The sequence below is a fragment of the Castanea sativa genome, chromosome 6 (genome assembly GCF_040712315.1).
Source record: "Castanea sativa cultivar Marrone di Chiusa Pesio chromosome 6, ASM4071231v1".
Lineage (NCBI taxonomy): Eukaryota > Viridiplantae > Streptophyta > Magnoliopsida > Fagales > Fagaceae > Castanea > Castanea sativa.
In genome coordinates, this window is record NC_134018.1 from 8949152 (window position 1) to 9021240 (window position 72089).

The 72089-nt window shown below is 33.9% G+C and overlaps 3 protein-coding genes, 1 long non-coding RNA gene and 1 pseudogene across 7 annotated transcripts in view; 1 reads left to right on the plus strand and 4 right to left on the minus strand.

Annotated features, from left to right (window-relative positions):
* LOC142638900 (uncharacterized) overlaps positions 1–1686 on the minus strand; it is a 20555-nt gene extending 18869 nt beyond the window's left edge. For 3 of the 4 annotated variants that reach the window (XR_012845086.1, XR_012845084.1, XR_012845087.1), the window contains exons 1-4: positions 1396–1686; positions 1187–1271; positions 215–789; positions 4–90 (exon numbers count right to left, since the gene is read on the minus strand). This is a non-coding gene — a long non-coding RNA (uncharacterized LOC142638900). The remainder of the gene's footprint in view (positions 1–3; positions 91–214; positions 790–1186; positions 1272–1395) is intronic. The other variant, XR_012845085.1, reaches the window with a different exon arrangement.
* Positions 1687–17723: 16037 nt separating this feature from the next.
* LOC142639391 (uncharacterized) lies at positions 17724–18737 on the plus strand. Its single transcript, XM_075813580.1, has 2 exons — positions 17724–18201; positions 18310–18737. Exons 1-2 carry the CDS (start codon positions 17724–17726, stop codon positions 18735–18737), a joined length of 906 nt encoding a protein of 301 aa, XP_075669695.1.
* A 4061-nt stretch (positions 18738–22798) lies between these two features.
* LOC142638084 (G-type lectin S-receptor-like serine/threonine-protein kinase LECRK3) lies at positions 22799–25203 on the minus strand (annotated as a pseudogene).
* Positions 25204–40547: 15344 nt separating this feature from the next.
* Positions 40548–41476, minus strand: LOC142639392 (uncharacterized). Its single transcript, XM_075813581.1, has 2 exons — positions 41091–41476; positions 40548–41004 (listed from the first exon to the last, which is right to left on the minus strand). Exons 1-2 carry the CDS (start codon positions 41474–41476, stop codon positions 40548–40550), a joined length of 843 nt encoding a protein of 280 aa, XP_075669696.1.
* A 1475-nt stretch (positions 41477–42951) lies between these two features.
* LOC142639393 (G-type lectin S-receptor-like serine/threonine-protein kinase LECRK1) lies at positions 42952–45126 on the minus strand. Its single transcript, XM_075813583.1, has one exon. The coding sequence runs from the start codon at positions 45124–45126 to the stop codon at positions 42952–42954; it is 2175 nt and encodes a 724-aa protein (XP_075669698.1).
* Positions 45127–72089: the final 26963 nt, after the last annotated feature.

Consider the following 72089-nt stretch of genomic DNA (forward strand, 5'->3'; position numbering starts at 1 on the left):
TACCTTAGTAGAATCATCGAACACTTTCCGAAGAAGAACTTCATAATTTGAGGGCAACTTCAATTCCCAGAATCAGGGCCACGCAGTCCTCTGGTAAATCACCCAAATTGGGAGAAAATAGAAGAGAAACAGGTGTGAATTGTCAAAGAAGGATCTGCGAATAGTTTTATACAATTTGAAACGGAAATTGAATAAAAAAAAAAAGCATGCCTACCTTTTGAAATGTCTGTTGTTGCAGAGAAGGAATGGGATAGCGTCTGAATCGTCTGTTGTGCTTCCTTTTGGAATTTATTTTTTCCTCCGTTTGTTGGTTTGGAATGGAACATGCAAGCAATAAGACACGAAACAAAAAAAAAAAACGTTTGATGAGAGGAAGATTATGTATCGACAAATAGGATAACTACCTATTTAAAATTCAGAAACAGAACATAGTGCAAACTACAAAGCAGATCGGCAAGTAAGGGTTTTTCTTTTGGCCATTTGTGTTTAACGAATGGAAACAACGGATGCTTTTGTCTAATGTTTGGTTGAGTCTTTTAATTTTTTTTTATTTATAGTAAGAGGCTTTCAAACGGTGTTGTGGAAGTAAAAGTAAAAATTTTAAGATTAATCAACGAATGAGATTATTAAAAACTAAAAAAAGAAGGATAAAAAATTGAACGAATCACACCTAGATTCTTCAATTGGGATATGATTCCAATATCTTCAATCATCTATCCTGGTGATTGCTAACCCTTTTGAAGCAATGGACAAACAAACACCAGCCGTTCTTTTATGCAGCCAAACTCTCTGCATAAAGCCAATTTTTCAACAAATCCAGCAGAAACAAATCCATATCAAGTAAATCATATAATATGAATAATCCAAACAGCAAATAAGCCAGAGAACCATATCAGGGAGGAACCAAAACTTTATCATAACAAAACCAAATAATTTTATTCCCCTCTCAATTAATTAAAATAAAATCTAAGATTTCTAAATTAAAATTTATTTTCTTTCCCTCATTTTCTCACAACCCAATAAACGAAAACCCCATCACAAGGTCATATTTATTTCCTAATAAACGAAAACCCCATCACAACCAATGAAAAACCATATCTAAAAACTTGAAACTTTTAATTGTCACACACTTTCTCAGAACCCAAACAGAAAACAAACACACACAGAGAGATAGAGAGAGCAATACCTTAGTAGAATCATCGAACACTTTCCGAAGAAGAACTTCATAATTTGAGGGCAACTTCAATTCCTAGAATCAGGGCCACGCAGTCCTTTGGTAAATCACCCAAATTGGGAGAAAATAGAAGAGAAACAGGTGTGAATTGTCAAAGAAGGATCTGCGAATAGTTTTATACAATTTGAAACGGAAATTGAATAAAAAAAAAGCATGCCTACCTTCTGAAATGTCTGTTGTTGCAGAGAAGGAATGGGATAGCGTCTGAATCGTCTGTTGTGCTTCCTTTTGGAATTTATTTTTTCCTCCGTTTATTGGTTTGGAATGGAACATGCAAGCAATAAGACACGAAACAAAAAAAAAAAAAAAAAAACGTTTGATGAGAGGAAGATTATGTTTGTTGGTTGGAAAATGCTGTTATGATCTGCTTCTATATGGAGTTTTAGAGAAAAGATGGAAGTCAGAGTGAGTCTGAACTTTTGATCGGGAAATATGGCATTCGGGTTTTTGGGTGTGTGTTTGCTTTTTATAAGTGGGTTTGTGTTTTTATATGACTCTCCTAAAACAGTGTACCGTACGGTTTTTTTAAAGAATAAATTGTAGACGTGGCAGCATTTTAAGTGGCTTTTTTTTCCTAATGTGGCAGGGTCTAAAAAGTCAAGCATTGTAAAGTACGACTATTTTTAAAAAAACTGTATACGTGTTTGAATTTTAAATAGGTAGTTATCCTATTTGTCAATACTTCCTTAAATGTAGGAACCAAGTTTCTCTCAGCTTCGTCTATTATATATAATATATATATATATATATATATATATATATATATATTGATTCATGAGACTCAACAAATATATATCATTTTTAATTTCAATAGGATTTAAATTTTACTAGCCTTTGAGCACACACTCACGCACGTGCTAAGAGGCTCTTCTATTTTTTGGGTAAGGGTTAATTTAGAGCATTAATTATAATTTGGGATTACTACATTTTTCAATCACAAAAAAAAAACTTAGGGGTGTGATACGTATTATGTGCGGTGAAATAATTTTTCATCACATCCCTAGGTTTTTTTTTGTGATTGAAAAATGTAGTAATCTCAAATTATAATAAATGCTTTAAATTAACCCTTACCCAAAAAATAGAAGAGCCTCTGGCGTGCTTAGAGGCTAGTAAGGTACATGAGTAAATTAATAAGTTTTTTGTTAAAGGAAATGCTCCTAGAAATATCCTAAAATTTAGGAACTACACATCCACGTTTTTTTTTTTTTTTTTTTTTTTTTTTTTTTTTTTTTTTTTTATAACTTTTATGTATGGCAGTTATAATTTTTTTCTAATTCTAAAATGTATTGAGTAAATCCTAAAATTTACCCATTTTCTAAACATCCATAACATAAGTAAATAAAAGCTTAAATTTTAAATTTTATGGCAGGAGATACAGGTTTCTTTTGGTGTTGTTGTTCTTTTTTAAAAAATTTAATAACATTTATCAATTTTTGTTTAATCCAAAATTTTAGTTTTTAAGTCCTAAAAGTTAGCCACTTACTACACATCCATAACAAAAGTTAAAAATAGTTTAAATTTCAAATATATCAACAACATCAACAACCTTTAAAACTGAGAAAAATGTACGTAACATTTTTTATGAAGTAGTAAATTAATACTTATGGAAAAAAATTTAAATTGAATTTCACATAGAATTATACAAATGATAAATATTGTTTCTATTACGAAAGAAATTTTTTTACAACAATTTCTTAGCTAACAACCACTTTATGTGAGGTTTAATACATATAATAGTTTTTGTAAAGTCTTTCACCCGAACTTATCTAATATTTCATTCCAATGACTCCTCAATGCAATCCAAAAAATTTGTACGTATGTCAACTTGAGAGAGATAAAAGAATTAGGGTTAAACCAAGTATTTTTAAAAAAAAAAATTAATCAACAAACCAAAGTTAGAATTTAACTCTATCATGAACTCATTAAAATCTAATCACCACATCATCAACTATTTAAATAAATAACTAAATAAATAAAATAAAATGTAACGCCAAAAACATATACAATGATGGTAAAAAAAAAAAACTAAACAACTTTAACGCCAAAAACACTAAAAGAGAATCAAATAAACACCAATTAACTTCATATCAGAGGAGAAAGTGAATAATTAATTTTTTTTTATTTATTAAAAGTGAGATCTATCAACCTAGATTGGAAATGTAAGCCTCAGAAGTTTATTTGTAGGCTGTTCCTTGTAGAGAAAGAAAAATATGTGTCCATTAATTTTTTTTTTAAAAAAAAGGAGAGAGAAAGAGAAATAGATGTCCATTAAAAAAAGAAAAGAAAAAAAAAGGAGAGAAATAAGTCAATCCGTGGGGTTGGTGACTTTTATGGGACAAGTCCTCAATTTGAGGAAGATATCTATGAGTAGTTTTGGTTAATTTTAAAATTTTGAATAAAGAGTGGTGAGACATGTGATGATAAGGGTGAAAATGAGGAAATCAGATAAAAGTAGATTGGTGGGAGGGAAGAGAGATAAATGGAAGGTTTTTTTTTTTTTTTTTTTTTTTTTTACGGTAAGTGGGGTGGGAAGTTTTCTTTTTTTTGTTATTAGAAATTAGAAATAGGTGTGTCAGTCAAAAAGAGAAACAGGCGTGGTTTTTTTTTTTTTTTTTTTTTTTTTTTTTTTTTTTTTCTGTTTAGTGGAAAGTTAAAAGGAGATTTTTGTGGTAGTTTTGTATTTTTGTATGACTATCAATACGTGGGGTGGGGTGTTTTTTTTTAAATAATAATAATGTATTTTAAAAAACAATAAAAATGGGTTGGTGGGAGAGTGTTCCTATTTTGTAGGCAATATTTTAGTGCAATGTCTCCTCAATGCAATCCAAAACATTTGTGCGTATGTGAACTTGAGAATGATAAAAGAATTAGGGTTAAACCAAGTATTTTTTTTTTATAAAAATTTAATCAACAAACCTAACTTAGAATTTAACTCTATCATGGACTCTTTAAAATCTAATCACCACATCATCAACTATTTAAATAAATAACTAAATAAAAAAAATAAAATTTAACGCCAAAAACATATACAATGAAGGTAAAAAAAAAAAAAAATCTTAAAAAGAAAAAAAAATACGTAGAAGGAAAAAAAAGTGAGGAAATAGAAGATAAAGATTTTTTAGAATTTAACTCACTCTTTAAAATCTAATCACCACATCATCAACTATTTAAATAAATAGCTAAATAAAAAAAAATTTAACGCAAAAAACATATACAATGAAGGTAAAAAAAAATTTCTTAAAAAGAAAAAAAAATTCAGAGAAGGAAAAAAAAAGTGAGGAAATAGAAGATAAAGATTTTTTAGAATTAAAAACTTTAATGAAAGTCAATCATAAACCAAAGAAAAGAAAACAAAGAGGAACTTGCAAAAGATAGAACCTAAAAATTTATTGGAGCCTCTGACAATAAATGTACTAAATGTCTTCAATCTGAAGAAGAATGAGAGATAAAAATTGCTAACGTACGTGAGTTTGTGGGTTTTAAAGTGTAAGAATTTTAATTTACATATTTATCCTCGTTAGTTAAAAACTTGTAAGTGGATGTGATGAGGATAATTTAGACATCTAAAATGTGGAATCCAAACAGGGAAAGCCCCTTAAATAGTAGTATAGATATCAAATGAACTCTACCAACATATTCATCATTTAAAAAAAATTATATAACCAAATTTGATTAGGAATCCATAATCCTATGTTACATTATAAATAGTTTTTTTGGGGATTATTTGTTACAATTTCAACTTGGCTTTTCATTCCTATATTATATTTTAAATAACTTTTTTTTTTGGGATTATTCTTCCAACACCACTCTGTTGTACAGTCTCTTACATTGATTTTGGTACTTGGAGTGCCTTCAAAACAAAATGTATGTAAACTTTTCTTATCAGGTTTAATGTTAACATATATGAGAGATATTTTGGTCAATTAGAAAAAGTTTGATGAAACATAAAAGGTAAAAGAACTAAAGAATGCACAATCTGAAAAAATAAATGAATAAATAAATAGTGACTGTCTTAGGCAGAGGCTTTAAAAGATTTTTTTTAAAAAAAAATTCTTTATGTTCATGTGTATGTATGTATTGGGTTTAATTGAATTGGAATTATCTTTGAAACTTTGGTTTTGATTGAATAATAAAAATGACAGAAGAAGTATGTTTTAATATTTGGAGTATTTTGTATATGTGTTGTTGTATTTTAAACTTGGTATTTGAATTGTTAAATTGTTAATTCATAGTTTCATTATTCATCTATTGATCATGAATAATAATATTACTATTTGCAACCATCATGATATGGTATCAATGATGCAATCATTCCGAATGCTTTCCTTTAAAGTTTAGATAAAGTCTATCTTATGATTAAAAAAATTACAATTAAAAGACTTGAAAATACATCAATATATATATAAAAGCAGAGACCTCATGCGAGAGTGCATGAGGTTCTGCCATGTGGCGCTCTATATGAGTTCTTTGCAATCCTCTTTATTATGAAATGATGTTTTCCAACTTCAAAAATTAAAACAATGCAGCTTTTATGTTTAGCACTTATTGCTTCATAAAAAATCAATTCACTTCTTCCTCTCTCCTAACTCTTCACTTCTTTCCATAAAAAAAAAAGACTATTTACTTCTTCCGGACAAAAAAAAAACTTTCACTTCCCTGTTCAAATTTAAATGCACACTATGGATAAGCACCTGGCAAAGTGAGACCACGCTTTGCACTATTACACCTTTACAATAATATTATATTTTTCAAGTAATTTCTGTTGAGATCAAACCCATCTTAAATTTTTAAAATTTCATTCATTCTCTTTCTTAACTCTTCAGTTCTTTCTACGTCTCTTAAGTCTTAACTCTTCACTTCTTCTAGCAAAAACACAAACAAAAAACTCTTTCACTTCCCCTTTCAATTAAACGCACACTATTGTACCTATTTCTTTTGAAAATTATATATTGATGGATCAACGATTTCTCTTTGAGTTCATGGATAAAAGCTCCTTTCTTAGTGTCTGTAAATAAATAAATATTGCCAACTCTCTCTCTTTGTTTCTTTCTTTCAATTTTTTTTTCAAAATGTTATTTGGGATACTAAGTTTGCGGTTTGCAATGTTTAAGGGAAGATAGACTCAGGTAGATTAAAGCTTCAACTTTACCATGTTTTGGCCGGGGACTAAAGTCACTAATGCTCTATTTGTTTTAGCAATGACATTTTCTAGAAAACGAGTCATTTTCCAAGAAATATTTTCTATAAAACTATCTCATTTTCTAATGTTTTGTAACAACTTTAAATAAGTTGAAAAACAACCTCCTAGCTTCTCTTATTTAGTTTGCTGTGAGATATAGTTGTTTTCCAAAAAAATTTAATAGAAAACAATTTTTAAAAATAAGTCATACTTTTAATGTTGACCAGATATAGTTTTCCTTTGACTCATCTTTTTTTATGCTACCAAACACTAGAAAATATGAAAAACTACTTTTACACAAAGTTTTCCATCGAAACAAACGGAACGTAAACACAAGGAGAAAATGCCACCAGCCCCTAATTTATCAAACCCTTCTTCAGTATCTAAGAGGTACAAAATACTAATACTCAATTTGTTCACTCTTTTTTGTTGTTTGGTAATGGGTTTTTGATAATCGAACTAGATGGTGGTTTGTTTCTTTTCATTTGAACTGTTTACTGGTTGAGATTTTTACTGAGCCACACTGTTTTTGTAATTTATGATTTGGCTTTTGGTGAGTGATTTAAATATGTTACATGAGGATGTGATTAAGAAAATTAGTTGAATTGGGTAATATTTAGACCCTAAGGCAAAGACAGGTTGAGTAACTAATCTGGTTTTGTTGATCAAGTAGAAAGATCAATGAGGAAGAAGCTTAATCAATAAATCAAGCTCCTCCAAGCCACATGTAGTCGGAGCACAAATACATATATCTCTATGGATTGGGTCACATTCAAAGCGCCAATGGAGGCAAAACTTTTGTGGGATTCAAAGTGCAAAGAGCCCAAGAGTAATCATATATTTTATTTTGAATCCATAGTATTTGATAAAATGCTTGACAGAAAATTTATAATTTTTATTTGGTTGTATGATGTAGTAGCCTATATAATTGACATAAGTGAAACAAATTATATTAGCTACGGGTAAGAAAGAAGTTATTATTTTTAGGTGAATAATTTTTTTTTACCCATTGAGGGGTTAAGTATTATTTGGTAGCAAAATTTTAAAATAATCACCACAATCTACACATATTCTATGTCCTACTAAATGATAGAAACTCAATTGTTAAAAATAAGAACAAAGAAAGAAACAATAGAACCCCAAAGGTACAAATTAAGAACTAAGTGGGCAGAAAAAATTATGTGGTGCCTCCATTATTTGAAGGTTAGCTTAGAATCTATATAAACTCAAAATAGTATTAAAAAATTGTTAAATATATTATACTGGTACACCTTTGTTAAAAAATTGTTTTATTTATTTATTAATTTTTTTATAGAAGATAGAATTTCTATTCTAGCATAATCTAAGTGTATATGTGTGTGAAGGTCCCTCTTGGAGACTTGAATCCCGACCCTTACCTCCCACACGCCATAAGTACTTATACTTGTGGAGTGAGCATTGCACCAAGGGTGTGCGGTGGTTAAAAAATTGTTAAATGTGTTGAATCATGTCTACCTCAACCATCATTGAAACTACTTGCTTTATTTATTTATTGGTCAAGTATCATGTATGACTGTCCACAAGAGCCTTGACGATATCAAAGTGTGTTTGTTGCTTTGCCTAGACATGAATCACTATGCAACCTTAGCACTGCTATAGTTAAAATATTATTGAAGATGCTTCTTAGGGTCAATGCCTTAGACATTTCGTATGACAAGGGACAGGTTCAAGGAGTTTGATATGCATAATGTATGCTTGCAATTAATTGGTTTACGATCAACTGAAGATGCTTCATAGGGTCAACACCTTAGTTAGACATTTCATATGACAAGGGACAGGTTCAAGGAGTTTGATATGCATAATGTATGCTTGCAATTAATTGGTTTACGATCAACTGATGGTAGACAACAAAATATGCCTACATGCTCTAAAATTTCTACTATAATTGTAGGTGATTTTAGTAATGAAAATATCCACCATTTATGTTATAATATATGTACAAAAATTTCAAAAACCATTTTACATAAAAGCTTACAGCATTATCCGCGCAATGCGCGGGCAACCTTCTAGTTTTTTTTAATTATTGGATACGTTGGATCTTAAATGACTTTTATTAAACACCATCCTTTATGGCATCATTAAAAAGAAGACTCATATAGATAGGTATTAGGATATTATTTAGAACTATCATAATAAACTAATGTATTACAAATGGTACGGACCTGACTGTAACATCCTATACTATAAAATAAAAATTGGGCCAATAGTTATCTTCTCTTTGCAAAAAATTGTTAAATTCTCATTAATTGTGATAGTTCACTTTTAGGTAAAATAGAAACTCTATTGCCAATGTTTTAAGAAATTTAAAGTTCTATTTCAAAAAATTTCCAAAACATTAGATTTTATTTTAATTATTTTAATAATTTTATATTGTAAAAGAATAAAATTTATACATTACATACAATTATTACTTCAGTTATCTTCTAAATGATGGAGGATATGAGGATGCGATTTGTAGATCCACTATCAAGATAACATAGATTAGATTGGTGGTGGATAGTAGATTTAATTACAGTTGAATATTGTGTAAAGTCATCACCATAGAATAGCTTACGCCGGGATGTGTTATATGGAACCAATAATATGAAAGAATTTTCTAAACCATTATATTGAACAAATAAATAACTTATTTTCATTCATTTTCAAGTTATACATTTTTTTTTTAAAGTCAAGTAATAGACTTTTAAGCAAAATAAATACTTTTAATTTTTATTTAACTATCTTGTGTATCGCACAAGTTAGCAACTAGTATTGAATTAATTTTCCAAACCTAGTGCTCTCTATAGTATGTATTTGTTTTTTCTATTTGATTTTTTCTCTTTAAAATAAGGTTAGTTACAAAAATCAACCCTGAACCATAGCGCATTTGTAATATATAGCCTAAGCTTCAAGATTTTGCAATCAACACGCTAATTCAATGTTAATTTGCAATATCCAATCTAACGTCTAAATAAGTATATATAAAAAAAATATGGTAGGTAACTATCTTGTCTAAATTCTGAGAACATTAAAAATATTCAACATAAATTATGAAAAGCATATGTAAAGTGCACCCAAACCATAAGAGCATTTATAATGTGCACCTTTAATTTGGATTCTAATTTGGGTGGTGGATATTATTTTTGAATTAAGGTGTTAATAGCTAAAATTTGAAGTTTAGGAATGAGTTATGGCCCTTTGTCACACATTAGGCTTTTGTTAGGCATGAAGATGACTCATTAGCAAAGTAATAGGCTAATTTAAGAATATTATGAAATTGTTGCGAATTTTTTTTTATGATAGAAATAATAGAATTTGAGTTTCCCATATCAATACTTATCAAATTTACCCATATGATAGAAATTACAAAAATTGATATATATATATATATATTCTCTTTTTTGGTGAGAAACATAACAAGAAAGTAAATGGTCTTAATTTTTTTTTCTTTTTTTGACAGTTCTATAATTACAATAAAATCTCACAATATTTTTAAAATAAACTAAGGTCTCAACCTACCATAAATCAAAATAAAATAAATGCACACTTGACCTAACCACCACAACTTAAAATAAGGTTGTTAGGAAAATGTTGTCAACCAAAATGTAAATTTTTTCTTTATTATCCAAACCAAAATATAAAATGTTTGACTATAAATATAGGGAAAAGGGAATAAAAGTTGAATATGGCTACTCCTCATCTCTAAGACACATCATGCAAATTCAATGATGTAATTTGTAATTCTCAGAAAAAAAAAATGATGTAATTTGTAATTGAAGAGATGAATTTTGGGTGGGGGCCTTTTCGTTTTCGATCTCACATAGGCCCGGGTTTACTCTAGGGAGTTCCACGTGTCTCTAAACACCAGGGACACATGTATGCATAAAACGTAAGCTCAATGGACCTTAATGTAGTGACACTTGGGGCCCTCGTTAAGTCAAGGAATACTAAGGGCCTGGGAATTGGATTTGGGCTTTTGTTGGAAGGAATTTATTCAAAAATAGGCCCTCAAAAGTAATCTCTCTATGTTCATATTCATATTCATATTTTTATTTAATTTTGATAATTACATAGTTATAAGGGAGCCCTAATGATTTGAATCATAAAAGTTTCTGTTAAAAATATCAAGAAAGCACCAATCAAGCTACTCTTAACCACATTGGTCTCAATGAAAGATTTATAAATAATTTTCATTTGTCTTTTTTTGGATGAGTGAAAAACTTTTAATTACACAATTCAATTTCAGTTTAGAAAATCACCAACCTTGTCTTTAGCGCTAGAAAAGTTAGTACTTGGCAATGGAAGAAAGTCACAACATAATATAATTACTTGAAGAAACTTTGCTTATGTTACACGTGTCGAAGTGTACCCGTATCTAATGGATTGATTGCACTTAAAAAAAAATGATAAAAAAATGTCTTTTATTTGAAAGTTGTTGCCTCCCTAAATAAAACTAGTCAATTACAATACAAACTCAACTTTAACCAAAGCATTTCAAATCTATTACGCTACCACAAGTATCTAAGACAAAAATAAACACTTGGTCGTACTTTTTATTTCCTACAACATCAATCAAATTTGTTAAATTGAGATTAGGTAACTACAATCATCCGTCAAATTTGTTAGTGCAGGTGAAAAATCTAATGTAGTAGACTATTACCAGTTTGTAGCTAGCGGCGTAGCAGGGAGTTGGTTTTCACTTGGACGTGTCTGAAACCCCGTTCCCATGCAAATCGCAAGCCAATACGGAATTACGGATGGCCCGAAGTTCAACTATTTGTCTAGCTGTGACACCAATGTTTATGGTATGGAGAAACCAATAATTCAAAAACCATGAGAATTTCTTAAAACTCCACCTGCACCCTGGGTCTCTGATGGGGAGGGCCAGCCCTTCCTTTAGGCAAGTTAGGCAATTGCCTAAGGCCCCCAAGTGGAAGGGAGGTCCCAAAATTTTAGAAAATAAGAGGGAGTAGGGGAAAAAAATTTAGTTTCAAGTAAAGCACAAAAATTTGGGACAATAGGGGGGGGGGGGGGGGAATTTAGTTTCAAGTACAAAAATCTGGCATATCCTTTTAACCAAAAAACAAACATTTTGATAAATCAAACACTATTATCCTCTAGACAAACCAAAAATTAACCGGATAAACTACAAATTTGGTCTAAGATATTACCCACAAAACAATCACAAATCACAACAAATAAAATAACTCAAAATCCTAAAATTTTTACCTTTCTCCTAGTCTTTGCTCTCCGCCTCTCTCTGTCTCTCATTCTCTTTGATTCTCTTTCTCTCCCCTATTCTCACTTCTCATCTGCTCAAGTCAACAGCTCAAGCAAGGTGAAGGAAGCAAGGTGAAGGCAGCAAGCTTCCTGCCTTCCTTCGCCTCAGGGTCGGCCTTGCTCCGCTTGGACCGCCTCTCTCATTCTTTCTCTGAATCGGTGTCTTCACCTCCAGCCTCCCTAAGCTCTCTTATTCTTTCTCAGCTCAGCCATTCAGCACTTCAGTTCAGCATAATTAGTTCTGCCTCTCTCACTTAGACTTAGGTTCTTCACCCGTCGGTTCAGCATGTATAAATTTGGGCATTTGACTTTGTAATAAGATTAAAGATTGGGCCTGGCTGGTTTTGTTGAACAGTTTTGGGCCTTCAAGGTTTTATTTTTGTTTTTATTTTTATTTTTTTTATAAAGCCTGCTGCCTGCGTTTTTTTTTTTTTTTTTTTTTTTTTCTTTTTGGGTTATAGATTAGATAGGATTTGTTTTGTGTTATTTTGTGGGTGAGTCTTATTAATAAGCCTTGTTGTGTTATAGTTGTGCTTAAATTTTTATTATGCTTGTCCTTAATTTTTTTTTTTTTAAATTTTAATCTTGTGCTTATATATATATATATATATATATATATATATATATATTAGTTAGTGGTAATATATTGAATAAGTCTTTATTTATGCAAGTTGAGATTGCTAAAAACTTGTTATTGTTCGGTGAAACTACAACAATACTTTTTATATAAATCGGGTTCTATTTTTCATTTGCTCTACACTTGAAAGTTATTTTTTATTTTAGTCTTTATAAATATATTGTTTGATTAAAAATGTCTACTAGAAAATATGCATCTGGATATGAAAAACTTAAAAAAAAAAAAGAAGAAAAATTAATTGAGTCTCTAACACAAAATTTAGATAAAAATATGACAAATGAGCAAGAAAAATAGATTTAATTAGTCAATTTGCATTTCAAAATACAAGAAAAATATATTTTAAATGAAATATATTAAATAAACATTAATTTAATTAATATATAGGTATAAAAAAGACCCAATTTTTAATTCTCACCTTAGGCTCCAAAAAGTCTAGGGTTGGCCCTGCTAATGGGCAAGTGTAAATAATGCTATAGACATGAATAAGTTTGTACTGATTTTCTGTACGTAGCGGGATGTCTCTTTCATTTGGCCATTTAGACAATTGTCTAAAGCCCCACGTCACATGGAAGAAGATCCCATATTAATGGGTTTAGTATCTACTGACTTCGCACTTTAGATACTCTCAAAGAGAGGAACTAGTTACGTTGGGCGTGCTCTCGGGCCCAAGGGCACGTAGAAGCAGTTTGAGTCTCGCAGTCACTTGCGAGAGTTTTCGTAGTCTCCCTTTAGTGAGACCTATTCAGGTTTGCTGTCTCTTTTCTTCCTATTTGTTCTAGTACCAATGGCAGAGGAACTAGAAGTTTTATGGCAAAAGCTAACGTTCACTAAGGAGGAAGATGAGAGTCTAAATCTGGGAAATAGATGTACTAAGGCAGCATTAGAAATAGGCAAATACTGCTTGGTTATGAGAGTGCTTTCCCGCAGATGCATTATTCTAGACATGCTAAGGAAGAACTTGAGAATGCTCTAGAAACCAAACAGAAAGGTGTTGTTCTCAGAGATAGAGGATGAGTTGTTCCTAGTGGAATTTGAAGATGAGAGGGACAAAAGGAAAGTTCTGGATATGTGTCTGTGGAATTATGAGAAAAACTTGGTGCTCCTCTAGGAATTTGAAGGTGACAAGGTTCCTAAAGAATTGGTACTGAATTGGTCTTCGTTTTGGGTACAGATTCATAACTTGCCACTCAAAAGCAGAACAAGGGAGACTGGTGCGATTATTGGAGCATGTCTCGGCGAGGTCCTTGACGTGGATGTCATGGAATTCGGTTTTCAGTGGAGTAAATATATCTAGGTTCGAGTAAAAATAGATGTCACAAGGAAGCTGATTAGGGGAAAGAAAATCTCCATCGAGGAGGGCTCAACAAGGTGGGTCAATTTCAAATACGAGCGGTTGCCTAACTTTTGCTACTGTTGTGGCATGCTAGACCATGGATTGAAGGATTGTCCAGAGAAAAAGGAGAATGGTGTTACCTCAGCCATTGAAGACCTCCAATACGGGGCCTAGCTAAGGGGAGAACTAGTAAGGAGCTCTGGAGGGGACTCCACAAACCCGAGAGACAGGGAGGGGCTGAAAAATAGAGGGGCAGCGGACTCTAACAGAGGGGTGTGGACGGCGAAGGCAGCCCACGTGGCACCGGGGACCTCGATAGTTAGGTGAAGTCTAGGTTAAACCTAGAGTGCATGGGAGATAGCATCACTGTAAAGAAGACAGGGGAATCAGACAAGTTAGAAGGTGAATCAGAGAATTATCAAGGAAATTAAAAGGCCGACTTGTACAAGAAAGTCCTAGAAAGCAGTATGATTGATTTGGGAAAGAAAGGTGCTGACATGGTGCAATGCTCGAGTGAGAAAGGTGACGGTATGCCTAGGGAGAAAGTGACCCAATAGGAGGAAAGTCCGAGGTTTGACTTTGAGTTGGCGCCAAAATTGAAAAATAATGGAAGTAAAAGTACGGGCTGTGATGAGGTAGGCCTGATGGCAATGTGTTATGACAAGGAATTAGGCTGGGTTGCTGAAAAGTTGGGGCCAAGTAGCAGCCACTGGAAGAGAATTGAAAGGTCGGGCATAGCAAAGGGAATAGTAGCAGAAGCGGGCTCGATAAATTTTAAAAGGGAAGGCCCAACCCCAATTGATGAACTAGATACAAATATCATCGATCTGAAGCGAAGAAAGGGGAAGACTCAGGTCTCAAAAACCCCAAATGGGAAAAATTCATCAGATGGCGGAGAGGCGGTGGCTACGAGGCAGCACCACCGAGCTCAATGAGCGTTCTTGCTTGGAACTGCTGGGGACTGGGATTAACCCCGACAGTTCATACTCTCACTGAGGAGGTGAAGGCAACCGATCCAACCCTTGTCTTCTTAGCGGAGACAAAGGCAAGTACAAGTTGCATGAAAGGGCTCCAATGTAAGTTTGATCTGACCCAAGGAATTATTGTTCCATGCAATGGTCGAAGCGGCGACTTGGCTTTGCTGTGGAGAGAAGGAACGAAAGTGGAGTTTAAGAGCTACTCCCACTCACATATAGATGTTGTGGTCTATGAGGGAGAAGGAAGAGATCCTTGGCGAGCTACGGGATTCTATGGCCACCCTGACACAGGTATGAGACATACTTCCTAGAAACTTCTCGCCGCACTCAGAAAGCAGTGTGATTTACCTTGGATTGTGTTTGAGGACTTCAATGAATCACCCACTTGGATGAAAAATTAGGCTGCCTAGAGCGTGATGTCAGGCAAGTGGATGATTTTAGGGAATGTCTCCATGAGTGCGGGCTTATTGATCTGGGTTTTGTGGGGCAGCGGTACACGTGGTGCAATGGCGGTGGGGGGGGGGGGGGGGAAGCATCGAACCCTTGTTCGACTAGATTGGATGGTAGCTAATGAGAGGTGGAGGGAGTTATATCCTGAAGCCAAGGTCCATCACAGATCAATGTCAACTTCAGACCATTGCTTGTTGTCCCTTGTGTTGAGGAAAAGGAAGCCTTCAAGACCAATGAAGAAACGTTTCTTCTTCGAGGCTATGTGGACGAGAGATGAGTGGTGTAAAGAGGTGATAGAATCAACTTGGGATCTGTTGAATGGGAACCCAGAGTTTCAGCTTCAAGATCGTATAAAGCAATGCCAAGATCAGCTTCAGAATTGGAACCGAAGGGTCTTCAGTAATATTAACAGTCAGCTGAAATTGAAACAGAGGCGCCTCCAACAATTGGAATCCTTAAATCAGCTCCACAAAATAGTGGAGGAAATCAAAGCACTTAAGGGGGAAATTAATGAGGCTCTCATCAGGGAGTAAATCATGTGGAAGCAGAGGTCGAGAGCACTCAAGATTAAAAGCGGTGACCGTAATATGAAAGTCTTTTATGCAACGGCCAATCAAAGACGCAGAAAAAACAGGATTGAGGGGTTGAGGGATGATGAGGATAGATGGAAGGATGAGCATGAGGATGTTGAAAGGATAATTCTAACATACTTTTAGAATATTTTTAGCTCTGACCATCCTAAGGATTTTGAGGCCAGCCTAAGTGCAGTGAACAAGCAAGTATTTGAGGAGATGAATGAATTACTTCTCAAAAAGTTCAAGGTGGACAAGGTGTGGAGCGCTCTAAAGTAAATGCACCCCACAAAATCCCCCAGCCTGGATAGTATGTCTCCCATCTTTTTTCAGAAATATTGGAATGTGGTTGGTCCTAGTGTAATTAACTGTGTTATCCAGATCCTCAAAACAGGCATCATGCCTAGTGGCCTAAATGACAGCTATATTTGTCTGATCCCAAAAGTGAAATGGCTTCAAAAAATAACTGAGTATAGACCCATTAGTCTCTGCAATGTGGTATATTAAATTGTTTCAAAAGTGCTGGCTAACAGGTTGAAAAAGACCCTTCCAAAAGTAATCAACAAATCCTAGAGTGCTTTTGTGCCAGGCAGGCAAATTACCGACAATGTCCTAGTTGTGTTCGAAACTATGCATTGCATTGACCAAAAAAGGAAAGGAAAAAAGGGGTTAATGGCCATTAAACTGGACATGAGCAAGGCGTATGACCGTGTAGAGTGGCCCTTCTTGGAGGGGATGATGCGGAAAATGGGCTTCCATGAGAAATGGATTTCTTTGATGATGATGTGCGTGACAACGGTGTCTTACTCGATCCTTACCAACGACGAGCCATGGGGAACAATAATACCCTCAAGGGGCATTAGACAAGGGATCCAATTTCCCCCTATTTTTTACTTCTTTGTGCGGAAGGTTTGTCGACGATGTTTAGAAAGGAAGAGAGTGAGGGCAGAATCTGGGGTATTTCAGTGTGTCGGAGGGCCCCTCGGATTTCTCACTTGCTGTTTGCAGATGATTGTATCATTTTCTGCAATGCTACGAAGGAGGAGAGGGCAAGAGTAATTCATGTTTTGGAGGATTATAAGAAGAACTCGGGACAGAAACTCAACAAAGATAAGACTTCCATCTTTTTCAGTAAAAACACCGGTAGTGAAACGAGGGAAGCAATAAAAGGAATGTTTGGGGCACAGATTATTTAGCAGCATGAGAGATACCTAGGGCTACCTCCTTTGATAGGGAGAGGACGAAGAAAAGCTTTTAACAGAATAAAAGACCAAGTGGGCCGAAGAATAGCAGGGTGGAAAGGAAAGCTCTTGTCTATAGCGGGGCGGGAAATCCTTATTAAGGTTGTTGCTCATGCAACTCCCACTTACACCATGAGTTGTTTCCGGATTCTGGATTCTCTGTGCCAAGAATTAAATGCCATGTTAAGTGGTTTTTGGTGGGGTCAGAGAGATAAAGAAAAAAAGATGGCATGGGTTGCTTGGGAAAAGTTGTGTACTTCAAAAGCAGAGGGGGGGGGGAATGGGGTTTAAGGACCTTAAGGCCTTTAATCTAGCATTGTTAGCAAAGCAAGGTTGGCGAATCCTCACAAGCCCAAACTCTCTCAGCCATAAATTTCTTCGATCTAAATACTTTGCAGATAGCAGCTTTATGGAAGCTCAACTGGGGCACAAATCGTCATACACTTGAAGGAGTTTGATGGCAGCAAGGGAGGTGATAGGCAAAGGTATGTGCTGGAACATTGGAAATGGAAAAAAGGTTAATATCTGGACTGATAAGTGGATTCCAACCCCCGATTCCTTCAAAATTGTCAATCCTCACCCCCTTGATACTACTTGTGAGTTGGTTGCTAGCTTAATTAACCCCGATATAGGTGACTGGGACATCACCACGGTGAAGAGAATTTTCCTTCCTCGTGACATTGAGGCGATTCTAAGCATCCCAATCAGCCCCTGCCTCCCGGAGGACACGCAGATTTGGGCTTGGACTTAGAATGGACACTTCACGGTGAGAAGTGCTTATTATGTTGCTCACAAGTGGCTGATGGAAGGCAATCACAAAGCTGATAGGGGATGTACATCAAACAGCGGGAAGTTGAGAGAGTTGTGGAGGTCAATTTGGGGTATTCAGTGTCAAAACAGAGTCAAACATTTTTTGTGGAGGGCATGTAAAAACATCCTCCCTACAAATTACAACCTCAAACTTAGGAAAGTGGCCATAGAGGATAAATGTGCATTGTGTGGAAAATCTGAGTCTTCGGGTCATATTCTTTGGGGTTGCAAATTTGTGGTGGACGTGTGGAAGGAAACTAGGCTCAAGCTCCCAAGATTTCAGAACCTCCAACATGATTTTATTAATGTGGTATGGAGGTTAAGGGATGTTCGAAGTGAGCAGGATTGGGATTGTTTTGCTACCACGGCTTGGTGTCTCTGGAAAAATAGGAACTCAGTCAAATTTAAGGGCAGGTGCAAAGAATCTAAGGCTATTGCAAGGGAGGCAGAAAATCTTGTAGAGGAATTCCGTACTTTAAACTCCTCTACGAGGCAGGAAACCATTTCGAAGAGATCTTACTAGACCCCCCCCCCCCCCCCATCATTTGGTTGGTACAAGGTTAATGTCGACGGAGCAGTTTTTAAGGAGCTCAACAGCTGTGGCATTGGTGTTGTGATTAAGAATGATGAGGGCCAGATCATGGGAGCTATGAGCAAAAAGTTGGACCAGCCCTTGGGTGCTTTGGAAGTGGAAGCAAAGGCTGTGGAAGAGGGGGTATTGTTGGCCAAGGATCTCGGTCTCAGACACATCATTATTGAGGGAGATGCTCTGACGGTCATGGCAGCCCTCTCAGGCCATACCTCTCCTCCAAGCTCAATTCAACACATTATTGCAGGTGCTCAACTTTGGGCCTCAAGTTTCTCTGCGTGGAAATCAACCCATGTCCGTAGAAACTGTAACCAAGCCGCACATTTAATGGCAAGAAATGCCAAATCTATATTTGAATGTATTATTTGGGTGGAGGATACCCCCCTGTTATTGAGCTTCAAACTGCATTTGAAGTAAAATGTTTGGGTAGTTGCCCAATTTAATGAAATGTTCTTGAGTTTGTCTATCAAAAAAAAAAAAAAAAGTATCTGCTGACTTGTTCTCACGAAGCTATCACTTGGGGCATTTTAAGACCAGTTTTGGGGCACTTGTTGTGTGTGAAATTATCTTCTTTTGTTTTGGGCTTTGGGCTGTTTCCCATTTACAGACCTAGATATGGACTAGTAGCCGCTAGTCACTTCTTATGGCAGGTGTCCAGTTCCGCTAGTTATTCAAATTTTGGTCACTTTTGGGCTTTCCATCTGTCTTCAATTTCCCAACAAGTGACCTGACACGGACCAAAATTACAATAACCCGAAAAAGATCGCCAAACTCACTCTACTTCAATTCTTTCAATCTGACACTACCAGTTAGATTATTCCTCAAGATTTCTGCTGAGCCCGAAGTACTTATCTCCTGAACCAACAAATAACACAGTACTGCTAATACAGTTGAGGAACAATGTACGTATCTCCATCCAGCAGTGTTCAAAATGGACCGATAGGTATTTTGTTAACAATCCAATGTCCAATCTCATTTGCATTACAGAAAATTCAAGGTTGCAACTCAGATATGCCCAATGTGAGTTAGTGCTCAGGCAACAGTTTGAATCCAGCATAAGACACTTTTGGAGATACTCAAACAAAGCCAGAAGCCAGTCTAAGTAATACGTCCCATCTTGACAATGTAAAAAATGCATCACACAGTTGTATAGCTTGATATTTTCAAAATTCCATACATGCGCTATTACAAAAGTAAAAAAGATCTTTTCAACTGTACTTGAATAATGAAGTTAGAAGTAGAAAGAAAGAGTTAGACAGTGAAACAACATGCATCAAAGTAAACTATGATACATAATTAAAGACAGTTTCTTGTAATGCGATCTGATTCATCTTAGCTGGACTGCTGCAGGATGTAGAACCCCTCCATCCTTTATGGCTATAGTTTGAAACTACAAATGCATCCTTTGCAGTGCTTGTGACTAGACCTTTAATCTCAAATTCAATGGAAGGATTACACAGCACAGGATTGCCTACACAAGTGGCATTTAAAACAGCAATGCTGTATACTTGGATGTATATTTGAAGTGATTCCAAGACTCAAGCTTTATAATACCTTCTCTAATTTTATTGGAAATAGCATCTTCAACTTCAGATGCTATTTCCCCTTCAAAGCATCCACTTCCCGGAGTAAAAGTAAAAGAATCAAGTGCATAAGCAGTTAATATTTTCAAATGCTAAGATGCATTAGACCATGGAATGCAGACTCAGACAAATAGTGTTAGGATTAGTGCCCTTAAATTCTATTGAATGATGCTATGTATGATATTATGTATGACATGATGTATGACTTAATATTGTGTTTGATAAAGTTATTTTATTATTATCTAAAATAATGGTAACATGAATATGAGACATTATCATATAGTCCATGAGATGCATTGTATGTGATTTATGTGAAAAGTCACAGAAGATGTAAATCACAAGTTCTTTGTAAACTCAGAATTAATAGTTCGTAGTCGGTGATGAAATTGGGCATTTCATCTGCGAAGACTATAACGTGTCAATTAAGATGATTTGTCTTGATCATGGAAGTGGAAGCTTCTAGTTGATATGTTGATATGTTTTAAGAGTTAAAATATATTGAACAGGACCGCTGTGAGATTTATTATTCTCCTAAAGACTGTCAAATGAATAATAAATCTCACGACTTCTATTTGCATGAACTCTTAATCCTGAGAGAATAATGGACCTGATCATGAAGTGTAGGTTGCTTTGATATATCAGAAGTGAGACCTGAAGTGACGGTCAAAACCTCAGTATGTTGGGCAGCCACATTTAGTGTTGATGGAACATATATTCTCAAGATGGAATTCATAGTCTCTTGATGGAGATATAAAATATTCCATTGAGATAAGTTTAATGGTTCAGTTATTCAGAGAGTTAAGCCTAACCACTTTAGTAAGAAATTACTAAAGTATATATTTATGAAATTGGATTTCATAAATATATAATGAATAACTTTAAAGAATTAAACCGGGTACTCAAGGATAAGATGTAGTAATTTACAAAGTGGCAGTCTACGTTTATGACTTTGTGTTACTACGAATATTTTATGAAGGGGTTACGTGTATAATAAAGTCTTGGGATATAATTTATTAATAAGGCCTAGAGTGCAATTATATTTATATAGTGGTATTAAATATAATTAATGGTAACTTTGGACTTGTCAAGAGTTGACGGAAAAGCCCAAGGCCCATTGGAGCTAGTGTCTTATTGGTCCCTTTTGGTCTCACTCCAAGCCACACACTAAAGCCCAATTGGAAATGCCCAATAGGCCAGCCCAATTAGATAATCAGTTAGTTATAAGGGGAGAAACATACAAAATTTTTATTAGAAGAGATTAGAAAAGAAAAAGAAACGGTGTGTGAGAGAGTGTGAGACACACTTTCATTCTCCCTTTGAAAAACTGATTGAGAGACCACACATCTTGGGCGTAAAGTGGAATTGGAGTGAAGATTAAAAGTGTTCCCAAGTGCTTCTAATCTTTGTTTTGAATTTCTCCACACCAAGGTACGTTATCTTGTTCTTAAATTCTGAAATTTACATAGTGCACGTTATCAATCATGAATGAAATAGATCCTAGTTCGTTGCTTCCGCTGTGGGTTTTGTATGAGATACAAAACTAGAATTTTTCCTTCAAATAGAATAATTGAGATTAATATGCCATCAAAAAATAAAATATGATGTGTATTATCATATAACTGATCTTTTTTGAAGTTAGTATGATTCAATTGAGAACGGATCTTGACATGTTCTTTTTTTTGAGACAGACGATAGAAGATCTTGACATGTTCATAAAACTTAAAGTAAGCTCTCTTTTGGGGGGGGGGGGGGGGGGTGTTGACAACTTGAAATTGTAAGGTCTTCCTTAAATACAACTATAAATGCCAGTAACACTATGAAACTAATTTAGAGAAGAGATTTTTAACCAATAGAGGTTGATAATTTATAAATTTTACAGTTACATATGTAACAGGGTAGGAATTCACACGACATCCACATTTCAGCACAGAGAGATTGATATTTCCCTCTTAGTTATTCGGAGCTGCAATTAACCCCACTTCCATAACTTCACCCTTCACAGAAATAGCACTGCTTAATGAGAAAGTAAAGTTCAAGTTAAATTCCCTGAACACTTTTTGCTAAGAACAATGTATTTTTGCTAGTTCCATTTCATGTCAACCACTAAACAGATTTGTTTTAATAATTCACATTTACATATCATGTTATTTCCTTTTATCTTTGAAATCATCTCCTCATTCACTTTCAAGAATTTTATTTCACCTTTACATATCTTGTTATCTGATTGTTACAGATGCTTGTTTGAGATTAACTTCTGTTCTATGACTTGACTTTTTTTCTAAATCAAGCTATTTATTTTGTGAAGTGACAGTAAGTCTTCCATGAACAGACAAGATAGCATGTTAAGATTAATTGCAGATTATTGATCATCGGACCCTTTCATCACCTATATTTTTGGTAACTTGCACAACAACCACCACCATATTTCCAAATTTGGAGACAAAACTCTCAAATTACAGCATATACTGAGAGCAACAGGTAGAAATATAAGGGGTATGTTGAAGACATTGGTTGGTTGAACTTTTTGCAGATTTTTTCTTTAAATTTTAAGATACATTTGGCATGGAATTTTTATAAGATATTGTGGCTGCCTGCTATTGCTAACAACAAGAACCATGGGTATCTGTCTCACATTGTAGAGCAACATATGTTACAAATGGAGACTGTTAAATCTTTTATCTTCTGGGGCGAGTCTATTTTAACTTGCCAAAGACAAGCATTCATGTGCACAATATTCACATCTTGTTTCAAGTAATTCTCTAAACATTTATTACATGATAATTTCACGTAAGAATACATTTGTTTCAAAATGAAAATACAACATGCCCATGCATCATGTGTCATCACTTATTTGTACAAATGAGAAACAAAAATTTCAACTATAGGCGAAATTGATTACATGGAGGGAGTAGTTGGACATGGGGGAACTGGTACTTCAGTAATACCTTCTAACATCAAGACGACACTCTTCATAGAGGGGCGAAAAGCTGGTTCTTCTTAATGCACCACAGTCCCACCTTCACCATTTTCTCCAACCTCATCATATCTACCTCTTCACCAATCACAAGCTTATATAAATCTCTAGCAGCAAAGCACTTATAGGCCCAAGAAGAAAGGACAATCTCTTCTGCAGTGGATGCGTTAACATCTATGTTCTTTCTGCAACATACAATTTCCAAGAGCACAATCCCATAACTGTAAGCATCGGCCTTCACTGATATAGGGATGTTCTTATGCCATTCTGGTGCCACATACCCTCTTGTTCCTCTGACCCCTGTGAAGGTCCTTGTCTGATCTGGCATTAAGAACTTGGCCAGCCCAAAGTCAGAGATTTTAGCATTCCAACAATCATCCATCAAAATGTTTTGAGGTTTTATATCATAATGAATGATAGGGGCCTCACACTCTTCATGTAGATAAAGAATTCCTCTTGAAACATCCAATGCAATTCTCAACCTCTCATTCCAATCTGGACGCCACAGAGCCCCAAACAAAAGGTCAGCAAGGGAGCCATTGCTCATATATTCATAAACTAGAAGCCTTTTAGACTCCTCAGTGCAGAAACCCAGCAACCGAACCAAGTTCCTGTGATGGGTTCTTCCAATTGCTCGCATCTCCGCGCGAAACTCTCTTTCACCTTCTTCAACTCATTTCTCTAGTCTCTTCACTGCAACAAGTTTTTTACCTTTGTTTAGAGCACCTTTGTAAACTGCTCCAAAAGAACCTTTACCCAACTCTTCCTTAAAACCATTTGTTGCTCTTTTGAGCTCAGCATACGTGAACAATCTTAAGGTTAGCTCCTCAGGCAGGCCCAGATTTCCATTCCTTAACATCCTTTTGTAATTTAAAACTAGAATTTTGAGAATGAAACGGCCAAAGGTTGCAAGAGCTAAACATGACAATATAGTAAAACCCGAAGTTAGAAGAACAATTTGTAACTTCGCTATTTTGCTTGTGATTATGACTGTGTTAGAAACAACGGGTGGCAGTGGCTTAATTGGGTGGAGACCCACCTTCAAGAACGCCGTGTACCCGTCTTTATCTCTATTAACATATCTCAGTGGAAACTTTTGTTTCCGGCAATAATTACCATCGAAGAGTGCTGCGTCACAATTGCAGTCTTCCAAACATGAGCTGCTGCATTCTTCCATTGACATTTTTGCAGCAAAATACGGGGTGTTTATCCACATCATTTTATCCATAGTACTCATGTCATAAGAAACTGCATTTTCTTTCCCACCTCTACACCCCGCTTCTGAAAAGTGTCTCTCACAGCCAAGAGTCCTTCTATTGGGGTCTACAAAATCATGCCCAGGAAGGCAACGACAGTAGCTTTGTTCGTCATCTACTGTACAAAAGCTGTTGAAGCCACAGAAACCCTTTACCTCACATGGGCTTTCTAATGCTTTCCACAAAGGAGATACTGTGTATTTTCTACTCTCATAGTAGGTGTGAGAGTACAATCGAAAAATTCCATCAGCATCAAGAGCTGCACGATATATGGTATTGTTGTTGTTGTTGTCGAGGTTGATGCTGCTAGTGCTGGACGAATATGGATCAGGATAAATGGAATGGACGGTTTCTAAATTGGACTCGTTGACGAGGATTAAACTGCCGGAAGCATTAAGATAAAGGTGAAAATTGACACCATTTGCATAATTAGTCTCAGTACTCCAATACGCATCTAACGGGGCATCTCCACTGTTTGCTGGGTATGAAACAAGGTTTCCATCAGACTGCATCACGAGATGAAACCATCCGGTTGAGTGGTCACTCTCACTCAAACTAGAGAGCAGTTGACCTCCAGTGAACAGAGCCTGATCTCCTAAAATGGTATCAGTAGGATGATCAAAACTCTGCCAGATGAACTTGGAATCCTTGTTATAGAGCACAAAATTGCCAGAATCAAGCATGGCGGCATGAGAAACCGAGTTTGTTGTATTACTATCAATAAGGTGTTTCTGTCCTTGCTCTGTTATTAACAGAAGCTTACCATCCTTGGTAAATTCCAGCTTTGCCTTTGAGGTGACTGGTGGATCGTCATGATTTGCTGTCCACACAACAGTTTTGTTGTTCATACCAACCAACCAAATTCCAACGGAAAAGCCACTGCCTTGCTGATAGAATCCAAATGCAAATAGGTTAGCAGGCGAAAGCCATGAAGTAGGGTGAGTTGTGGGGAAAATTGAAGAGCCCATGGTTATTGGGTTAGATTGCTTTGCTTGAGCTCTTCCAACTGCAAAGGTTATGGATAGGGCAAAGAGAACAAAGGATATGGAAGCCATGGGAGGCGATGAAAGAAAAATAATACTAGTATTCGGTTCTCTAACTGTTAGGTAAGTAAGAGAGACAAAAGGAAGCTAGCTTCTTAATGCTTCACAATTGTGAAATAGATTTCTAAACATAATTTTCTTCATTAATTGTCTATGGACACTGTTAAAATAGAAAGTAGAAAACAGAGAGCACGAAATCAAAAGGATTAACATTTATACTTTGATTCATAGTAACCTCGAGAGATTGGCTAAGTGGTTTGGTTTTTTTGTTTTTGTTTTTTTTTTTTTTTTTGAGTAAAGGCTAAATGGTTCTCAAGCATATCATGAGAACTTGGTTAGAAGATCTTGGTTCAAAACCTTTGCTTGCATCTTGGGGCCATTTTCAAGGGATTCATCTTGTAATAACATGGTGTGTGCGACAGGGGCGGCATTACTCTTTGGTCAAGGGGTTCAAACCCCTTGCCTTCAAAAAGAAAAAGAAAAAGAAATATATATGTTTAATATTTTTTTGTTAGTTTAATACATTAATTCAAAAAAAAATATTTTTGCATACCATGACCTAAATTTTATGCACTCTTATTACAAGTATTTCTGTCTCTTAAGTGTTTGTGAATTGTCAGTGTCAGTCTTTATTATAAATTTTTTATTAATTATATGTGTATGAGTGTATCTAATATTGATTGTGTGCATTACTTTTTTTTTTATAATGTCATTTATGTGAATAATGACATGTACATGGATGTTTGTGTGTATAATATAAATATAATTTAATAATTAAATAATTAGAAAATAGAGAAGATTTGTTACATGAGTGTGTATAGTTATCATGTTATAATAACTTTTTGTCATAAAATTAGAAAAATTCAAGAAAAAAATTGCAAAGTTAGTGATTATTCAAGCATTTGATTAGTTAAGTAAACACGTAGTGAATTATTTTACGTATGAATGAGTGTGGTTGCGTGCATCAATAATTAATGTAGAGCCAATGAGTTGAGTTTAGTCATTAAGTTTAAATATTTTTATAAAAACAATGACAAATATATAATATTAACCGCATAAAAATAAAAATTTAGACAAACTTAGCAAAATAAAATAGTCATAGCTACTCATATTGGCAATAAATACTCATAATGAACTATCGTGTAACAATTCAAAATTTGAAAACTTGTAGAAGGAAATTGTAAAAATTCATGTATTTTTTTTTGGTCTATAACTCGATATATTTAAGTTCTGTTTTTATTAATTTTTTTAAAATTTAAATTCTTAATGACTCTCCTAAACAAAATTCTTGGAGCCGCCACTGGTGTGTGAGATAGAGGGATTGCATACATCTAAAGGAATAGTAAGATACTTGAAGGGAATATTTGGTTTGCTGTGATGTGTCATTTATGTGATGCATCATTTATGTGATGCATATTGTGATGATGTGACATTAAGATTTTTTGTTTATTTTATTTTTTCTAACATTACCATAATCTACTTCCTCCAAAAAAAAAAAAAAATTACCATAATCTAAAATTACAAAATATATCACATTACCTTAATCTCATTAATTACCTAAACAATTTAATGTTGTATTCATGTATTGAGATTACATTAATATAAGATTACAATAATGTAATATTATGGTGTAATGTAATATCATGGTGAACCAAATGCCCCTGAAAAGGTTTGATTTAGTGAGATAACCCTAAAATCAATCTAATGTATGGTATTGTGCAAAATCATGGTTTACATATTATATTTATGCTAATATTATAATAGATTCTAATATCCCTTCTCAAAATTATGGTTTACATTTTTGAAGGTGACAACAAGATTGTTTTCATTGCACTTCACAATGGAAATATGCTTAACGCTTCTTTTGGTCATTTGGTAGAAGATACTTTTTCTTTTCGCTGGCTCTCTTTAGAGCTACTATTTCTCTCATACATACAAGCAAGACAATGCAGTGTCCTTTAGATAGGAGAGCAAAGTTTTCTTTTCCTTTGTAAGTCTAGATAGATTTTGTTCCCCTAACATCAATAGTACTAGTAAATTGTCCATACGATGCAAGGATAATATTTTAATATTTTATTTAATTTTTTTTTTGGAGAATGTTGTATATATATTATAGTATATTTGTTATAAAAATCTTTGTTGTTAATGAGTTCATCCTAAGAAGTAACAATTATAAATTGCACACACGTCCATTATAATTATTTGTTCAAGTAATGAGCAATAATAATAAAAAAAATTTGGAGTAATATTTTATAATAAAAGTTGATAAAACATATTAATTCATTCCATATTATTGATCTTTATTACGTGATGTAATAAAGAGCTTCGTTGCGAAATCTTGTTTTTTTGTTTCTTTTGCGATATGGCGACACTTGTAAAGCTTATTGAGTGGTATGTTATCACCATTTATGTCTTCCTCTTCAACGTTTGAAGTTTGGCCCGTCTCTATTTGTTCAAATTTTGAGCTTTCATCATTTTTTCCTTTTGTTGCATCATTTGTGTTGATCACTAATAAATTGACACTAGAAGATTCTTAATTGGATCTTACAAAATTTGAACTTGTTGATTTGTTGTCACTAAGATTTGTGTAGGTATCTACATTTATATATAATTTCAGCATGTTATTTACATCAATCTAAATGTTATGTGACAATTTTTTTTGTAAATGTCTTTATATTTTTTTTGTTACTTTAGGAATAAAATAGCAAAAGAATTAATATAGCATATTGGATTGTGTCTTTTTTTTTTCCATACATTTTCGTGATTTGAAGGTGCATAAAAAATCTTAGCAACTATGTAATTTTCAAAATAATCCTTTAAATTGAAGCAGGAAAAAGTATTTTCTTCCTTCAGATCATGTGGGATTCATTCTTCAATATCAATCTGCATATGAGAAATTTAATATATAATATGATCAATAGTTTTACAAAATAATTTAATAATTTAAATAAGTTGTACATTATGTTTTTTTTTTTCAACAAGATATTTTGTAGATTTATTTAGGATTTTCTTAGCATCTTGATCAAATATCACAAAAATTGTTTTGTCAGTTGCATCAAAAACTTCAATTTGAATCTTGTATTTGAAGAAGTTTGCAATTGTATATATAGTAGTTATAGTGAAATGAATATGTTATAAATATTTGGAAAGTATGTAGTTAATGTGAGTGTCTCTAATCTTGGGATAGGGAGATTTATTTTTGTTTCACATTTTGCACATCAAAATGATCCTAATTGTGATTTGATATTCCTTCTACAAGGGATGCATGAAATGTAATAGCAACCCATCGTTATATCAATGTTGCTTATTATTGCAATACAATAGCAGTTCACATCTTGCAATGAACTTTGAAATTAATATGTATCATTTTTTTAATGTAAATGATGAGTATGATGTATTATTATTTTTTCATATAAATAATGAGTATAATTTGAAATGATTAACAAATCTGTTTCGTAGGATCCCATTCAGTGCATTTGATCTTTGCTATTGTCTTCATATTGTTTAAAGATAGATCTTCCTATGAAAATTTTTTTGCATGCATTTTTAGTATTTCTTGTATATAATTATGTTTTTGACCATTCCTATCATTAATTTTTTTTAAAAGAAAATATTATGTAAATGGTATTTTGTGAGATAGTATATGCTATTTATCTGATTTGTTTTGTTATTAATAAATTTAGAAATATGCACTTGTCAATTATTTTAGAAACCTCGGGAATCTCAAGATTTATATATATATATATATATATATATATATATATATATTTTTTTTTTTTTCTTGCACTTGTTGATGATAAAGAAAATTTGCATGCATAAGTCTCAAGATCTATATAGATTTTTATTGCATTGGTTGATGACAAAGAAAATTTGCAGGCATAAATTGCATAGAACATTATTAATAAACAAAAGCATGTTGAATTGAAATTGAGAAAAAGGAAGACATGTTTTCCTGAGAAAGAAATTTTCTAGAAATATCATTTACACGTGGGGGAGGAGGAAGAGAGTTTGTAAGTAAGAGTTTTAACTTTGATCTACATGTAGAAAGGGTCAGACTTGGGTTATAATATGTAAGATAATACCTAGGCTTGGGCTTTTCATAAGGTTTGGTCTATTTTAAAAAAGTGGTCCATTTTGTAAAGAATAATATTTGGTCTAATAGTCAAGAGCAGCCCATATTTTATATAATGGTACAAAAAAAGTTACTATAATCTATTGGGTAACCATTAAAAAAACTTAATCAAAAGAGGTCAAAAAGGCTAAATGCAGAATTAGAGTGCCACATGGCAGGAGCTCATTCACCCTCACATGAGGTCTATTCTTTTATATATATATTGTTTCTGATTTGTTAGCTACCAAACAAAAGCCATATGGAGCCGTTTCTAATTAAAAAAAAAAAAAAAAAAAGACAAGTCAAGGTGAAATTTTGAAGACTATTTTGAGTTTTATTTTTGTTTTTCAAATTTTATAATATAGATAGAAGACATAAGAGACGAGAAAGGAGAGAGTGGGAAGACAAAACTTACAACACTAACACTTACAAAAGAGTCTAACCTTTGTAAGTACAAGCGAGACTTATAAACCGAAGACTCACTCACTAACTGACTGATGTGGTACTTTACACCACTTATCTTTTTTTTTTTTTTTTTTAAAGATGATATAGACAGAAGATATAGGGGATGAAGAAAGTGGGAGTTGGATGACAACTATTTTGAGTTTGGTACGTAAATTTGTGAAAAAAATCATGGCCATAAATGATTGTATTAGATATATAGGCTATTTTAAAGTACCTGTTACAATAAATCCAATAAAAATGACAAAGTATTTTATAGAAATATTACTGTAAATACTTTCACTATGATTCTATCTGATTTTATAGAAATTTTCTGTACAGAATTTTGAAGGGGCTTTGCCAAAATCATCTTGTTTTAATTTTTTGATCTTTTACCCCTCATGCAAAAGTACAGGACATGAATATGTATTTTTTTCCCCTTCTAAGGCTGTGTTTCTTTCGGGTGTAAAAAGAATTCGGAAAACATTTTCCACCACTAGAGGTGTTTGGTTTGGCTGGAAAACTAAGTCAAACGGAAAATCATTTCCATTGACTGTAAAATATGAAGGCCTGAAGTGTAAAATAGATTACACTTATATTTTACCTTCAAACAATTTCCAGAAAAAAAAAAGAATCGAACTGAGAGAGAGAGAGAGAGAGAGGCCAGTCACCTGAACTCGAGATTGACTCCACTGCCCTCTGGGCCGTGCCTCTCATCGCCGATCAAAAGAAGATCGACTCCGCCGCCGATCTACCCTTTTTCTCTCTTCCTCCCTTCCTCCTTCTGCCACCCATGTCATCGATCTACCCTTTTTCTCTCTACCCATGTCGAGCAAACCACCGCAAGACGAGCGACCCATCGTGACCCAGTCGCCTCCGCCGTGCGATCTTGCCTCCGCCGCCTCTACATCAAACCCAATCGCCTCTCTCTCTTCCTTCTTCTCTCTCAATTTGACCGGATTTGATGAATTTATTTGTTTGGTTTTTTTTCTTTTGTGTTTATCTATTGAGAAATGATATTATATATTTGTTTGGAAGCTAAAAAAATGTGAGCATCAAGTAGAAAATGTGTTTTCTATAGTATTTTTAAGAACACAACCAAACACTAAAAAATATTTTTCAAATTATTTTTTAAAATTCCACAAAACACCTAAAAATATTTTCTTTTCCAAAAAATATTTTCACTTGAAAATATTTTACATTTGGAAAACATTTTACATAGAACCAAACACAACCTAATTTGTATATAAAAACAATTGGCTATTCTATTCTCGATTTCATGAATTTTTTTTGTTTTGACTTTTTTAGAAACTAGCTTATGCTATTGACGATTTCATGTATTTCTAATTTTTTTAAATGAATTTTAATATTTGAATCATGTTCTTGTTTTATTCTATTTTATAGAATTAGCTGTTGCCGATATCATGTTTTTTTGGGGGGGGGGGGGGGTTGGGGGGGTTTATTTTTAAGAATGGTCTATATTTGAACTGTAATATTTGAATTTTTTTTTTTTTTTTAGAAATCTACTCTTGCATAGAGTCTATTTTTATAAATATTTATTAAAAAATGTTACATTCATAATATTTTCACAACAAGTGAGTTCCAATTAGCTCAACTGGTAAAGTCTTCGATGGTTGAATGGGGTTCATTCCTCATTTACACTAAAAATCGATTGATGTCTTGGTCTGATGATAAAAAGCTATCATCAAGATTGGATGCCATAGTTTAAAACTCTCCAAAGAAAAAAAAAATTCATAACAAGTCTTAGGTGACAATATGCTACAGATTCTTATTTGAGCTCATCACTAATATAAAATTTTTAATTATTTTTATTGACCACTAACTGTTTGTTACATATATTTGTCATGGAATTATTGTATTTTTAGTATTATACATATTTACTAGTATTATGCTAGTGCGATGCACAACTTAATCAAGAATTATGTGCAAACTAAAGGAAATAAGAAAATTATTTTTAATTTAATTAAAATTAAATAATAAAATAGATAATTAAAATAAAGTAAGTTTTTGGTTGTATAATGAATGTATGTTGTGTAAGGTTAAGTTTTTATATTTTTTTTGAAAAAAAACTATGTAACTAATATAAAAGGGGATGCCAAAAAAAAAAAAAAAAAAAAAAAAAAAAATATATATATATATATATATATATATATAAATAAAGGGAGTTTGTATAATAATATATTAAGTTTTAAAGCTTAAGTTTTAAACCTAAATTACTAAACATTAAAAAATAAAAGTAGAGAGACTTACATGAGAATTAAAAAATATACTTACTTGTCCCATCAAAAAAAAAATAATAATAATACTTACATGAGAATAGTGGCGGACCATCACAAGGATGGAAGGAGGCCTTGCCCCCCCCCCCCCCCCAAATATTTTTAAAGAATTAATGATTTAAAAAAAAAATTATCCTAAATAGTTTGAAATTTTTAAAACAACCTTATCATTTTGACCCCCCATACTCGATAATATATATATATATATATATATATATATATATATATATATATAAGTCTAAAAATAATCACAATTTTCATTTAAATAGAAGAATAATGCTAGAGATACAAACTATTTTATAAAAAATATTACGAATTGCTGAGATAATGAGTGTTTATTGGTAAATGAAAAAGTGATATTAATGGTAAGCCTAGATAAAAATCAATAAAATGTTGGTCAAATCAACATTTTGTAAAAAAATTGTAAAATAGAATACAATCCAAATTTTTTTTTTCTTTACAGTTCTTTCCTTTTCCCACTGCTACTATAGCTTTGTATTTACAATGTAAAAGTAAAAGTTCAGTGTGACTAAACTAGATAGGAAAGAGTGAAAGAAAAATTGGAACCTTCTGTAGGCCGCTCACCCATGTACTATGCTCCTGTAAGTGTTACTTTACTTTTCATTTGCTCTCTTTTAATTTCTTTACTTTACTTTTCATTTGCTTTCTTTTTTATATTCCTTATAATACATTATTTGTTATTATAATAATCAATATATTATTTACCGTATGGCATTATAATTTATAAATGTACATGATTAGTTTGATTAAAATATACAGTATATACTACTATAGTAACATGTATTTAGCACTTCAAAAAAAAAAAACATGTATTTAGTTGTTGTTTATAGCACATATTGAGTTATGAAGTATTGTACATTACTATTTTAGATTTCATACACACAAAAAATTTATAGATGGCCCCTCCAAAGATAAATTCTTGACTCCACCACTGCATGCGAATTGATTTTTTTTAAGTGATGGAAGAGGCATCGAATTTCACCCTATCAAATATGTGAGTATAATGAAATAGAAAAGAAGAAAAAGAAATGGCAGAGTTAAATAACCTTGGAGAGGAAAAGAAAACTTGTAGCTTTCATTATAGGCATCCTTAAACTATCATTTAGCTGGAAATATTTGTATATATATTCTTTTTTTGACTGATTTTACTATTAAGAGATAGTAGAGTTTCAAGTTAAACTCTAATATAAAATCTCATCAAAGTATTCCCTATGATCTAATCTCAAGTTGTAGATATAATTGAAGATAAATATGAAAATAAAAAAACTGTTGATAACCTTATTTTTAGATAAGGATAGGTATAGCTGATATAGATTTTTGCATCAGCAAACAGTGTGATAGATGAGACCAAATTGATATAGCTGATATAGAATTATATGTTTTTATTTATTTATTTTAAATTTGCTATTTTCTTTTTAATGAAGTTATATCTTCTTTTTTGAATCATATAAATGTGTACTATGTTGTTTTTTTTTTTTTAATTAAGATTTTTTTTTTCAACTTAAGTGTGTGCTATGTTGCTAGTTTTTTTTTTAATTAAGATTTTTTTTATAAAGGATTAGATGAAGAATTTGGATTGTAATCAAATTATGATTTTCTCAACTTAAAAATTATAGAAGAAGTTAAAATCATATAAACGTGTACTATGTTGCTGGTTTTCTTTAAAATTATGATTTTTATTGAATTAGAAATTATAGGAGAAGAAAATTATATCTATTTTTTAGGAAAAAAAAAAAAACTTCTGTAATTTGGTGAAGCCACTTGGTGCAACCATGACTTTTAAGTCTAACTTTTATTATATGGTATATAATAAAAATTTGATTAGTGATTTAAATTATGTTATATATATATATATATATATGTGTGTGTGTGTGTGAACAAAACTTAGGTATAGTACTTTACCTACTGTTCCTTAGGTTCATTTTTTAAGATTCAACTATGTGACTACTTAATTAAAACATACACTTCCATCTCATGGGAAAAAATTCACATGACAGAATCTTAAGAAGGAAACCTAATCTCACTCTCGCTCTCTCTCTCTCTCTCTCTCTCTCTCTCTCTCTCTCTCTCTCTCTCTCTCTCTATATATATATATATATATATGTGTGTGTGTGTGTGTGTGTGTGTGTATAATTGGCTATGTTATTGTTTGACTATATGATGGATATGTGTAAAAAATTAATTGACCAAGTTCACATAATGTGGCACCTCTTTTTTGATAAAACATAATGTGGTACCTTGGTTAGGGATTAGGGAAACCAACATTAATGTGTGAAAAAAAAAATGTTAGCTCTATATATTGTCCAAACGACCTTTTAATCCATTCCTTCTCAATTAGTTTGGAAAAATTGGTGGTAGTCAACTTTTTATTTCAAAAAATTTGGAGCCACATGGTGCGCTAAGTAGGTAAACTTTTCAAAATGTCGTCAAATATATTTAGGGTGAGTTTGGTTGGACTTTTTGAAAAAGTACATAATGAAAAAGTTGAGTTTTCAAAAAGTTGACTTGTTCCTCAAACTTTATTAACATTCATTTGGATTTTTGTGTTCCCAGCTCTAACATGCTATGGAAAAAATGGAAAAAAGGGGGTGAGAAGTGAAATCGGTTCCCACTAAGACCGATCGGTAATAGGGTAGACTATTTCTTTGTTAGCTTAGCAACAAATTTTCTTATTTTTCTTATTCGAGAAGTTATTGGAGATTATTTTGCCAAACCCTCCTAGATTGAAGTTTTTCTCTAAAACAAAACATCCACACACGACAGGTAATTTATTTTTTCACAATTTTATTTTATTTTGTTTTATATAGGAAAAATTCAGCTACACATACACTACTACACACAAAAAATAAACTGAAATCATGACTAAAAGTCACATATTTCTAAATTGAAAATCATGACTCATTTTTTATATGTATGTAAGAGTGTGTGTATTAGCGAGTGTGTAATAAACACTAATATTTTATATATAGGATTTATATTATCACTTGACAATTTCTTTTTGCTAAAGAAAGCAAGGCTATAAATGAGTTGAACTTTTCCGAGTAATGCATGTTTGAGCTTGGCTTGTTAATAAATGTTTAGTGTTCAAGCTTGAACTCGTTAGAAAGCCCAAAAGCTTGAACTTGGCTTGGCTCGGCTTACCTTGATTCATTAGTTGAGTCAATCTTGAGTTTAATATTAAGCTAAAAATTTGAGCTCAAAATCAAGTTCAATATCCACTATCCAACACTATACATTATCAAATGCTTAAATTTTCAAAAATCAAGTAAACAAAAACAACATACTGTTCAAATCACAAAGCTAAGCTACTATAAAACAAAGTTATATAGAAATTTCAAGAAAGTTAATAAAAAAATGAGGTTAAAGATAGATTTTCTCAAACAAATCATCCAACCTACAAATCATCACAAACCACCACGAGGCGTCGATACAAAGGAAATCTCCATAAACCATCACAACAAATCACTCAACTCTGATCTGTGATCTCCAAGACGTTTCTCGTAGCCACCACGTGCTTCACCATCTCACACTAACCAAGTTGAAGCTCCACCATCTCCACGCTCCATATTGAAGCACCTTGCACCACCACCATACGGCCACACCTCTAATCTGATCAGTTCTTAAGAGAGAGAGAGGTAGCTAAATGGAGACAAAGTGAGATAGGGACAGGGAGAAGAAATAGAGATAGAGAGGGAGGGGCTCTGTTTTGAGTGGAAGGACCATACGTGGTTCACTTGGATTAAAAAAGATTGTAATGAAAGTGGTGCTTGTTCAGTTTAGAGTGTAGGGAAAATTTAATGTAATGGGTAGTGGTTTCATGTGGGATATGTATATGTGTAATGGATTTATTTATCACTAGTAAGTTATCCGTGCGATGCACATATAATGTTGTAATATTTTATGTAAGATGGTTTTAAAGAATGTTGTACATGTATTATAGCAAAATTGTTATAGAACTTTATTAAATTATTAGTAATGAGTTCATCATAAAAAGCAACAATTATAAATTGCACACATATCCATTATAATTATTCAATTGAAGTAATGAGAAAAAAAAACTTTTGAGGAACATTGTAGAATAAAAGTTGATATAGAATTTGTCTTCCTCTTTCTCCTTAATTCTAAAACAAAATACACATTCCAAACACTCACAATCAATCATATTATTTACAAAAACCACAAATCTACAATGTTCAACCTTAATATCAAAATCATAATTGCCATTGTCACTCAATATAAAATGCAAGCACCCCTTCCTTGGTTATAGCCAGCTCATACGGGTTAGGATTAGATGAGACAACAATAATAGAGCTAGGTAGGTGTCGTCGAAAGATTGAAGGTATATAATATTATTTTTGGTCTGTGTGTATTTGACATTGGATGGCCTGAAGGGCTATGGGTAGGTAAATATAAAAGGGTTGAAGTGCAAGAGGTAAAAATTGTGAATTAAATTGCAAAGAGATTTGTGTATATGCATAAGGGATGAAAAGTCTTGAAACATTGAACCAAATGAAACAAAAACTCAATATTTAATTTATTCTTATCTCTAATGTGGTACTTGAAAAATTTTAATTTTCTTTGCCATAGAATGCCCCACTTGGCAAAATCTCATACTTTCTGACATGAAGTTTCTGCTTTTATATATATTATCAGAGAAACAGAGAAAACACAGAGAAGCTTCTGGAAAAGAAATCTGTATATTACTCAATGAATCAATACAAAAAGAAAACATATATATATATATATATATATATATATATATATATATATATATATATATATACACATTAGAGACCCTCCAATAATAATAAACTAACTGACTAACCAACTACTACACATGCAGATCACATGCCTATTACTAAATAACTATATACAACTCTAAACTACATGCCGTTTATACAGCTATACAATCAGTAATGTCGTTCTGCTCTCTTGTACTTTTCTTCATTGCTTTATCCTTGCTTCTATCAATCTTTTGGCTATCTTGACACCCCTTTCAAGTGGAAGAGGGGCATGTATGTTGACCATGTTCAACTTGGACACCAGTAACGAGAATTGTTGAGCATTTAAGGCCTTTGTTAATAAATCTACAATTTGTGAGTTGGTTCTAACATGAAGCAACCTGATGTACCTTTCCAACACCTTATCTCTTACAAGATGACAATCTATCTCAATGTGCTTTGTTCTTTCATGAAAAATAGGATTTGCGGCAATGTGAAGGGCTGCCTGACTGCCACAAAACAATAAAGCTGCTCTGGAATGCTTTATCTGAATGTCATTAAGCAAATACAGAAGCCAAATGATTTCACACACAACTACTGCCATTGATCTATACTCTGATTTCGTTGAAGATCGAGATACTGTCTGTTGCTCTTTTGACTTCCATGAAATCAAAGAGTCACCAAGGAAAACACAAAACCCGGTTACTAACCTTCTAGTAACAGGGCAGGAGGCCCAATCCACATCTGCAAAGGCCTTCAAATGCAAATCTGACTTGCTTGAGAAAAATAGACCTTGCCTTGGTGTGCCCTTGAGATATTGTAGGACTTTGTTAGCTGCATGTAAGTGTGGTTCTCTAGCATGTGCCATGAATTGGCTCAATGTGTGTACTGCAAATGTTATATCAGGCCTGGTTATAGTTAGGTACAATAATCTCCCTACTAATCTTCTATATGAACTAGGATTTTTCAATTCGTTCCCTTCATACTTGCTAATTTTGAGATTTTGATCCATTGGTATTCTTGTTGGCTTGTAACCTGTCATACCAGCATCACTCAACACTTCAAGGGTGTACTTCCTTTGGCACAAATTGATGCCATCTGCAATCCATGCCACCTCAAGACCCAAGAAGAACTTTAGATCTCCTAAGTCCTTTAACTTGAATTTTTGATCTAGTAAAACTTTCAATTCATCCACTGCATGCTTATTATCACTAGCAATTAATATATCATCAACATACACCAATAGAGCAATAAAAGAAGTAGAATTCTTTTTAGTGAATAAAGAATAATCAACCTAGGACTGTGTAAATCCTAAAAGAAGTAAGGCATTGGAAAATTTTGCAAACCATTGTCTTGAAGCTTGCTTAAGTCCATATAGAGACTTAGTAAGCTTACATACCAGCCCCCCCCCCCCCCCTTGCTGTGGAAGCCTAGTGGTAAATCCATATAGACCTCCTCCTTCAAATCACCATGGAGGAAGGCATTGTTGACATCAAGTTGACAAAGGTACCAACCTTGCATAGCAGCCACAACAAGAAGGCATTTGACAAAAACTAGCTTTGCAACAGGGGAAAAAGTCTCAAGATAGTCAAGGCCTTCCTTTTGGGTGAAGCGGATTTATACCTTTCCACAGTCCCATCAGACTTATACTTCATCTTATACACCCATTTGCATCCAATGGTTCTCTTATGAGGTGGAAGAGGGGTAAGAGACCAAGTGTTGTTAGCTTTAAAAGCAGAAATCTCAGATGCCATAGCTTCTCTCCACTTGGGATCCTGAATTGCTTGATGATAGAATTTGGGCTCCATAATGGAGGAAATCACATTACAGAAATGGGAGTGTCTAGCAAACAATCTATGAGATGACAAATGAGCAGACAAAAAGGCAGTACTAGAGGAGACAAAATTTTGAGAAACCTGAGACACCTAGTTACATTGATAAGCCTGCAAATAGGTAGGTTTATGACAAATCCTAGTGGATTTTCTAAGAGGAGGTGCAGAAACAGTAGGTATGGAAGGAAGTTGAACAACAAAATCAGTGACAGATGAAAGGGTCTGATCAGGTTGACCAACATGCTGGACAGATGGAGGAGTTTGAGCTTGATGAGCAACAGGTTGATCAAGGGAAATAACAGAAGGCAAAGGGATTGGCAAAGAACCAATCAAAATAGAAGAACTAGAATTTGCAGAAGAGAGGTCTACACTAGAGGAAGTATGGTGATGCTCATCAAGAGGTGTGGTGTTTGTGGGAATTGGAACAAAAATTGGAGAATAAGAAGAATCAAGGCCTGGAGCAGTAGAAGTAGACAAAGGAACAAACAAAGGAGGTGATAATGAAGATTAAGATAACTGTGAAAAAGGGAAGATAGACTCATGAAATACCACATCTTGAGAAATAAATTTTTTTCTAGAATGAAGATTAAGGACTTTGTAACCCTTCACATTGAAAGGATAACCTAGAAAAACACAAGGAGTAGCTCTAGTTTCAAACTTCAACCTGTGAACAGAAGGGGTAGAAACAAAACATAGACAACTAAAGACTCGTAGATGATTAAAAGAGAGTTGCTTATGAAAAAGAAGTTTAAAAGGGGATTTATTATTTAACAAAGGTGTAGGCAACTTGTTAGTAAGATAAGTTGCTGTCAAAAGACAATCACCCCAATAAGCTGAAGGAAGATTAGACTGAAGTTTGAGGGACCTAGCTACATTCAAAAGATGTTGATGCTTTCTTTCAACCACAGAATTTTGCTGAGGTGTATAAGCACAACTCTTTTGATGTATAATGCCATGATCACTATAAAAATCAATCAAAGAAAACTCAGGGGCATTATTTGATCTGATTGCCTTAATACCAATGTTAAATTGAGTTAATATCATGTTATTGAAGGATATTAAGAGGTGTTTAACATCAGATTTAGCCTTCATAAGGTAAACGCAAGTAGACCTTGTGGCATCATCAACAATAGTAAGGAAAATTTTAAAACCATCATGTGTGCATACAAGAATATGGACCCTATACATCCACATGAATCAAAGAAAATGGCTTAGCACACATATTATCATGAGAAGGAAATGATAACCTCTTTTGCTTAGCCAATGGACAGATAGTACACACATCAGTACATTTAGTAGAGATAAAAGGTAATACATCTTTTAAAATTGACAGTTTATGAAAAGAAGGATGTCCTAATCTAAAATGCCACAAGATTGAAAAATCTTTATTTGAAACAGAAGCTAAAAGGGTTGACTTGAGGTTCTTGTTGGTGGAAGCAAGATCAGACAGAGAAGGGGCAGTCCTAGAATTGGATTTCTACAGCAAATACAAACCATTTTGGACTTCACCCACTCCAATCATCCTCCAACAAGAAAGGTCCTAATTGAAGCAAAATTGAGACAAGAACACAAGACAAAGAGGCAATCTGTGTGTGAGTTGACTAACAAATAGAAGATTGAATGAGAAAGATGGAACATAAAGTACATGTTCAAGAATGAGAAAATTGGAAAGTTTAACAGTGCCAATATGAGTGACATGTGCTAATTCACCATTTGGTAACTCAACAACACAATTAGCAATAGTAGTGTAAGTTTGAAAGAAAGAAATGGAATAGATAATGTGATCACTAGCTCTAGTGTCCATAACCCAAGTACTATTATCAAAAGTAGTCCTATTCACAAGCTTAGTAGAAAAAATGGAGTGCTTGAGATTACCTGCCAATGGTGTAGACTGAGATGTTGAAGCTTGATTGAGAGAAACATTGTTAGCCATGGCAATGGGTTTGGTCTAAGCATCAGACCCTCCAATCATAGCAAGCAACTTCTGGCATTGCTCCAAGGTAAAAGGGAAAGGTGATTGTGTGGTAGCAGCAACTGATTCTTGAACAGAATCAAGAGACAAAACTTGATTTGCCCGTGCCTTGGTCTTGTATCCAGGAGGATATCCATGGATTTTGTAACACTTCTCAACAGTGTGACCAAGCAATCCACAGTGACTACAAGTAAGCCTCTCCTTCCCTTTCTTGAATGGCTTGGAACCATGAATCATTACCCTTGCTGCAAGTGCTGTGGATTCAACAAAAGGCCCATTGCTGCTGCCTTGTCCAATTGACCTTTGCTTTTCATCTTGAACCAACAAGGAATATACCCTGTCAACTGATGGAATAGGATCCATTAATAGAATTTGACCTCGGATGTGAGAGAAAGAGTCATTGAGACCCATTAGAAGTTGCATGATGGCTTCCCTGTGATGAAGATTAGAAATCCTTTCATTCACATGACATACACACTTCTCACATGAACAAAGGGGCAGTGGCTCATAATTCTGTACCTTTGCTTTTCATCTTGAACCAACAAGGAATATACCTTGTCAACTGATGGAATAGGATCCATTAATAGAATTTGATCTCGAATGTGAGAGAAAGAGTCATTGAGACCCATCAAAAGCTGCATGATGGCTTCTCTGTGATGAAGATTAGAAATCCTTTCATTCACATGACATACACACTTCTCACATTTAAAAAGAGGAAGTGGCTCATAATTCTGTATTTCATCCCACAAAATTAAAAGACTTGTGAAGTAATCACTCATAGAGAGCTCACCTTGAGAAAAGCTAGCAAGATCCTTTTGCAATTGATAGATTCGCGAACCATTCCCTTGAGAAAACATGGTCTGAAGCTTCTTCCAAACCTCTTTGGCAGTTTTGCTATACACCATGCTAGTTGCAATTTTAGGGGAAACGCAATTGATGATCCAGGAGACCACAATGTCATTGCATCGTGCCTAACTTTGAACAAATAGAGGAATTTTCTCCATTGTTGGAGTTAGAGAAACAGAGCCATCAATCAACCAAAACTTGCTTTTGATTCTGAGAGCTCTTTCCATTGATCGTGCTTATGTTGGATAATTCTCTCCTCCAATCAGTGGTTGAGAAACGAGAATTGCACCAGGACTTTGTGCGTGGTGAAGAAAGAATGGATGAGATTCATCAATAGTAATACTTGCAAATGCTTGATCAGAAGAAGCCATGGATGAAGCTTCGAAGAAGGAAAAAAAAGCCCTAGTTTTTTGAAAGAAAATCTTGTTGAAAAATCTAAGCGGAAGCAAACAATCGCTCTGATACCATATCAGAAAAACAGAGAAAACACAGAGAAGCTTCTGGAAAAGAAATATGTATACTACTCAATGAATCAATACAAAAAGAAAACGTATACATATACATTAGAGACCCTCCAATAAGAACAAACTAACTGACTAACCAACTATTACACGTGCATATCACATGCCTATTACTAAATAACTATATACAAGTCTAAACTACATGCCGTTTATACAGCTATACACTCAGTAATGTCGTTTGGCTCTCTGGTGCTTTTCTTCTTGCTTTATCCTTGCTTCTATCAATCTTTTTGCTATCTTGACATATATTGATTATTAAACACATATCAAGATTGTTATTAAGTCTATAAACTATCTTAAGCTTGGCTTGATTTATATTGAGTCCTATTGCTCACGAGCTTGGTTATGAACATTTTTTTTTTTGCTTAGGCTTGGCTCTTTTATAAAACAAGCTTAAAACTATGACTTAAGTTTGACTTGTTTATAAATAAATGAATATAAACGAACTTTTTATCGAACCAAACCTGAATGGCTTGATTCGTTTATAGCTCTAAAAGATATATACAAAAGCGCATAAGATACAAAAAGATAACAAAACCAATTAGGAGGCCTGATCCTTACTATTAGCCAAGACAATGTTGATAGATACGCCTTATCTAAGATCTTTTTTTTTTTTTTTTGGGTGAGAAAGACGCATCATTAAAGGTTGATAAGTTAGCTTCACTATTCTGTTCATCTATAAATAATAATAAAAAAACCACTAGTTTGTTCAAAACAATATAGTTATATACGCATTTAAAAATAAGAGTATTACTAAGGACTCATAAATTTTCATTCATTTTTTAATGGTTGATATAGTAAGTTGTAACTAGAATAATATAATATAATATACCTCCAGTAACCAATCACAACATATTACACAGCAATTGTGAAAATTTTATGTCTTAACTTACAGAAAAACAGAGGGACAAACACAAAGTAGAGTATGCATACATACCAAATGTATGTATACGTATACATACAATAATACCCATGATTACCTCCCCTAGGATGCATCAACTAGATTACACATATTAATGAACAACAATGGAGTGAACCGGCGATGGAGGAACTGGAATTTCTATTGTTCCCTCCAACATCAAGATTACATTCTTCATGGAAGGGCGCAAAGCTGGATCTTCTTGAACACACCACAAGCCCACCTTCACCATTCTTTCCAATGTCATGGTGTCTACATTTTCATCTTTCACAAGCTTGGCCAACTCTCCTGCAGCAAAGCAGTTATATACCCAGTTAGAAAGAATTATCTCATCTGCGGTTGAAACATTTACTTCAATGCTTCTTCTACAACAGACAATCTCCAAAAGCACAATGCCAAAGCTATATATATCGGTTTGTAAAGATATTAAGGGATTCTTTTGCCATTCAGGCGCTAAATATGCACTCGTCCCCTCCGCACCCGTTGTGGCTCTTGATTGATTTGACATAAGTATTTTTGCAAAACCAAAATCGGAAATCTTTGCTATCCAATTATCATTCATGAGTATGTTTTGAGGCTTTATGTTGCAATGGATAATACGGACTTCGCTCTCTTCATGCAGATAGAGAAGTCCTCTGGCCACATCTAGTGCAATTCTTATTCTTTCTTTCCAAACTGGGGGCCTCTGAGACTTGAAGATCAGATCTGCAAGTGAGCCATTGTTCATGTACTCATAAACCAAAAGCTTCCTAGGTCCCTCAATACAAAAACCAAGGACTCGAACCAAGTTTTTATGATGAGTTCGTGCAATTGCAGTAATTTCAGCCCGAAATTCCCGTTCCCCTTCTTCCACAGCATTCTCAAGTCTCTTTACAGAAATGATTTTGTCACCCTTAGGTATAGTCCCTTTATAAACTGCTCCAAATGAACCCCTAACTAACTCTTCCTTGAAGCCATCAGTAGCAATCTCAAGCTCGTTGTATGAAAATGACTGGAGAGTAAACTCTTCAGCTAATCCCAAGTTCGCGTTTTCTGACAGTTTTCTGTACCTGTCAAATTTGTGCCTGTACACCAAGATGGTAGAGGTTGCCAAAACAAAGCACAAGCATAAAACTAAACCCAAAATTATAGAAAGTATCAAAATCAGACTTCTCTTGCTTTCAATCAAGACTTTATGGACTTGACCGGGACGGTCTAAAATTTCTGTATTTCCATTACTTACCCTGAAGAAAGCTATAGTTGATTTGTTTTCATTTTTTATTCTACCATATCTGAGTGGAAGCTTATATTTGCTGCATTTAGCACCCGTATACAATATTGCTCCACAATTACAATCTTCCAGGCAAGACTTGCCACCTGAGCAATAACTGTTGAGTCCACAGAAACCCCTGACGTCACATTGATCAGACAGAGCGGACCACTCCATCAACATACTCGAGCTATTATCGCTCTTAAAGTGGTGTAAATACAATCTAAAAATCCCATCTGCATCAAGTGTTGCGCGGTAGATTGTAGTTCCATGCTTGTCAGGATATGAACGATTTGCCAAAATTCGCCCTCCCGACCCCCAGTCAAGGGATAGAACGCCTAACCGAGTTAGACTGAGCTGGGCATTGTATTCTCCATTAGTACCTGAAGACCAATATGCATTATATCCGTTATCCGAGCTGTTTACGGGGTAGGCTACGAGGTTTCCGTCAGTCTGCATATTAAGTGAATGGCTTCCTCTCGAGTGGTCTGATATAGACACACTTGAAACCAAGTTATTGCCACTAGAGATATTCTGACCCCCTATTATGGTGTCAGTTGGAAAATCAAAGCTATCCCAGAAAATTACATTGGAATGATTCTTGTAGAGCACAAAATTACCAGAATCAAGCATAGCAGCTGAAGTTGCAGGTCTGTCATCCTGATCCACATCAATAATCGAAAGTTCTCTGCCTTGCTCTGTTATAAGCAGCAGTTTACCATCAATAGTTAAGTTCAGTGTAGCATTGGAGGAGATAGGTGGGTCATCTCGATTTGCAGTCCAGATGATTGTCTTCTCAGTTTGATTAACCAGCCATATTCCGATAGCAAAGCCATCATCTTGTGGGTAGAAACCAAATGCAAAAAGACCAGAAGGTGAGAGCCAAGAAGTACGGTTTGCATTGGGAGAAAGTGAAGAACCTAAAAGTATTATATTGGAATTGGACTGGTTTCGTTGAGCGCTTGCATGAACAGGAAGTAGGCAAACCAGCAGTAAGGGCAGAACTGGTATGGAAGCCATGAGAGTCTGAGACAGAAGAGTGAGATTAGAGGGTTGAGACTTGAGAGAGTATATTAAAGAGAATACTGTCCAAATAGGCTAATAATAATGATAATATAAAAAAAAAAATAAAAAAAAAAAAAATTGGCGTTTCCTTGAAGTAAGGGCAGAACCCCAGGCTCTGAGTCTCAGGTAATCAACTCTGCAAATTTCTTCGCACAAAAAAAAAAAAAAAAGAAGAAACCCTCTGCAAATTGAATAGCTGAAGCGAATGGAACGTAAAATGAGTCGTCGTTAAGGTTGTATACTAGTATATATTGACCCTACTATTTTTTAATGTAATTGTTTTATAAACAATTCTCTCTGTGGGAGTTTATTTATTGTTAAGGTTGTGCTTTTAGAACAACAATTGGGGGTGTGAAAGTTCATGACCTGGCAGAACTTGGGATGTTATAATACTTGTTTATTTTAATTTTGAGTCTGAATTTGGTAAGGGTGGGGTGTAAAACACGATTGTCATAGTAGTCTTTTACTTAATACTTAGTACAACCCACCACACCTAATAACACCATATTAACATTTTACTTAAAACTTGATATATGCTGTTTATTTAGATATTATCATATGTGATTAAATGTATTTATGTTTTAGTAATATAATGATGATGTAGCATGTTTTTATTAGAGGGTGTAAACCAAAAGGTTTGCACCAAGTCCTTATAGAATTTAATTTCATTATATATATATTTAGAGAGAGAGAGAGAGAGAGGGGTTCAAGTTACATCTAGTGTAACTCTTACTCTAAAAAGTTACACATTTTTTAAACTGTTAGATCTACTTAGATCCAACGATCAAAAAAAGATTCTTATTAATGCTAATATCCTAATTGATCTCATTTATTATCTTTTATTTAATACATTTTGTACTTATTTCTAAGCCCAAAAAATTTATTATCTCTTATTCAATCTATTGCTTGAATCTGCACAATCTATTGCAGACACAAAAATATTAAACAAGCAATAGATTGTAGAATGATTGACAACTCAAATAAAAAAACAATGTATCTATTGCTAGTTGGCTTAAGATGCAAAAAGGAGATGAATAATCAAGGCATTTTGTGGGGTACTATGGCAAGCCAGTGTTGTCAGTAGTGTTGTCCATAGCTCTTGTTCTTAAAAAGCCAAAGGGAAGAGTTTTCAACTTTGACGTGGTTAACAGATCGAGTTGATAATATTGCTTGCTTTCTTTTCTTTTGATTAATTTATCATATCAAAGTGGCAGACAGATCAATAAAAGAGGACAAAAACAAAAGCATGTAAAACGGAAACCACGTGGTATTGTATTTGCGTTTGGAAAACTTTCAAATCCTTATACAATCTGGAAAATTAAATGGTCAATGGTTGTTAGAGTTCCCAATTAATATTTTATTTTAATGTTAAAAAATGACTAAACAAGAGTTGTTCTTTTTTAATATTTTTGTGTTTGCATTAGATTGTGCAGATTCAAGCAATAGATTGAATCTGCACCATCTGTGGCTTTTGTTTTTGCTACTGAGAACCTGACCGTGGAGGAGATAGAGAGAAAAAACGTGCAAAGAGAAAGAAAGAGAGAAGTGCAATGGAGAGAGAAAGAGTCAGCCGTATAAATTTTTCGAGCTTAAAAATAAGTATAGAATGTATTAAATAAGAGATAATAAATAAGATCAATTAGGATTTTAGTATTAATGAGGATCTTTTTTTGACCGTTGGATTTATTTAAATCCAATGGTTTTTAAAAGGTAACTATTGGATTTAAATAAATCCAACTGTTAAAAAAATCCTATAATTATTACAAATATTTTGATTATAATCTAATTAATTGCTCTCATTTATTACCTTTTAAACCTATCTCTAAACCCAAATATTTTTTTGATTTCTGACTCTCTCTCTCAGTTACGTTTCTCTCTCTCTTTCTCCTCCATCACCTCCACAGGTTGCCGGCAGAAAACTTTGATAGTTGTCTAGCCATCAATCACACTATGGTTTCCAGTGATCACAGTCTTGTTGATCCCATCTCCAATCAACAGTTTATTCCTCTTATGTTTGGGCACCACAATGTACTCCTCGTAATACCCTTCTCTAGCATAAATTACAAATAATCCATCTTCAGGCATTGAATTATTGGGAGCAAATGCAATTGCCTCAGTGATGGATGTGAAGTTTCCAGTACCATTACGGGTTACAGTCACTTTATCGATTATAAAAATTCCATTATTACCTTTCAATTCACTGAGTATCCATTCCTTGTTGGGGCAATGCAATGATTTTTGGCAAGAGGATCTTCAAAGGTCCTACAGCAAATTACTTTAATTTCTTTTTTACCCCAAAACTCCTCATTTAATCACCTCAATCTATTTTGCATCAAATACATAAAAATAAAAATAAAAATACAAAAAGTGAAAATCAATAATAATTTGATACCTTAAAAGTGAAAAAAATTGTGAAAATTATTATGTGATGTCAATGACTCATGTAGACTTTCAGAAAACATGTCTTGTGAATCTCTCTTATCAAGATCTGACAAAATCCCATGATAAAAAGCTTCTCCAGTATTTTGAAGTGAACCTCTCTTTTTGTGTTGAAGGGCAACTAGCTGACAGGGTTTGGGCTATTTATTTCCAAATTGAGTCACACATATGGTACAAGTTCGTAGTTCCTTTAATACTAATGAAAAATTTCTAAAGAAAACATCTAGGGTTCAAATTGTCTCACACTTAACTATCTTTTTCTTTTTTTGCCTGCAACCTGTGGAGGTGGTGGAGGAGAAAGAGAGAGAGAAACGTAGAGAGAGAGAGAGAGAGAGAGAGAGAGAGAGAGAGAGAGAGTTAGAAGTCAAACTTTTTTTGGGTTTAGAGATAGGTTTAGAAAATAATAAATGAGAGTAATTCATTAGATTTTAATAAGAATATTTGTAATAATTAGTCTTTTTTTAACCGTTGAATCTACTTAAATCCAATGGTTTAAAAAATGTGTAACTCTTTAGATTTACACTAGGTGTAACTTGAACCTATCTCTATAATTATATATATATATATATATATATATGTATGTATGTGTGTGTGTGTGTGTGTGAGTGTGTGTGTGTGTGTGTGTGTGTGTGTACGTACATTTTTAAACCCCTTAACACAAGTTGTTTAACCAAGTTATTTAGCTAAGTAATTACTTAGATAAATTATTCAGTTCTAAATTAACACAATAATATCATATCATGCACATATTGCGGAAATATAAAGAACACCATGATATGATGACCTAGGAAAACCTAACTGGTAAAAAACCTGGGGATAATTTAACCTAGCTATCTTCTAGGTAAAAATGGATCAACTACGAAAGAATTGAAGTTTGTACAATAAGACTTAGACTACTAATATCCTATTGCTACCTTGAGTAGAAAACTTACTACCACGACCACGTAAAAGCTCCAAGTCCATGGACTATTTCTTTCTTTGATCTACAGCAATCACAAGTTCTCCTTCTTTTGACTTTAAGACTCCACTCAAATGTTTCAGATCTTCTTTAAAGTTCTTTATGTATCAACTGAAGAGATCATCAAGTTCTTGATGCACATCTTGATCTTGACAACTCTATATGTGCGTATGAAGGTAAATCCCTCTTGATCTCACAGAAGATTCAACACACAACTCTTCAAAGACTTCTAAAACGTAATTACGATTTTTCCTTTTATACTTGAAGTGAAACACTTAACCCTACACGTCATACGGGCTTGGGCTAAATTGGAATTTCTGCAAAAAATTAAATCTGCACGAGTTTCGATTGATCTAACATTGCAGATTTTGTCCAATAAATCTTGCAATCACTCTATTCCAATTTTATAATTAAACACACTTTAAGCAAACCTAAATCTAGACTCTATGTTTTGATCATGGTTTGCCAACACAATACACATTGAAGTTCTAATACATTAGTTTCTAAAGTCTTAGAACCTAACAAACTCCCCCTTTAGCAATCCATGACAAAACACATTACAAAAAGTAAAAACAACACAATTAATTAAAAATCCCTAATTACAATTTCACCTAACCACTATCTATTAGTTGCAAAGTAGACAGTAGTCACGACTGAATTAACTTGTATATTCCTGAAACACTTAACAAACACAATAACACATGTGTAGAAAATACAAGTAAAACATAATAAACTTCTTGATTTCACAAAACATAAAATATAAGACATATACCATAAATAACCTCACAACATAAATCAAAATCAATGTACCATATGTGAAACAAGAAATGTGAAAGCATAAAAGCAAAAACAACAATGTCTCCCCCTAACATATACAACCCATAAGAAAAATAAATACATCAAAGCCAAAAAAACCAAAATACATATCATGTGTGTCTCCTAGATACAATCTAGGCAAAAAAAATCTCTCTCCCTATCTCTATGTACTCCCCATTTTTGTGACGTATTGCCAAAAGGCAATCAAGACTCATCAAAGGGTGGAGGCGGTGGAGTAGAACCTCTAGCAACCGCAAACTATGCTTGTAAGGTCGCAACCTCATTGAGCACATCCAATAAGAGCTGTCCATGTGCAGCCTAAACGGTGAGAATCGTATCCAACATAGCACACAAGGAAGAGTTGTTAGATGTAGATGGTGGAAGATCCACAACAACTGTGGGGTCCACATAAGTCTTAGCAGAAGGATCACCAGAAAGAGGAGCTTGAGAGGCATCACCTGTAGAAGACTCAACACGAGGGTGTTTAGAACTTGCTTTTAATTGAGTAGCCTTTTGCCTAAGGAAGGTGGCACCTGTGGGAGCGATGATATGTACAGGCTCGGACGCAGGAAAGTTCTCTACACCTAAATCTAAAAGAATCCTATGAATGAAAACAAGGAAGAACATACCATGGGATTTGGCACTACTCTTATGAACCTTAACAAGAAAACAAATGAAAAGAGTAGGAAAACTCAAAAGAGCATCAGTGATGAGAGCGTACAAGAACGCACATCTCTTAATGAGAATAGTATGTATTGTTGGAAAAACATGGTTTGTATCTCATACAAAATATATGTAGTGGAAAATTAATGGATCTACTTCATTCGCAATTAATAATATGCATCATATAAGTTTTAGAAATTAAGAACAATAGAGCATACCTTGAAGTAATGAATTTCAAAGCAAAGATCAAAAGCACTTGGGAACACTTTTAATCTTCACTCCAATTCCACTAATGCCCAAGAAGTGTGGTCTTTCAATTAGTTCAATGGAAAATAAGAGAGTCTTTTCTCATACATACACACCATTTTACAATAATGTCACTTACTTAAAATTCTGTATGTTTCTCCCTTTGTATCTAATTGATTATCTAATTGGGCTGGCCTTTTGGGCTTTTCAATTGGGCCTTTCCAATTAAGCTTTAGTATGTGACTTGGAGAGAGACCAAAAGGGACCAATAAGATACTAGCTCCAATGGGCATTGGGCTTTTCTGTCAACTCTTGACAAGTCCAAAGTTACCATTGACTATATTTAATACAACTATATAAATATAGTTGCACTCTAGGCCTTATTTGTAAATTATATCCCAAGACTTTATTATACATACAACCCTTTCATAAAATATTTGTAGTAATACAAAGTTATGAAAGTGGACTGCCACTAAAGATTACTACATCTTAATTCCTTGAGTACCCAATTTAATCCTTTAATGTTATTCATCATATATTTATGAAATCCAATTCCATAAATATATACTTTAGTAACTCCTTAATAAAGTGGTTAGACCTAACACTCTGAATAACCAAATCCATTAAACTTATCTCAAGGGAATATTTTATATCTTCATTAAGAGATTATGAATTTTATCTTGAGAATATATGTTCCATCAACACTAAATGTAGCTACCTAATATACTGAGGTTTTGATCGTTACTTTAGATCTCACTCCAGATATATCAAAGCAACCTACACCTCATGATCAGGTCCATTATTCTCTTAGGATTAAGAGTTTATGTAAATAGAAGTTGTGAGATTTATTATTCATTTGACAATCGTTAGGAGAATAATAAATCTCACAGTGGTCCAGTTCTATATGTCTTAACTCTTAAAACATATCAACATACAAACTAGGAATCTTCATTTCCATGATCAAGACAAATCATCTTAGTTGATATGTTATAGTCTTCGCAGATGAAATGCCCAATTTTATCACCGACTACGAACTAAAATTCTGAGTTTACAAAGAACTTGTGATCTATATCTTTTGTGACTAAATCACATAGATCATATACTATGCATCTCATGAACTATATGATAATGTCTCAATATTCATGTTACCATTATTTTTAGATAATAATAAAAAAACTTTATTAATCACAACATTAAGTCATACATAATGTCATACATAGCATCATACAATAGGATTTAAGGGCACACATCCTAACATGTACATGTGAAATGGGCCAAATACTATGACATGATATCCTAAATAATAAATAATTGAGCTTAGTAAGCTCAGAAGAGGTAACCCTAGGATCAGTACCCTAACAAATGGAAGTACCGGTAATGAGGGACATGATATCGTCGAGAGGAGGAGACTCTGTGTAAGGGTACACAAGCTGCTGTACCAAAGGTACACCAAGAGCAGATGCCACTACCTTAGGGTTAATGGCACACTCTTCACCCCTTATCCAACTCCTCACAAACTGTATGTTGGAATCTTCGAAGTGGATAGAGAGGTTTGAATAGAACTCTCTAATCAAAGAAACCGGAGGGGGATGCTCAACCTCTAAGAGTGGTAACCAAACCCTACGTTCAAAATTCCTACGTATTTTGGGATCTACTTCATCTAAGATAACCCTACACTCAGCCCACACTGGTCGAAACACAATCAGCTTCTTATAAGCTTCTTGGTTTTCCCTAAACTGAAACCTATCACTCTAAAAGTCAGAAGAGGATGGGGTAGAGGTTTTCTTAGCTCTAGTCTTCCTAACTATGATGCTAAGAGTTCAGAGGAAAAGGAAAACAAAAACCAAGGGCAGACTCCATTGGAGAGGGTTAGAGCATAAAAATATCAACAAATAACAATCTATATGATGCATGTAATGAATGTACATATGATGCATGCTCTAGTGCATAAAAATTTTGCTCAATTTCTTATCATTTACCAACAATTGACTTGAACAAAGAGTTTTGGTCCAAAAACCCCAAATTTTGAAAAACCCAATTTCAAAACCAAATTAAATTGATCAATTAACCATTACACTAGTTAGGAAACATCATATAATGACTTAATTGAACAATTACACAAGCCAATTTCATCAATTTAAACCCAATTTCACAAAATACCAAACCCTAGAATTTTCAATTGTTCTCAACTCACCAAATTAATCAAATTAATGCATGGGAATCATGTTTATAACATCTAAGAACAAAAACCCATTGATCAAATATGATTAAAAACAACCCAAAAATAAAAATCCCAAATTTTCCATGTTTAAAAATTTTAAAGAAAAATGCATGAAAAATGTAAATAAATTTAAAAGGAAAGGATATTTAGGTCTTACCAAAGCTTGAGGACAAAAAGTTTGAAAAACATTGAGAAAGAAAACGACAAAGAGCCTTAAATTGGATCGGTCGAGGAAGATAATGGAGAAAAAGATAGAAAAGACTTTTGAAAGTATGAAGAACACGAGAGTGAAAAGACTTTTATTTTTCTTTTCTTTCAAAATTCAATCGGTCCAGTACCGACCGGGTACCAATCAATCCAGGCAAAAGCTATTCCTCATAAATTTTAAAAATTTCGATCTGTTGAAAATTGGGTTCGATCAATCGAAAAACAGATTCAATTGATCGAGCACCAATCGAGCATCAATCGAACCAAGCAGATTCAAGCTTTAAAAATTAAGGCTTTTTCGATCGGTCGAAGAACAACCTCAATCAATCGAAAATCTGGAAAAATTGGATTTTTGAAAAACAGTAGGAGTTTTATGCAGAAAACACTCAAACCAACTTAGTTCATAAATGAAATGCATGAGTATGGGTTTAAAAGTTTTTCAAAAATACTTGAATTCAACCCAAATCTTCCAAAACAAGATTATGACACATTTTGTCCCCAAAATTCAATCAATGAACATATTTTGTATCAAAATCAAAGAACATATAGTCTTGGATGGCAAAACCCAAATCACACTCAATTTCATGTACTAAGTTTAGCAAAGAATAACTTGTGTAGTGTATGCAACTAGTAACAGCATGAGATACATGTTAGGTGATATGTAGATAGTAATCAATCACAATTTCTACATTATTCATCACATAAGTTTGAAAGTGACTATCACCTAAAGAGTTACATCATATAACTCTCACATCTCCTAGAAAACAAGCTTGCAATCATGTAATTTTTATTTTTATTTTAGCCTTATAGTGTACACACTATTTTTATATCATTGCCCTTCTTCTTTTTTAGCTTAGCCTTATAATGTACACACCATTTCTATTATATTTTTTTTATTCCAAGGCTACACCTTATTTTCTTTTTGTGCATATGCTACACTTTCTCGAATACAAAATCTTACGATATACACTAAGGTGTTCATGATTGGCCAGTAAACAGTGGTGAGATGGTTATTTATGCCTTTCTCTTAGGATTTTTTAGTCCTTACAATCTAAATCATGTGACTTCAAAATCAAGATCATGTGATCAAAAACTATAAACAACTCTCACACAACATGCACTACAAGCTAAAACTAGCAAAGTGCAGAAAAATAAGTGCATCCAAGCTAAACAAGGTATACAAGCATGTTATGAAAAAAATATGGCCAACCTTAACTATAAATCCAAGGTATGTAATACAAAACACATCCTTCCATATCCCTCTTTCCAATCTTTTTGTTTTTTTTCAAAAAACAAACACAAACAACCTAATACGAAATGCATAAATGTAATGCAATGCAAATCCTAAAAGCAAAAAGAAACAAAACTTCAAGAAAAGAATGGTCACAAAGGATTTTAAGATAAAGCACAAGGACCATGTCAAAAAGACTCAATTAGATTGAGCATTTTGCATCCAAAACTTCTTAGATGCAACTCTGGCTTTGGAGTTATTATTCATATTAGAATGATGAGCAACTACAGGATTGGTATAAAGGTTTAAAGCCTTTACCAATTCACCAATAAGTACTATAAGATCTTGTGCTTGAGGCATAGGTACTTTTGACTTATTTGCTTACTTAGCAGCTTGTAACTTAAAGCAAGTATGCCCAACCTTTCCACAAAAATGACAAATCCACAAAAGTCTATCATGCTTCTTGTCCTTAGGGAGGTTAGAATTCTTAGTTTTAGACTCTTTAAAATCAACCCTAATCTTCCTAGGAGTATGTGTAACTTCTACTGGTTTGACAATCTCAATCTTGGGTGGCTCAAAAGAAGAAACAAAATTGTGGAATGAGTTTCAAATACAGAGATACTATCAACAAAACCTAAACCTGTTTTGTCTAAGGAAGACTTCTGAACACTCAACATGTGATCAAGTTTAGAACTAGCAGACCTATTTGTTTGTTCTTTAACAACAGATAATTCTAGTTCTAGGTTCTTAATCTTATCAATCAACATCATGTTTTTAGTCTTCACCTTATTAACCAATTCATTAGCATCAAGAAAATTCAGCAACAAATTTTTCTTTTCAAGTTCAAGAGTAGTAATTTTCTTTAGACCTAATTCTACACTCATTGCATCCTTTGTAGCAACCTTGCACAGCTTATTAAAAACTTCTTGCAAGTCAGCGAAGGGTTCTCTTCAACCAAAACACTTTCATCAGCTATAGCAGTAGTAGTGAAAGCAAAGAAATTTCCATCTTCATCACTTCCAGACTCATGATCAGAAACTTCATCATCATTAAGGGTTACAACCATAACTTTACCCTTTGACCTCAAGAATGTAGGACATTCAGATTTTACATGACCATACCCTTGACAACCAAAACATTGTTAACCTAGTGAATTACTAGAAGTTTGACCAACTTTTTATTTTAATTTATCCACATAATTAACTTTAGTTGGTTCATTTTTCTTAAAATTCCTAGGTTCAGCATTGTTTTCACCTCTTGCCCTTTTGTTGTTGTTCTTAAGAAAGTTTCCAAAGTTCTTGGCAAGATAAGCAATCTCTGTAGAAGAGAGTTCATCATCAAATCCATTCCCATCAACATCATCAACTAACTTAAGATCCATTGATTTGGATTTGTTTGTTTTGGGTAGGTCTAACTCATAGGACTGGAGAGATCCTACAAGCTCATCAATAGGGATGGAGTCCACATCCTTACTTTCAGTAATGACAGTCACTTTGGGTCTAAAGTCCTCAGTTAAGGATCTAAGAATCTTTATAATAATCTTAGGTTGATCATACTTTTCACCCAAATTATAAGCAGAATTAACAATATCATTAAGCTTAGTACAGAATTCATCGAAACACTCATCAACAGACATTCTAATACTTTCAAATTTAGTTGTTGACTGTTGCAACTTATTAATCTTAACTGTCTTTATGCCTTCATGCATAGTTTGGAGAATATTCCATGCAGTATGAGCAAACTCAACATTTGAGATTCTCTTGAATTCCTCCATAAAAACAGCATTAAAAATAGCATTCATGGCTTTGCTATTAAAAGCGGCTGCATCTTTTTGAGATGTTGACCACTCACTAACAAGAGTAGTCGGTTTCTCCCATCCATATTTAATGGAGTTCCACACTCTTTCATCAATAGATTTCAAGAAGGCTTTCATCCATACTTTCTAGTAGGCATAGTTGTTCCCATCAAAGTGAGGAGGGATCACAAGAGAGTGATCGTGTTTCATGGCAAAGGGGTCAAGTATCAACTCTTAGATCAAAAGATCTAAACACAAAAGCTAACCCACTCTGATACCACTTGTACATTTTTAGACGCCTTTACACAAGCTATTTAACCTAGTTATTTAGCCAAGTGATTACTTAGATAAATTATTCAATTCTAAGTTAACACAATAATATCATATCATGCACATAATGCGGAAATGTAAAGAGCACCATGATATGATGACCCAGGAAAGTCTAACTAGTAAAATATCTAGGGAGGATTTAACCTAGCTATCACAGATTCACTATGAAAGAATTGAAATTTGTACAATAAGACTTAGACCACTAACATCCTATAGTTACATCGAGTAGAAAACTTACTACCACGACTGCATGACAACTCCGAGTCCACGGACTACTTCTTTTATTGATCTGCAGCAATCACAAGTTTTCCTACTTGTGACTTTGAGACTCCACTCAAAGGTTTCAGATCTTTTTTAAAGTTCTTTATGCAACAACTGAAGAGATAATCAAGTTCTTGACGCAAATCTTGATCTTGACAACTCTATGTGTGTGTATGAAGGTAAACACTTCTAGATCTCACAGAAGATTCAACACACAACTCTTCAAAGACTTCTAAAATATAGCTAGGGTTTTTCCTTTTATACTTGAAGTAAAACACTTAACCCTACACGTCATATGGGCTTGGGCTGAATTGGAATTTCTGTAGAAAATTAAATCTACACGAGTTTCAATTGATCAAATCTAATTTTTGATCAATCGAGTCTTGCAAATTTTGTCCAATAAATCTTGCAATCACTCTATTCCAATTTTACAATTAAACACACTTTGAGCAAGCCTAAACTTAGGCTCTATGTTTTGATCATGGTTTGCCAACACAATACACATTAAAGTTCTAATACATTAGTTCCTAAAGTCTTAGAACCTAACAATATATATATATATATATATATATATATATATATTTATATTGTGGTGCTATTTCTTACTGTTAGAGTATTTTTCTCTTTGTTTGTTTATTACCTAGCAAAGCATAATTCCGTTGTAGAAGCTAAACGAGGGGTGTGCATGAAATCCTACACATTCATCACTCAAATGCACTATGGGAGGATATTTGGAGTTCGGAAAAATTAGTGGAAAATATTGCAGCAAATTAAGGCTTAACTAAGATTATCTTTAACAAGTGAAAACTATTGTGGCTACTATGGAAATGCATAACTTCATTAGGGAGCATGCAACTAAGGATATTCAATTCCCATAATAAACCAATGATGATACTCAGCCAAAAGTAGATAAAAAAATAAATAAAATATAAAGAAAAGAAAAGAAAATAAGAAGAATACAATGATGATGATTTACTATTTCCTATGCAGTGATGGAGCTAAGATTTGAGTTGAAGAGGGGCAAAATTTACTTATGATATATGTATAAATATTTGAGAGCATTTTGAAAAATTAAATACTATTCATTTGAATAATATGTGATATTTTGATGTAGTTATGTAAAAAAAACTTCACAGAAAGAAAAAGCATATTCACTATATTGTATTTATCTATTGAGATTTTTCAGAGCCAAAACTCAAGTCTTGAACGAAACAATTTTTAGTAATTAGATAAATACCAAGTACAATATATGTAGATTTATATTATTTTGGTTCATGTGGGCTCATAAATGTTCACATTATAATATTTAAAATTATATTACATACATTTATGTTATAATTATCCCCATACTTAATTGCTTATACACAAATTTTCATGAAGTTGAATAAGTATTTAAAAAAATTGAGATACTATTATCAATTTTAGACTATCTTAAATCTCAAAATAATATTTTTCCCCCTAATATGTTTTTTTAATAATTTTTTTAGTTTCTAAGACTATAATAGACATTAATTGTTTTTTAAATGAATTTTAATATATAATAGAGAAGATAGCTAATTGGTATGCAAGACATCATTTTTGAAGGGATTGATTAGGGCCTCTTTGCTAAAGTACAACATGGACACACAAAACTTTTGTGCAAGGCATGTTATATTATGGAGGACTTGAGGTTGCTTGGGTTTGTTTAGGAGTTATATGTTACACTCTATTTCAAGACCAAAGAAACATAGTGGCATACTAGCATTTCAGTTATTGGCCAAGTTATCATTTAGTGTGAGTGAGTCTTTTGGTTAGATGAAATTCTTCCAAAATTAAGGAAGATAGTCCATGCTAATGTATTACTTTAATTAAGATTGCCATTTTTATCACAAAAGAAAGTAGATAGGAGTTTTTAATAAGTACTAGTCGCGGACCCCGCGAGTTACATGTGATAATATTTTTAGGGTGGTCTCATTAAATTTTTTTTTCTTTCCAATTTGGACTAATTTAATAAATAGTAATGTAATTCATAATCATATTTTCATTTATTATGGGGACAATCACAAATGCAATATATATAATTTCTGCCAACCCAAAATAAAACCAATTCAATTTTTTCTCAAGAATTCAAAAGGTAAGTTAGTGAAAATATTAATTTTTTAATAAAATTTATTTAGAATATTTTGTGTATCATTAAAAAGTATATAAAATTTGGAATTATTTTTTTGTTTTTAAATTAACAAACTTTTTCAAACCCAATTTTTTCTACCATAAAATCAAAAACACCAAGAAATGTATCTAAAAAATTAATAAAACTCAACAAAACTACAATTTAAAATAATATAAAAAGAATGGGAAAAATAAAAGATTGTAAATTTTTAGGTTTTAAAAGTTTAGAACAATTGGCAAACCGTGAATACAAACTTGTCTAGGTATAGGTCAAAGAGTCTATAAAGTATTTGACAATGCTTAAGGTGCTGCAAGTCAAAATACAAGAACAAGAACGATTTGGGTTCAAGAATTCGAAATATGCCAAGCTCGATTGATCAAGAGAATAGCCCGACCAATCGAACTGCATTTATTCAGAATTTAATTTTGGCCCAACAACCCTTTAAGCCTAGTAAGTGATTAGGTTTTTAGATCTAATTCACATAGTATTTAAAGGAAACCCTAAGACACATTATGGTGAGACTTTGGTGCTTCTCTTTTACGATCTAAAAGATTTTGTGCTGTCTCTATTCAAAGTCACAATCAGAAATCTTTCTACACACAGTTTGAACTGGTAGATTTGAAGTTGTTGTATCACTAGTCATCAAAGGTGCTAGAGATCTAAACCTTCAAAGGTGTTCTTGGAGTCATAGATTGGAGGTCTATGTAGGAGATCTAAAGCATGAACTGGAGGTTCATGTTGGAGCAAATCCACATCGAAGAAGTCTAAAGGGTTTAGAGCTCAATTTGGTAACTATAGTTAGATTTACTACGAATAGGTATTCTTGACTGTAAATCTCAATTTGATATAGTGGATTGTTCTCTTGGGATCATTTCTCCTAGGTTTTTACCTTGAAACTAGTTTATTTCATTGGTTTTTTTTAGTCATCATATCTTGTGTTATTTAATTTTCCGTTGTGCATGATATCTTTGATGTTTGTTTAACCTAGATCTACATTATTGAACTAAGTAACAACTTGGCTTATAAATTAGGTTAAACACTACGTTTTCAAGGATCTAAAAACTAACAAGTGGTATCAGAGTGGGTTAGCTTGTGATTAGGTAGTTTTAACTTAAGTAGATCCTTGATCCTTAATGTCATGGATAATTCTAAGTATCTTACTGCTTTTGGCTATAAAAATTTAAATAAAGAAGACACTAATGTTTCCATTGATTTTATTGATGTTTGTGAAACTCTCTGTAGGGAATTATCTAAATCTATGCTAAGAAATTCTAAGAAGAGTTAAAATTGGCTAGGACCAAACTTATTGTTGATAATAGATCTGTTTCTATTCTTCTTAAGCCTAAAGATAACAATGTTTATATACCTCCTCTGTTGTAAACGTTGAAGTTTCTAAACCTATTGCTAAATTGCATAAGAAATCTATTTTTGTACCTACCTGTCACCTTTGTGGTATTGTTGGTCACATTAGACCAAATTATTCTTTGTTGAGGCAAAAACCAAAACTTGTGACTAACTATGCTTCTAGGAATACTAATGTTCCTAAATTTGTTCCTGTCTGTCACTTTTATGGTGTTTCTGGTCACATTCGTCTTAACTGTCATAAATTGAAATTTAAGCATGTTGGGTTAAAATGAATTGACCCCTTGTAATTAATTAATTACCCAAGTTAATTAATTAGAACAAATTTCATGCAATAGTGTGACAACACAAACAAATCACCAAAGTATTTAAATGTAGCGAAAAATAAATTTGACACAGATGATTTATTTACGAATGGGGAAAGCCACCAAGGCCAAACCCCACCAGGTGATTTTAAGGTCATCACTCCCAAGAATCCACTATTATCAACCACATGTGGTTACAAGTATATGGAATCTTACCAAACCCTTTGGCCTATCCCGAAATACCAACTTACAGTTAAACCTTTACCATAATACCCAATTGGACTTGTATTGTAGCGGCAATCTTTCCCTTGATGCACGAATCCCAATAGGTCACTAACCAATGTGCACGGATCTTAGTACGTGATTAACTCCAGCAACTTGAAGAGGTTTTTGGCTGTAAAGTTCTTTAGTTCATCAACAATGAAGACCATGAAGCTCTTTGGTTACAAAAGCCTTGGCGTAAAGACGCAGTAGCTTTTTCAGAGAGAACAAGGCACTAGGTCACTATCTGCATGCGCAACGGCCTTTTAAAATAAGCCTTATATATATCTATGTTAGGGACATATTTTATGCAATTGGCTAATCTTTTGTCAAATTGCACTTTACTTATAATAGGATAGATCTAGGATGGGTTTAGTACTTCAAGAAACATGTTGTTCAAGCCAAGTATTAAAGTCATGAAGATTGGACTAAGAAACAAGTGAAGAAAAGCTGTTCATTAAAGCTCAACAGATCCCTTGACAGAAACAATATCTATCGAGACTTAAGAACAAAACTCGACAAAATAGAAGCTGAATATGTAGAGGTCTACAAAATTAGAATTTTCAGATCTCATTTTCAGCTCATGCTGACATGTATGTGTAGGGTTTCTTTTCTCACAACCCTAGACATATATAAGGCTTATTTTAAAGGTCGTTATATATGGAGAACACATGCAGAAAGTGACCTAGTGCCTTATTCTCTTTGCAAGAAGTTACTGTGTGCCTTAGGGTTTTGTAACCAAGTATTTCTTGATCTTCATTGTTGATGAAGTGCAAAACTTTGCAGCCAACAACATCTTCAAGTTGCTGGAGTTAGTCACGTACTAGGATCCGTGCAAAAGAGTGGCATTCATATATTGAAGAGTTTAGAGGTTTTGAAGCGGTAGAAGGTTTTTGCTGTAAGTTCATCTATGGGGATTGTAGAGTCCAGGGAAAAAGATTTTGTACTAAATCTGAAACTTCTCTTTACTATAGTGAATTGCTTTTCAAGAAGGTTTCCCCCCAGGTTTTTTATTGTGAAACTAGTTTGTTTCATTGGTTTTCTTACGTTATCATATCTTATCTTATTTACTATTCCCTTATGTATGATATTGATGTTTGTTTGTTTTAACAAGGTTTATTGATAATAAATCTAATTAACAACTTGGGTTTAAAACTTGTTAATTCTATCAATCGGGGTCTAAATTTCTCAACAGTCTAGGGTTATGAGGAAAGAACCCTATACAAATATTTTACATAGGCCGAAAATCAGATTTGGAAGTTTTGATTTCGTAAGTCTTGATAGAAACAGCTTCTATCGAGTTTTTGTCAACTTTTGACTTTAAATCTCGATAGAAGTCTTTCTGTTGAGATTGTTGTCAAGATTTATTGAACAACTTTTTTTCACTTGTTTCTTGGTCAGATCTTCATGGCTTTAAAACTTGACTCGAACAACATGTTTCTTGAAGTCTTAAACTCATCCTATATCTACCCAATTACAAGTAAAGTGCATTTTGTTAAAGGATTAACCAATTACATAAAATATGTCCCTAACAATCTCCCCATTTGGCAATCCATGACAAAACCACAACAAAATAAATAACCATGAAAGAAGTCTTAAATCACTAAACTCATAACCACTTATTGTATTACAACGTAAATCTATCCCTACTACAAACTCTTGAAAAACTTTGCAAGAAAAGAGTTCAGGACATAATAGACTTCCACAACCTATCTTTTTGAAACACTTAAACAAAATTCATCAAGGCATCATGTGTGAAGCAAATATAAGGATTGTGTACATAAAGAAACATGTTTATAAAGATAGAAAAGAAACAACACATGTAGAGGTAGGTGAAGAAAAACATACATCATCATCATATATGAAAATAAAGTACAATGTATGTAAATAAATGGTCATAAGACCGAAGGTATAGGAGGCTAATGTAACTAAAAGAAGGAAAAGTACAAATAAACCTCACTACATCCCTTAAAGATATATACAATCCCCCTAACAAAACATCTTATACTAACTTTCCCCATAAGTACAAGACTACTCTCAAAAACCCAAAACTACTCTCCCTTTTTGTCACAAATGACAAAGGGCAAGTCACTGAGAGGTTGTCATCTCGTCATCACTGGAACTGTTAGCATCATTCTCATCATCAGGAAAGGCCCACGGAGAAGGAGAGGGAAAAGGAGTAAGACCAGCCATGTGAGCCTGCCGACGAGCAATGCAACCCATTCAGGTGTTCATCGGGCACATCTTATTAGTGAGAAAGTCTAAACGACCACCAAAGTGAGCTTGCATCCTCTGGAGCTACTCCATGATGGCCTCGAGGGTTACACCACCAACTGCAGAGGAAGAAGGAGCAGAAGAGGACAGAGCAAAAGAAGGTGGAATAGCAGGAGCTACAGGATCGTTCGTCTCCACACGTAGTCGCTTCGAGTGAAGCTGAGCCTCACTCCGCTAGATAGAACCAGTGCTAATGGCACCTATGATGGTGAAGAGAGGAGAGAAAGGAATAGGAATGGAAAAGTGCTGAATGATCCGCGTGATAGCCAAAGGAAAGATGAGCTTATCACGGGTAGTAGTGTCCTGATACACATCTATGATAAATGTGATGAAGTGAGAGGGAAAGTCGATGATAAGATCCTCCATCAAAGAAAGAAGAAAACAAGCACACAACTTAGTGATGGAGTTATAATGAGACAATGGTGTGAGAGTGAATGTCATCACCATGTTAAGGAATCACGAGCCTTTTGCAAAACCCAAGCATGTAGTGTTTAGCTTACTACCCCACATGGAAAGAGTCCAACAAAAATGGGAGATGAGTTTGTCTCTAGACACAGTTCGGAGACTATCACAACTAGAGTAGTCAGGATGCGCTACCCTAGGGTCTCGTAGTACCTCAGCAACAAGATCTGAGGTAACTACTATACGTGTACCTCTGAATCGCGTAGCAAACTGAGGCACAGAGGTATCGATGCTGTGTATGTTGGAGTAAAACTCTTGTATAAACACAACGGGATAAATGCACGGGTTTCTCACAGAGAGATACCCATCCCCGAGTTCGAATGACATTAGGTAGCGTAGTGTTGAAGAAATCCGATAGAATGACTTGGCATTCCGAATGAACACCACAGTCCCAGAAGTTCTCAAAGAAGTCTGTCTTGACCTTCTCATCATGGAATCAAATATGAGAGGGTACGGGAGGATCAGAAGAGGATGACTTGGAACCTTGAAGGGGGTTCCGAACCAGAGTAGATTTGCGGTGTTTAGGTGCCATAACGCAGTCTATTCGAGGAAAAGAGAGAGAGAGAGAGAGAGAGTGAGAGAGTGAACGGAAGGAAACACATGTTCAGAGTAAATAAGAAAAGAACGTATGCATGAAAATTTGACATGAGAATTTAAAAGCATCATAAGGGTCACCCAATCCAAACCTAACAGCACCCAACAACAATAATCAATCACACACATCTAAATTTGCATGAAACATTATTATTATAATGCAATAAGGATGCAATGCATGGTCATATAAGATCAGATGCACATACCCCAACCCTCAATATTCACAAAAAATCTTAAAAACCCCAAAATATAGCAAAAAACCCAAAACCTAGGTCTAATGCGTGAAATGCATGAAAGAGAGGAAGGATTTGAAGTTCATACCACAAGATTAAAGCTTGATTAGGCCAAAATCTTGTTTTGAGTGGAGATTTGAGTGAAAAGAGAGTATTTGGGTCGAGAGAGAAGTGGATCTATCAAGAAAGAGTGAGAGAAATGAAGTCTGAAGCGTGCCTCGCCTTTAAATAGAAATCGCAACTTGATGGATCGAGATACTTATCGAGGATCTATCGAGCTTTAAATCTCGACAGAAATGAATCTGTTGAGGTGCTAATAAGGATCTATCAATGGCAAAAAGAGTGTCTCGATGGATCGAGAATTTGTCAAACATCTATCGAGTAGACAGAGAGCACAGAAATTTGGCACGATGGATCGAAGAAGCTGTCGATAATGTATCGAGCAGGAACCTAGAAATCTCGATGGATCGAGAAGCTATTGAGATTCTATCGAGAAGAAACCCAGAATTCTCAATGGATTAAGAATCTGTTGAGGATCTATCGAGAAAGGAGAAAGAAGACTCGATCAAAAGAGAATCTGTCGAGGATGTGTCAAGAAGTAGTAAAGCTTGAAGAAAGAAGGTTTTTCAAGAAGGGAAAAACACATAGAGATGAATGCAACACACAAGCAACTGACATAAACATCCAAGCCGCATATTAAGCTCTCAAATCTCATCTTAAACAAGATGCAACGCATTCATAGATCCAATAATACACACACACTAAACAAGTCTAACCTATGTTATATTTTAAAAACAAGTCAAGATAGTTTAGTGAGCATATATCAACACATGTATCTCTTGTGACGGCCAAATCACATTGTACCTGCACATGTATCAAAAGTAGCAAAGAATATGCGTGTTGTGTATGAAACATAGCAAGAGTGTATAAGTGTCTCATATTATGAAGATTTGAGACAAGAGAAAATCAAATACATTCACACACAATCATAATTGTTTGATGGGAACTATCACCTTCAAGGTACATCCTCTAACTCCCACATCTCCTAGAAATACGCTTGCAATCATATTAAAAGCATTTTGATCTTTTTGCTTTTATTCTTTGCATTTTTTTTAAAGCACAGCATGCATGGGCATGTAAGAGAGAGAAGAAATCTCCAATTATGTAAGCTTTAACAACGCAAATTTGCTATGCCGAAGCATACAGATGCTATACATGATTGATGGGTTTTAGTGGTGAGATGGTTATTTATGCCTTTCTCTTAGGATTTTTTAGTCATTTTAGTAAAAAAGAGTGATATGAGTATGAGATATAAGAGACAATCTTAATTGTACTCATCACAAACATAAGCCACGGAGCTCACTTGCTTAGTTATGCATTGAGATGCTCATCTAAGCTACAAGAGATAGAAAGTTTAGAAAATTTTGTTTCAATGGCCATCTAGGGTACACAAGTACCAATATACACAAACACACATTATTTTTTTTATTTTCTGATCTTTCAATTTTATTTTTTTATTTTTTTTGTAAAACAAAATAAAACAAAACTGAAAAAAAACAAAAAAAAACATGTAAACATACAAAGCATAAAACTAAATTGACTTAAAAACAAGAAAGCAAAATAAACAAGTAATGCAGAAGTATAAAGGGAGAGAGAGAGAGAGAGAGAGAGAGAGAGAGAGAGAGAGAGAGAGAGTGACTTAATCACTTTGAGCCTCTTTCTTTCCAAACTTTGGTTTTGGAGGAAGATCCGTTCCTAGAGTTGAACCTTTGTTTCAGAGGTGAGGTGGGAGAATTGAAACCGTTCAAGTTCGACAAGAACATGAGGGCCTTGAGAAGATCTCTAAGAGGACCTATAGAAAGTGGAATCTGACCTTGAACACCAAATGACAACATACTATTGCTTTGTTGAGTGACTAACCACTTATAGCAATTTGGACGAGTGTGTCCCAAAGCTCCACAATGATGACAAAAATACGGCCTCTTTGGTTAAGATTTCTTATTTTTAGCCTTATTACTCTTAGGGTTTCTAGTCTTTTTCTTCTCTATCTTAGGGGTGATCCTAGAATAGATTTGCCTTTGTCTAAATTGTTCTCACTAGCTATCTCAGTCTTAATTTCGTTTTTCTTAAGATTTTCATTATTAGAAGATGAGACAAAAATAGTCTTACTATAGGAGGCAATATGAGAAGAGTTAGAGAGTTCATACCCTAAACTTGTTTTTATCAAAATCTGAAATCTAGAGGTTCAACATTCATCCAGCTTTGTAGTGGAAGTCCTCTCCAACTGAGCTCGAACTTGGAACAATTCTACTTCAAGCTTCTTTGTTATTTCAGCCAAGAAGTTGTTCTCAAACCCCAGTCCTCCAATGGCTTGATTGGCTTTATCAACCTTTATGGATAGCTCCTCTCGTTCCAGCTCCACTCCCTAAGCTTCTTAGTAGACAGCTTATACAACTTCTCATGCTTTTCAGATACCTTTTATAACTTTGCATTGGCTGTATGGATGTCATCCTATTCATCCATCTTCTCGAACTTGGATTCCACCTAGTCCTCTTCTTCATCCACTGCATCTACGATCCCCTCAGTAGGATCCACTGTGGTAGTGAAAGCACTCAAGATTCCCTTATCATTACTGTCATCTAACTTAGTCTCAGGCTCGGTATCACTGTCATCTGCTTCTAGCTTCTTGGTTCTTTCAGCCAAGAAGTTGTTCTCGAACCTCGGTGCTCCAATGGTTTGATTGGCTTTATCAACCTTTGTGGATAGCTCCTTTTGTTCCAGCTCCACTCACTAAGCTTCTTAGTGGACAACCTATACAACTTCTCATAATTTTTAGATACCTTGTATAACTTTGCGTAGGCTGTATGGATGTTATCCTGTTCATCCATTGTCTCAAACTTGGATTCCACCAAGTCCTTTTCTTCGTCCACTACTTCTACGATCCCCTCAGTAGGATCTATTGTGACAGTGAAAGCACTCAAGATTCCCTCGTCATCACTGTGATCTGACTCAGTTTCAAGCTTGGTATCACTCAAGGTAGCAACAAGAGCCTTGCTTTTCCCAATTGACTTGAGGTATGTTAGACATTCTTGTTTCATGTGTCCAAAACCTTGACATCCAAAGCACTTTGGTCCACAGGGAATAGTATACTGACCACCATCCGTAGCATCCTTCTTCCCTCTGTCTTGACTTTTGAATTGAAAAGAACTGGATTGCTTATGGTCCTTGTCAAAACCTTTCACATTGGTATTCTTCATGAACTTCTTGAACTGCCTAGTGATGTAGGAATTCATCTTGAAATCTTCATTATCTGAAGATTCAAACGTCTCATTACTTTTGGCCTTCAGTGCCATATTCTTACTTTTGGTTCCTTTCCCAAGTCTAGTCAAACTCAATTCATAGTTTTGCAAGTTGCCAATCAGCTCCGTCAAAGGAATGGTGTCAATGTCCTTTGATTCTTTAATCTCTATTATCTTGGAATGAAATCTCTCAAGGAGAGATCTAAACACCTTTCTCACAATCTTAGGCTCGGGAATATGATCACCAAAATTGAATGTTGAGTTCACTATGTCCTTCAGCTTGGCATAGAACTCATTGAACGTCTCATCCTCCTCCATCTTTATTTCCTTAAAGCTAGTCGTGAGCCTTTGCAGCTTTGAATCCTTGACAACCTTAGTCCCTTCATAGATTGTCTAGAGGATGGTCCATGCTTCCTTTGCAGTTTCAGCTAAGGATATTTTCTTAAACTCCTCATTGGTCATCGCACTGAATAGGGCATTCAATGCTTTGCTGTTGAAGTTTTCCGCTTTGATCTTGGCCTCATCCCAATTAGCTGACACTTCCTTTAGCTTCACCCAACCAATTTCCACAGCTTGTCAGACCTTCTCATCTAAAGACTGCAACAAAGCTTTCATGTATACTTTCTAGTATGCATAGTTAGTGCTATCAAATAGAGGAGGTATAATAAGAGACTGTCCTCTATCCTTGACAAACAGGGGTCAATGGATCACACAACAAAGATTAAAACCTAATTAGAGTGTGCCTGCTCTGATACCACTTGTTGGGTTGAAATGAATTGACCCCTTGCAATTAATTAATTAATTACCCAAGTTAATTAATTAATTAATTAGATCAAATTTCATGCAATAGTATGGCAGTACAAACAAATCACCAAATTATCTAAATGTAGCAAAAAATAAATTTGACATAGGTGATTTATTTATGAATAGGGAAAACAACCGAGACAAAACCCCACCAGATGATTTTAAGATCACCACTCCTAAAAATCCACTATTATCAATCACAAACGGTTACAAGAATAAGAAATTTTACTAAACACTTTGGTCTATCCCAAAATACCAACCTATGGTTGAACTCTTACCCCAATACCCAATTGAACTTGTATTGTAGCGGCAATCTTTCCCTTAATGTACGAATCCCAGTACATGACTAACCAATGTGCATGAATCCTAGTACGTGACTAACTCCAGCAACTTGAAAAGGTTGTTGGCTACAAAGTTCTTCAGTTCATCAACAATAAAGATCAAAAAGTTCCTTGGTTACAAAACCCTTGGCGTAAAGACGCAGTAGTTTCTTCAGAGAGAACAAGACACTAGGTCACTATCTGCATGCGCAACGGCCTTTTAAAATAAGTCTTATATATGTCTAGGGTTGTGAGAAAAGAAACCCTATACAAATATTTTAGCATGGGTCAAAAATCAGATTTGGAAGTTCTGATTTCATAAGTCTCGACAGAAACAGCTTGTGTCGAGCTTCCACTTTAAATCTCGATAGAAGTCTTTCTATTAATAAGTCTCGACAGAATCATTTCTATTAAGAAGTCTCAATAGAAGTCTCGGCACAAGATGTATCTATCGAGAATTACAAAATCAGTCTTTTCAAATCTGATTACACGCATATTCCTATGTATTTGTGTAGGATTTCTTTTCTCATAACCCTAGACATATATAAGGATTATTTTAAATACCATCGTGCATGCATTATGTGACCAAATGCAAAAAGTGGCCTAGTTCATTATTCTCTTCATAAAAGTTACTACGTCTTTACGCCAAGGGTTTTGTGACCAATGAGTTTCTTGATCTTCATTGTTGATGAACTAAAAAAATTTGCAGCCAACATCTTCTTCAAGTTGGTGAGTTAGTCATATACTGGGATCCGTGCATTATTGGTTAGTCACGTACTAGGATTCGTGCATTGAATGGGGAGATTGCCACTACAATACAAGTCCAATTGGGTATTGGGGTAAGGGTTTAACCGTAGGTTGGTATTTCGGGATAGGCCAAAGGGTTTGATAAGATTCCTTATACTTGTAACTTCTTGTGATTGATAATAGTGGATTCTCGGAAATGGTGATCTTAAAATCACCCGGTGGGATTTTTGCCACGATGGTGTTCCCCATTCGTAAACAAATCACCCATGCCAAAAAAAAAAATTTCCACTGCATTTAGTTATTTGGTGATTTGTTTGTGCTACCACGTCTTTGCATGTAATTGAATCTAATTAATCAACTTGGGTAATTAATTGATTAATTTGCAAAGCAGTCAATACATTTTTGCCCTATCAGTGAGTGTTGTTTACTTATCCTTAATTTAATTCTTTCAATTATTTGTGGACATGTTTTCTTTCCACTTTTGGTTGTTTTATTTTCTTAGGTTGTTTTGATTATCCAAAAATCCAAAAAAATTGAAAATTTACAAAAAGACAAAAATATTTTATTTTGTGTCCTATTTTTTTTTCTTGAGGTGTATTACTTGAATTCTAATATCTCTCTTTTGACTTAGAACATGTTTGACATTGTGTAGAAACATAGAAAGTGTGTGTTGCATAACTGAGTACATGACTATTTTGAGACAAATACAAATTGTTGTGTCAATTGTATAAAAGTCATGTACGCACTGTATTTTTTGCTTTAGCACATGCACGCATGTTACTCGTTTTTTTCAACAACAAAAAAACTCTCATGTAGGTTAATTTTATAAAATGAATATTCATTGAGAACCTTGAGTTTTTAAGTCAAGCATTGATATGTGTTTTTTCTTTTTAAATGGGTATTTTTCACACATGATGAAAAGATAGTGGAAAGAGATATTTCTAATTTTGTGTGAATATGTACTAGATAGTACATGTACTCATGGGTTAATTAAGAAATTGATTCTTCTTGTTTGTGTACCCTTTATAGCATAGTTGAGCACTATTTATGCACAAATGGTTAAGTTAGGCCACCTTTTTGATTCCTTAATGTGTTTCATGCATATCATACATGTTAGGAATCATTACATGTTGTCATGCATTGCATTTGATGAAAATTTGAAAATCTAAAAAGATTTTTATTTTTTGTATTGCACACCATTTAGTGTGTGATTAAGGTTGGCCAACGAAACTGTGCATTCATGACTGTGTACCTGTTTTAGCTTTTATAAGCTTTGATATGCACCTCACTAGTTTGTGTTATATTATGCTTAATTGTGTGATTTGTTTTTAGTTTATTTTTAAAGGATCTTGATTTTGATGTCATATATTTTGATTGGAAGGGCTAAAAAAATCTAGAAGAAAGACATAAATAACTATCTCACCACTAGTGTAGAGTATTCTGTATGTTTCTCATTAATAAAAAAAATGAATTCAAGAGAAATCTCATGCAAAAAAAATAATTGAACAAAGGTGATGAATTTTATATAAAAAAAAGTGTACAATAATGGGCTTGAAATCAAAAGAAAAATATATGTGCCCTTGTTTATGACTATGCATTAAGCTTTTAAGCATAAAAACTTCATGAAAGCACTAGTCAATAGATTATAACTCTACAATGAGAGATGTGGGAGTTATAGGATGTACCTCTTTAGGTGATGGTCACCTTCAAACCAACGTGATTGATAATGTAGAAAATTTCCTTGGATTCTATCTACATCTCACTTATTTTGTGCTTTGTACACTTACTAATTACACACACTACATGCAAATCTTTGCTAAATCAAATACATGAGACTGTGTGTGTTGTCCAATCTAGCCATCTTTGATTGCATAAAATCTTACGTGTAAATGCTTTTTTTTTTTTTTGGGGTGTGAATTTGAAGAAAAATGTGTTTAGAAGTTTAAATTTTGTGGTTTTAACTTTTTGATTGGTTTCAATATGAGAATTTGAGTGGCATTATTTTTTAAAACTTACTAGATCTTGTCCATATGCATTGCATCTCATAAAAACTGCTTTCAAGCTTTTTTTTCTGCATAAAAATCCAGTTTTTAAAATTTTTGAAATTTACATTGTTCGATCGATTGAAAATGTTCTCAACTGATTGAAAATGTTCAGGTTTTAAAGCAAAACTCTCTGTCTCTCTGGATCTATGCCTGATTGATCGAAATTTCCAAAGAATTTTCTTCCACTCCTCTCGATCAATCAATGTGTGAATTTGAATAATTCTTATTCTCCCTTACCTATTAGTCTTGTTATGCAGCATTTGTGATTGGATTCACATGCATTGCACATATAGATTAGGACATGCATTGCATTGTTTCCTTTATCTATCTTGTATTTTTGCAGTCATATTCCTCATAGATTGGTTTCACACACAACACACATACACATTGCTAAACTTGGTACTCAACTTGATTTAAAAATAGATTAATTAATTTTTGAGTTCTGTACATTTCAGTATATGCTATTTTTCTTGATGTGTGAATTGCTGAAAATTTGAGATTTTTCTGAGAGATATGATGGATAAAAATTGTACAATTGCAAATAGAATCTCTTTTAAAAATATGTGCATAGAGAGAAAAGTGAAAAATAAACTTATGTTTGTGTTCATGATTTTTCTCTACTTTTGAGGTTGATTTGAGTTTACAAAACACATTGACACATGAAAACACATTGCATGTTAAATTTTTATAACATTGAGATCTATATTGTATAGTCTTAATTGATTGTGCCTTTAGTGTTTGCATGCATCTATTCATGGGTCACATAGTGTCAAGTTTGCATATATTGAAAGAGAGAACATTTGTATTCATGTGTATCCTTATTATTATTATTTTTTTAAGTTTGGTTTGTGTTTTTTTTTTTCTCCACCTCCTAATTTTTCCCAAAACTATTTTTC

Excerpts from the sequence above, each read along its gene's own strand:
- LOC142639391 (XM_075813580.1), top strand. The coding sequence starts at position 17,724 with ATGGAAGGCAATCACAAAGCTGATAGGGGATGTACATCAAACAGCGGG. Across the intron at positions 18,202-18,309 it reads AAATCTTGTAGAGGAATTCC|TTTTTAAGGAGCTCAACAGC; the intron begins GTACTTTAAACT and ends TCGACGGAGCAG.
- LOC142639392 (XM_075813581.1), bottom strand. The coding sequence starts at position 41,476 with ATGGTGTATAGCAAAACTGCCAAAGAGGTTTGGAAGAAGCTTCAGACC. Across the intron at positions 41,005-41,090 it reads GTTCAAGATGAAAAGCAAAG|GGAAGCCATCATGCAACTTC; the intron begins GTACAGAATTAT and ends TCTTCATCACAG.
- LOC142639393 (XM_075813583.1), bottom strand. The coding sequence starts at position 45,126 with ATGGCTTCCATACCAGTTCTGCCCTTACTGCTGGTTTGCCTACTTCCT.